General features: G+C 39.9%; 3 protein-coding genes and 2 non-coding genes across 14 annotated transcripts in view; 3 read left to right on the forward strand and 2 right to left on the reverse strand.

Annotated features, from left to right (window-relative positions):
- The first annotated feature begins 1122 nt into the window (after positions 1-1122).
- LOC105434200 (uncharacterized) lies at positions 1123-14948 on the forward strand. 4 transcript variants are annotated; one of them, XM_089079903.1, is made up of 7 exons: positions 1123-1307; positions 2784-5580; positions 5999-6025; positions 10838-10959; positions 11084-11314; positions 11395-11625; positions 12057-14948. In XM_089079903.1, exons 2-7 carry the CDS (start codon positions 4109-4111, stop codon positions 12203-12205), a joined length of 2232 nt encoding a protein of 743 aa, XP_088936029.1. In that variant the 5' UTR covers positions 1123-1307; positions 2784-4108; the 3' UTR covers positions 12206-14948. The 4 variants fall into 4 exon arrangements, with proteins under 4 accessions (XP_088936029.1, XP_088936031.1, XP_088936027.1 ...); XM_089079905.1 differs by lacking the exon at positions 1123-1307 and adding an exon at positions 2168-2483 and having other exon boundaries at positions 11395-11621; XM_089079901.1 differs by lacking the exon at positions 1123-1307 and adding an exon at positions 2170-2483.
- Positions 13284-34243, reverse strand: LOC105425128 (NAD kinase). Of its 7 annotated transcripts, none has more exons than XM_011635729.3 (9): positions 34030-34243; positions 33069-33122; positions 21001-21084; positions 17563-17692; positions 16883-17008; positions 16418-16589; positions 15977-16329; positions 15175-15257; positions 13284-14281 (listed from the first exon to the last, which is right to left on the reverse strand). In XM_011635729.3, exons 1-9 carry the CDS (start codon positions 34140-34142, stop codon positions 14089-14091), a joined length of 1308 nt encoding a protein of 435 aa, XP_011634031.1. In that variant the 5' UTR covers positions 34143-34243; the 3' UTR covers positions 13284-14088. The 7 variants fall into 7 exon arrangements, 6 of the variants coding, with proteins under 6 accessions (XP_011634031.1, XP_088936044.1, XP_011634033.1 ...); XM_089079918.1 differs by lacking the exons at positions 15175-15257; positions 33069-33122; positions 34030-34243 and adding exons at positions 15032-15114; positions 22196-22334; positions 25125-25392; XM_011635731.3 differs by lacking the exons at positions 33069-33122; positions 34030-34243 and adding exons at positions 22196-22334; positions 22979-25094.
- Positions 30679-30750, forward strand: TRNAG-UCC (transfer RNA glycine (anticodon UCC)). Its single transcript has one exon. It is a non-coding gene; the product is annotated as a tRNA-Gly (tRNA).
- Positions 31055-31125, forward strand: TRNAG-CCC (transfer RNA glycine (anticodon CCC)). Its single transcript has one exon. It is a non-coding gene; the product is annotated as a tRNA-Gly (tRNA).
- Positions 34244-39924: 5681 nt separating the features above from the next.
- Positions 39925-72089, reverse strand: part of LOC105425127 (uncharacterized) — a 32914-nt gene continuing 749 nt past the window's right edge. The window contains exons 1-3 of the mRNA XM_011635725.2: positions 70996-72089; positions 47405-47607; positions 39925-44423 (exon numbers count right to left, since the gene is read on the reverse strand). The exon at positions 70996-72089 is cut by the window's right edge and continues 749 nt beyond it. Of these exons, the coding sequence (XP_011634027.2) occupies positions 42786-44423; positions 47405-47607; positions 70996-71101 (1947 nt within the window). The 5' untranslated portion in view covers positions 71102-72089 and the 3' untranslated portion in view covers positions 39925-42785. The remainder of the gene's footprint in view (positions 44424-47404; positions 47608-70995) is intronic.

Consider the following 72089-nt stretch of genomic DNA (forward strand, 5'->3'; position numbering starts at 1 on the left):
ATCGAGTCCCATCGCGATTGCGAAAAACTTGCTGGTGCATCCGTCTTCGACCTTTCTTTCTTTTTTCCATTCTCTCTCTCTCTCTCTCTCTCTCTCTCTTTCTCTTTCTGCTTTTTTTTAAATAAACTAATCCATCGGTGTGTCGACGGATGCGCCATGAATGTCCCAAGTGGTATTCAGACAACCCCTGCTTCAAGTAGCCGAAATCTTTTATTATTTGCGAATTAATCAATGTCAGTCTGCGAGTATAAGTTTTCAATGATACGGCAGAGGGATTTCTTTACCGTGGCTCCGTAGCTTGATCGACGCATCGCGTGATGCATCGAGCGGAGCTCTCTCTCTCTCTCTCTCTCTCTCTCTCTCTCTCTCTCTCTCTCTCTCTCTCTCTCATTCGAACGTGTTGTCCGTAGCATCCCCCATGAGGCAACAGGAGGCGGAGGGACGCCGCGCTACCGACAAGGACGACAAACGACGACGTATTACGAGTGTGCGAAACAACAATTTGACTTGGCGAGGCGAGGCCCTGTGCGCGTTATTTATTTTGGTACGTCTAGACGCCAGATTGTCTGTCCGCATGTCCGATCCGCGACGGAGAATTCGGTGGTGACGTCAGACAGCCGTTGCACCGCCGCCGCCGCCGCCGCCGCCGCCGCCGCCGCCACCGCGCGCTGTTCTCTCGTACGCGGGATCAAATTGCATCGTGTGTCTCTCCTTCGCTCACCCTATAACCCCTCCGACAGACAGGCCGTACGCAGTTAAGCCCGCGTGTCTGCACGCCCGCGCGTGATCGCACGTGGGTACTTTATGTACCGACGTGTCTTCCGAGTCTGAGGGCCGGTTTCACCGACGTCGCGTAACTTTAACCTTAGCTTAACTCATTCCTCGTCTCTCTCTCTCTCTCTCTCTCTCTCTCTCTCTCTCTCTCTCTCTCTCTCTCTCTCTCTAAGGGGGACAGAGGCGAGAAATAACCGCTTCACCGATTCACTGTTCCCACTTGAGACTAGAACTGAAAATAGCTAGTTTCACTAACGTCGTTTAATTTTGACCGCCGATTCTTGCTTTCTAGTTCTAGTTTCAATTACGGAAAGTAGAGAGACAAAATGAGAGATATCGTATTTTTAAATAAAAATAAGTGGGAATACGATACGATACTGTTAATTGATTGTAATCCTTTTTTTGATGAGAACGATTTTGTTTAAATTGTTTGTCGGTTAAAAGTTTAGGCGAACGAGAGCGAGCGATTTGAAGCTTACAGACGTGTTTAGGAAACCTAGGATTCGATTCGTAAAAGTCATCCGCATTTACACGTACGTGATTTAAATATGTACTGTATGCTAGATTAAGTATGGGAAATTGTGTGTGTGTGTGTGTGTGTGTGTGTGTGTGTGTGTGTGTGTGTGTGTGTGTGTGTGTGTCCGGGACACCGTAATGCACTTCCTTCGACACACGTGGCTCCTGCAAGACACGTCGACCAGTTTGGTTTGAATAGGGGTGAATAAGTGGTTACGTCGTTGGTCTCGATCCATTTTTTACGGCGACCATTTTGCTTTTTTTTTCCTTTACATTCATCATTCATGAATTAAATAAATCGATTCGAAGAAAATGCATTGCGTAGCATTTTTACAAATACTATATGACAATTAATTATTAAAATACTATATGACAATAATTTATATATAAATAAAACTATAATCGATTGATAGATTGATAATGAACAGATAAATCTGCATTCGAAAATAATATAATAATATAAATGTATGCATGAATGGTTTCTTCTTTTTATCACAAACCTGAGTTTAACGAATTTACATCTCGATTCTTATATCGCAGTTTAATTCTTTACTAAATTGATGATTAACTTCAAACTGTAATAATTAAGAATAAATAACAAATGTTGCGGATTTCCAATGAGATTTCCGCACGTGGAACAAATTGAATCTGTCACGGCCGTCGCCTCTTTTTTTTTTAAATTCCCTTTTTTTTTCTTTTTTTCTTTTTTTTTTTTTTTTATTTCTGCCGACGGCGTGCGTTGCCACGCATCGTATTTTCACGCACGCACGCGGAGGCTGCATTTATTAAAAGCGATATATTATGATTCAAAGATCATATCTTTCGATTCGTCTAGACGGCGGAGAGGGAGGCACCCTATAAAGTCGTACGTGGCTGCTCCTGAAACAACCATCCGAATACACCGAGCCTCCTTGTATATCTCTCTCGTGTAAACTTCGCGCGTTCTAATCGTACATTCCTGTACCTGCTACTCCTTTTTTCCCGTCACTTCCCTCGTATTTCGTCGCAACGTTCCCTGAAGCCATTCAATCAGAGGAACTCTATCTCGCCGAACGACCGAGACTTCGTGGAAACGGACAAAGAGAAGAGAAACTCTTTCTCCTTCCGTTCCTCTCGCAAAGTAATCGAAATATACGGAGGGCGACGGTACTCTGGGCTAAAAAGAGGCCACGATTCGATCGAGTTATCGCACGGTAGGAGATCGTGATCGATTTTTTTCGGTAGCGAAAGCCTGGCGCGCGCGTAGAGCATCATTTGCGATCGCGGTGAAAGGAGGAAAAAATTTAACATTATTCACCTGCAACAGAGCCATATATATATATATATATATGTGTGTGTGTGTGTGTGTGTGTGTGTGTGCGCGCGCGCGCGCGCGCGCGCGCGTGTGTGTGTGTGTATATGTATAGATTCTTGCCTTGTGAGTATTTGCATGATTGAGACACGGAGCCGATGATTCACGATATAATTTATAAAATTTGAAATGATCAATACAGATATCACAGATAAGTGACTGAGGAAAAGAAGACATCGAGATAATCGGAAATTTGGTCAAGGGATCAATTCGATTCGGCACACGATCTCTGGTAATCATCAACGGGAGGCAGATTCGCGCCGAGGTGGAAGAATACAAAAAAGTGAACGAAAAAGAAGAGGAAACGGTGGCGAAGAAGGGGCAGAAGAAGAAAGAGGTAAAACGTCGCGAGGAGAGAAAAGGCTGTCCTCCGCGGGATTTCGGTGCGCGAGGAAAAGGGGTTACCCAGGTTTGAACGAGTGGAGGAGAAAGAGTGGAGACAACGTGAGAGGTGGTGGAGAGAGAGAAAGAGACCGCGAGAGGGAGGCAGAAAGAGAGGGATAGAGGGGGAGGAGAGGGAAGAAAAAAGGAGTCATCGTAGTAACACACCGGCGCGTCTCCTCTCGCGGCTTCGTGGTTGTCTCGGAATTAGTGAGTAGACAGAATTATGTCTGTGAGCTGGCCAGCACCACGGCTCAGTTGAAACTTACTGCTCAGAGCGTGCACACGCATACTACGAATCCTTCCTACTTACGCACCTCGCGTCTTCCTCGTGCGATTAGAACTTAGTCCGTGACCGCCGGCAGACCAATCACGGTCCAGTTTGCTAACGCGCCTCCGTACAAAACGGTGTCTTCTTCTTCTTCTTCTTCTTCTTCTTCTTCTTCTTCTTCTTCTTCCTCCTCTTCTTCTTCTTCTTCTACTACTTCTTCTTCTTCACGTGCTGAACGTGCTGCGGAGTTCCCTCGTTCGAAGAAGCGCCAGGCAGCTAGGTGACGGAGTAGTACGGAGCCACCCGCGACGGTGACGTCTCAAAGTCGGAGAAATTTTCACGAATTCTTGAAGAGACTCAAAAGACACGCGCGATTGAGATGGTTTCTTAATCGCGCGACGTTTCTGGTTGTCGTCTTCTTGCGTGATTCCGCGAGGTGAGCGAGAAGTACAAATCGGAAGTAGAGACATAAGAGACATAATATAACGCGATACCGAATTGTTTTGAATGAGCTTTGACGATTCAAAAGCAAGAAGATCGAAGAATACTTCTAAAGATAAAAATTATCGGCTATTTTTTCCTGAAAGTCGGAGATTATTTTCGTAGGCTGCAGCCCGGCCAAGTATTCACCAGAAATTTTCCGGGCTTGACACAATTTTCAGTGATCATCCACTTAGCTTTAAAATCATTTTTAGAAACAAAATTGAGCATTCTAAATTATTTATCTCTCTTAAGATTATCCAATTTTTGACACGAGTGCTTCAATTGTCGTCGTAATCAAATATCGTTCGAGCAATTTTTCATTACCTGCGATAATGGGCACCAAATCCGTTGTGTATCTCTTATTAATATTCATTGCGACCAATGCATGGTCTCATCATCATCGTCATTATCATGTTCATCATTCAGAACACAAGAGAGAAAATAGTCACATGAACGCCGAACGAAAATCTGACATTGAAAATGAAACCACAGAGCCTACTGTGCAGCCTGACTTATTGAAAAAAAATGAAGAATACTCAGAGGCTTTAATTAGCAAAAAGTTAACTCGCAGTGACCGGAGACTAGAGAAAATGATGGAGAAGGCGATCCTAAAGATAATCACAGGTGATCTCGGCACGTCAGACATGTTGCTGCTGAAGAGTTTGAATTACACGCCCGAAGAAGTACTGGCGATTCGCGAGCGAGAACTCGATAAGCAAAGGGATGAAGAACTGAGAAAACTAGAGGAAAAGGAATCCAAAGGAAAAAAATTCTACAATGAGAATCTATATAGGGACAAGCCGAAGCATTGGAATTATAATTCCATGGAATTCGTATCCTCCTCCTCCTCTCATAACGACCCTGACGTAGACGACGTGAGGGATGAAGAGAAGAGTCAAGAGGAAAAATCTTCTTACGATAAAGACTTTGACTTTGACGCTTATAACCGCCAGGCGGTGATCGATTACGAGAACTTGGCTTCCAAGCTCGAGCTGCAGCAGTCGTGGTCCGAACCTGCAAATTTTGATTATGAAGACGAGACGAGAAATTCGGAAGCGTGGAACCCGTCGCAGAATATTCGTCGGAGCTTCGACCAAGCCATGCAGCCTCACGTGATCTTCAAGATCCCCTATGACGATTCCGAGTTCGATTCCAGCTCCGAATCTGACGAGGAATTAAAATTTATAGACAGAGACCTTGTCTCGTCGAAGGGCCTAAAACATCACGTTCCTTCGTCCTGGAAACGCACCACTGCGAGGAACGTTGCAAACTCCTTTCACGCTTCGTCATTGTCTACTTCTTCTCCTTCGTCTGCTTCTTCTGCGGCTACTGGGCACACTCCACTTCCCGTGGTATATCAGCTGAATAATTTTAAAAGCGCCAAGTCGGATTATCCAAAGAATCAGCCTTCCTTCGACAGCACGCCAGAATTTCCGGAGGCTGTCGTCACGAACACCACTGCCACAAATACGTCTATTACGTGCAGGCTAGATTTCAATACTTCAGCGAACAATGACACAGGCAATACGACCAGGAAAAACGAGTACGAGGGTTTGGAATGGGTCGGAGACGATATTTATAGGGTAATACCGGACTCGTTGGACTTGGATGATGACACCGATGAGAACGAAACGTCAGAATCTGAAAAGGAAAATCCGGCGGGAAGCGAAACTGATATGCAGCGATATCAAAGCGATACCCCGGACCTGGCCAGGCTCTTCGTAGCTAGCAATGTTTCCGGCGAGAACGTATCGCAGATCAATCTGACCGCCTATCAACAACTAGCATTAGCTCATCGTCCAAGGTAAGTTTAGAAAAAAATACTTATAAATACTAAAAAATACTAAAAAAATAGTATGTGGAAAGATGAATCACACGAAGAAAGCTTAATTTATCAATGATCTTCCCAGTGAGTGGAATGTCTAAAATCGACGTATATAAGATAACTTTACGATATCTTTAAGAATTTCTTTAAACAAACATTTTTAAGATATTTCATAAAGAAGTCTGAAAGATATCTTGCAGTTATCTTATGCGTCAATTTTCGTCAGATATTCTGTTTACAGGGTTTACAGAAACGCATTTTCTACACTTGTTTTATTTAAAATTATATTTCTCCTCGAACTGAATAAAAATTGAGTCTATTAGGTTTTGTTTATTATATGCTTCGCTTAGCAAACGCAAATTTAGTATTTACAATGTGTGTTTCTTATGTATTTTAGAGAAAACGTAACTTCAACCTTCGACAGGTAAGCCTCCCTGAAGGCCTTTATCATTCGGTAAGGCCTTTATCATTTGTCATGCACCTTTCTTGATTTTTATTTTAAAGTGCATTCGTGATATTCATGACTTAGGTCGGATCTTATTTTTATACTCGCATTTTGCATGAAATGTGTTATATTATTAATGCTTTTATAGAAAAATGGATGTATTTTCACTTATGACTTGAAAGAAATGCTTAGTATTACAAAGAGATATATATATAATTGCAGAAGTAATCGCAAGATTTTCAAGATATATATTTTATTTTTTTTTCTTTGCTTTTCACAGATATATATATATATATATATATATATATATATATATTTTGCAATTATAACATTAAGAAACACCTCACATTTACATGAACTTTTATTGCGCGCTTCAAGAGTTTTGATGAAGCGCCAAGAAAAGATTGCGAAAGTCGTTACGTTATGTGTTATTCGCCGGATTCCTTTTTCCTCTGCAAAAAAAGTCTTTCTAATCTTGAGTCTATATGCATCGCCACGTGCCATTTTTACGTCATAGCGAGTGTATTGTGTATTGACATATCGTGGTATTTCTTTCCTTTTTTGCGACTCGAATCTTCTAATCTGCAGCAAGTTTACGATTTGACGCATGCGGTGGAGTAATTTCCAAGGACTCGACGTAAACTCGTTGTTGCAAGATGCCGACTAATCGTTTTTCATGCGGCGTTATTCATTTTCACGCGCAAGCATCTTGGAAATTAGAGAATTCGACGCGTAACGTAAGAGAGGCAAATCCGCCGACGTCGGTCGACCACGGTCGAAATCGGCGTTCTCAGCGAAACGTTGCCCTCGTCACGTAAAAATATCTCGATGAACCGATAAAAGTATCCGCGCGGAGGAGAGAGAGAGAGAGAGAGAGAGAGAGAGAGAGAGAGAGAGCTAAAGAAAAGCTTAGTGGAACATCAAAGAAATCCCGAGTGTTTGTGTGAGCCCCTCGCGTGTCTAGCGATCGTTCTCGATGCGATCGCGATTTATTCTATTTTCTTTTTACTCGTATTAATAACGTGCCAAATATCGTAAAAAAAAAAAAAAAAAAAAAAAATGCTGTTTAATCTTGATTTTAATCTTCGACGAGATTTCCAATCTCTAAAAATAATTACGAGTACGCTACTACGCCTTCGTAAAGTCGAATCATCAACGAACAGCGCGGGTGATTAATGCACGCGCGCCAATCAAGATATCGCCCGGGATTTTCACGTACACGATAAAATGGGTTTGCTTCTCACGAGGAGATAAGTCCGAAGGCGCAATAAAGTTCGCGCGAGGGACAGGTTTAGGATAGTGTTTCTCAGCCAGGAAGGATACGCGGTGGAAATTCCGCTGCGGTCTCTCTAGCTATGTTTTTAAATCGCCCTCCCCTCGTTTCCCCCACGGCTGCTCGCAGCCCCACTCGTGTGTGCGCGGGTGTGCGCGGGCGCGTTTCTTTTATTTTATTAAGTCTAGACGCGTAAATGCATTCGTGCCGGCACTGGCGTAGCCCGTCTCGAGAGTCCTCCGGACAGCGCTGTGCTGTTGCCGATGCATTCGTGCATCGCTCGCACGATCGTGCGCGCGATTGCATCGAGGATCCGCCGGGTATTATCCTCAAAAGCCTTCACGCGGCGTCTTCATTTCCAATTCATCCGTTTCACTCCAATTTACACTCGGCAGATCTCAGAGCCTTCCGAGAGAGTGAATTGGCCTCGGCTTTAAACGGCCGTCTAACTCCCCCTATCTTCGATTTATTTAAATTATTATTTACAGAAATAATAATTTTAATAATTTAATTAAATTTATAATAAATCTACAATAATTTTAATTATTATTATTGTTTTGTTTTTTTAATTTTAATTTTTATTTATTCTAATTTATAGCAATTTTGCATTTTAGCAAAGTGCTTTTTAATTAGTAATTAGCTTTGTGATCATTATTTTTTTTTTTTTTTTTTTTTATTTAGCGCGATTTTATTATATAAGCGTGCAATGTCGGATGTTCGGTTTAGACGATAATAGAGAAAGGGAATAGAGGGAAGAATATCGCACGTCTGGACGGGACTCTTTCGCGACGGGGCAGAATGTGAACGAGATGCGAGTGTCGCTCGCCCGAGACACCGAGACACCGAGTTGAGCACCCCCGTAATCGCCGGGTGTCTAGTCGGGCTGCAGTTAGAACTCTCTTACGAGGTTACGTAACACATTTCAATTTAATGCGTTGACCTTGTCTATGCGTCTCTCTTCCTATGTCGACGGAGACGGAGCGACGGTGCGCGCGACGGAGAGAGAGGAGGAAGTTTTCGCCGGTGATCCCCTCGGGGTCCTCCGTTTCTCTCCTCTCTACCTCTCGCCCTGCATTCCACCGCCACCGCCGCCGCCGCCGCCGCCGTCGCCGTCGCACCGCCAGACGGTGCAATGTGCATTTTTACGGACGGCCCAATCAGGCCGCCGCGCCGGTTACGCATCGTCGGCCTATCGCGACGCGAGGAACCGTTTTCTTTCCTATTCTTCCTCCTCGTTTCTTTTGTTTTTCTTATCTCTCTCTACAGTTCTTTCTTCTTCTTCTTCTTCTTTTTTTTTTTTTTTTTTTTTTTTTTTTTTCTCTTAAAGCTGTAACCAACATTCCAGGCTGGAGCATTAAAATTTTCACCGACGCGCTCCGACTAGCTCTCTCTTTCCCCGTTTTCCCTATCTAACAGCTAATGGCCGGCGACACGGCGACTCTCCCGGCTGTGCTCCAGTGAATTTCATTATCGCGACACTCGGCCGACACGAGGCGAGCGAAGAGGATCCACCGGCGCGCACCGTCACGCCAGTTCTCATGATGCAACGGCCTCCAGACACTCCAGGTCCTTCCCTTTCCCAGACGGCGGACAGACGTGGCACGTACGCAACGAGCCGGCGCGAAACGCGTGACTTGGCCGCGGCTAGATTAACGAGCATGCCTAGAATCGAACGCGAGGGCTCGGCCGTAACTGCAGCCAAGATTTCGGAGAAAAGCGCCCATAACTTCTCTTCGCTGTCTCTCGCGAGAAAAACAGGCTCTATTTTTCGGGCAGCTCCGTAAAACTGAGAATAATGAAACGCGCAACGATTTTGCGTTTCGCAGTTGTCATCTTTTTTTTTGGACGTCCCTCGGAGATTTCCGGCATTCGCCGAAACTTTACGACACCTCATTTGGTCTCTTCTCTTCAGGGATGGCGGAAAATTCGAGAATTATATAACGAAATGTTTTTCCCTTTCCTCCCTTTCTCTCTTCGATTGGCAAGTTTAGTTAGATTCGCTTTTTTATTCTCTTCGCTTCTTCAATTCTATCTTTTTTCCTTTTCGTTATTTCGGAAAATATCTTTTCCTCATTGATATTCAGATAAAACCATCGAGGTCATTGACGTAGAGACTGCACCTCCCGAGTGGGGCGTCTCGAGCACGGCAGTCCTTGTCGATGACGTAGAAAAATGACGCTCATCCTTCTTCTCCTTTCGCCGTTCGGCGCCGTTCTTTTTTTTTTTTCTATTTCACCAGACGTCGGTTAATGGCTCAAAAATTTATTATGCAATCCTGCGGTGTCTCGGCCGATCGTCCGAGACGTCGCCGTCATCTTTCGAAACACGACAGCCGCCGTCTGTGCTTGTGATGAAAGTCTCAGGGACCGTGGGTTTCTGATGAGCGAATAAACAAGTTTTCGTTCCAGTCGATCGATGAAAAAACGATGAGAACGCGACGATTTGATATCGCGTCGTCGTTAAAAAAAAAGTCGAAATCTAAAAACTGTTATAGCGCCGAAGAGAGAGAGAGAGAGAGAGAGAGAGAGAGAGAGAGAGAAGAGAGAGAGAGAGAGAGAGATGGCGAGATGCAACGAGTGTCGCATTGTGCTACGTCGCTACGTCGGGGGAAAGGTGTAAAAATTCGAGTCACGCGATCGCGAACAACCGATGTCCACCATCCGCCGAAGAAAAAGTTTCCGTAGGCCGAGGCAAGGCGATGCAAATGAGCCTGGCTCGAGACGTCCTGGGAATGGACTTAAGATTCGAGACGCGAGACCTTAAGAAATTAAGGTTCCGCCGAGACCAGACGGAAAGTCGAGGTGATTGGGGTGCCGGTATATCCGCCGACTGTCTAGCCGCTGTCTGCAACGTGTAATAAATGCCTGCGAGCCCGTACGCCTACCGTGCGCCTCTCTGTAGGTCACTGACCATCGTCCATTGGCCCGTGTCGGCACCCGGAAGAGTCCGCCGGGAACCTGAGGTGAAAATTCTCCGAGCCGGCGGACGCACCACCGCGCTAGGTTTATAGGAAACGAAGTCTCGTCCGTTTTAGAGTTGCGAAATCTAAATCTCTTCCAATTCTACGAATTCGGAATTCTTAAGAATATCCCGAAATACGTCTCCCACATACGTCTCTTAACAGTTTAGGCCCCTTTTTTGTGTCTCTCTCTCTCTCTCTCTCTATATCTACCGTTTAAACTCCTTGGAGATTTTAAAGGTAGAACAAACTATACTATACTCTCTTGCGAAATAATTTGACACTTAATTTTTATGTACAGGGTCAGTCACTCCTTTACGAAGGAGAATTATCTTTCAAGACTTTCTTTAAATATTTTAACACAGATGCCGCATCTCTTATCTTTTTCAAACCAATGTTTTGCGCATGATTAATAATAATAATGATAAGGTGCACGATGAAAATAATTTTACTAATTCGAGCTTTGAATAAAGCTGTAGAAAGTTTTGAAGATTGAAATATGTTACTATTTTATTTAGACGTTTCGTGTAACCTAATAAACTTTGATCTGTTTGTGCAGTCATGGCCAGAAGGCGATCGAAGATATCAAGATGAGAATTCTTGCTCTAACTGGAAGATTCAATCTCAGCACACAGACCAATCAGGTTCAGCGTGAGAAGCTTACTATGTTTTCGCCTACATGTGAGTAACTTAATAATTTGTTCATGTAACCGCGTTATTAAGAAAGAAAAAGAAGGTACGACGATGATAATTTTTGAAAAACAACACTGCTCATTGGACGCAACGCCCGATTTGTTACATACAGGTCAAATGCCTCGAAACACGGATGCGGAGGCGTGGATGGATCCGTTTTTAATGAACATGCACTTCCAACTGAATCTTACTTCCAGTGATTTCGTTGTCGCTGCGAGATTACGGATCTATAAGCTACCGCAGGAAAATATCACAACCTCCGACTTTGACGAGGATGAGGATGATGAGAAGAAAATCAGGATATCCGTTTACTACTACACCAAGTCGCTGAAGAAGCATCGATGTAAGTATTTATTTATCAGTTTACGCGTGCGAATTTGCGCGTGAATATTTAGAGAATTTAGGAAATTGTGACTTCCGCAGCAAAGAAGCGGCTGATGGACTCCGTCGTGACGCCTCTGACGGCCGAAGGCACGCATCTGGCGCTGAATGTCAAGCACGGCCTGAGATTCTGGCGACTGACCCCACGAAATCCACATGGTAACAATCACGGTTTGGTGATTCAGATAGAGGACCAGGATGGCCGGCCATTGAAGCCGGCTCAGTATATCCAGCAGCCGTCCTGCGGGGACCACGATATGGATGAGAAGGCATGTGAGTGTGTGACCTAACAATACTAACTCCCGTTTGAGTTTTGGATTGAGCACATTTTTGCATGAAACTAAACAACAAGCGTGTAGTAATACGGATATACAGAGACAAAACCGCTTGCACAGTGTTTTGCGTGTATTCGAAATGGCTATACGCATAGTTAAAATTATCGATATCCGAATTTCCGACGAATAGAGAATAGAGATTTTTCTTTTTTCATAATTTCGCTAATTAAATGCCTGCTCAAAATATATTTAAACTGTTTATGACTTTGCAATTTAATCAAGGGAAAATGAGCTCTTCTTCTATTCTATATCTTTGCGCAAAAATTTGAATTTTTTTTTTTTTATGCATTACGTGTGCTCTTTTAATTAACCCACTTTTAGCTCTACTTTTGGATTCTTGCCCTAAAATTTTTTTCTTTTGTCCTATAGTCCAGCGCACACCTGCACTTTTCGTCCGAGCCTGTCCTTGTTACCTTTGCATCGTAAATAACAAAACAGAAACAGTTGTAAATTGTGGGACTTGCGATTGTAGCGATAGCAACATTCATTCGACTAAAAAGTATAAAGATTCAGTTTGAAATAAGAAAAGCCGACTTAAAACATTGTTATCGTTATCATCATTTAAAAATACTTGCCATTAGCACGTAAAGAAACGTGTACTTTTATTGTATAAACTCAGAGTCGTATAGAAAAATGTCTACTCAGAAATACTATATAAGGATGGATTAAGGATGATCTTAAGTATTGAATTTTAAATTTTAGAAATTAAGGAATTCCATATCAATTATGAAAACAATTTTTCTGACTGAATAATAGACTAGCAAACAGACACAGGGCTATCAAGTGAAATATCTTTCGTTGTCTAAAGCATTACTTTTACAGAAGACGCAATTTTTCACTGAGTGCTTATCTTTTTTACTGGCAATTTGTTTGAAAAAGAATGCAAGTCCGGCTTTAAATGAATAATAATAGCTTAATTGTACAAAATTGATATGGTTCTGTAAGAATTTTTTTATATAGACTGTTTACTATTAATTTAAGAAAGAATTATTTAAATATAGTAAAACATATATAGAGATATATATAATTACATAATTATAATAATTCTTATATCTTAACGTAAATTATCTTCTTGAGGCATCGTATTATGTACATATAGTTAAGTGTAAAGTAGTATCGATGACTTATGCATTCGTCAATGTTACATGCTCATGACTGATGTAGCCAAATGTAAAAGTTAGATTCATATATATATATATATATATATATATATATATATATATATATATATATTATATTAAATGTAGTTAGATCGAATGAGGGACTTGGATATTTTCCCGAGTCTGCAATTCAGTTGGGTGACTCTACAAAGAATTTCTTTGCAAAAAAATGATAATTTGCGACTTTTGAAATTCCAACGTATTTACCCGACTTTTTATGATACTTACAATATATGTGACAAAAAAGGCGTAATATTTGATGCCTTCTGCGGTGTATATAATGTATATTTCTATGTCATGTTGCAGATAAATAAATTCATTTGCAGTATGTACAACACATTTACTCCGCCCTAATATATATCTTATAATTCGAATAAATCAGTTTATAGAGTTGTATCGTATATTCTATGTGGAGTTATCAGTAAATAAATATAACTTATATTGTAGAAAACATATTTTATTAAAAAGTTCTATTTTATAGGAAAGTACGTTCAATGTTCATATAACAAATCGATTTACATCAGATCCATTGTGGTTATCAGTAAAAAGCAACAGTATTATTTCATATTTGGGAATTATATTAACTTAAAGAACACTAAGCATAAAAATATCTGTACAGATAATGGGGTATATCAATAAAGTATAAAAAATCATATATATATATATATATATATATATATATATATATACACACACATACACACACACATATATACATTTAATTAAATCGATAGGTCGCATTTTGCAGACCGAGACGCAGTTATTAATAAATAAATTGTATAAATCCAAACGCGCGCTGTTCAGACTATTAATAGTTAATATTATTTTCTCAAAAGCTAATTGAGTTAAATAATATTTTACTGTTAATATTTATTTCTCTTCGTAGACAAATGCATTTTATTAGATTTTTACAGAATCATAATCCATGCTCATTTTTGTAATCTCAATTACACAATATCCATCTTTCTTCTCTCGTAAATACATAGATATTTTCTGTTTCTTTCAAGAGAATCGTGCAGAGCATAGCTTTAGCTGGCAGCTAATCACTTTCTTTATCGATTTTTTTCTGTACATGTAACAAAACTTCGCTAAAAAAGTTTTAATCGATGAGGGCGAGATTATTTAGAAACTTGTCGAGTAATCTATTTTAAATATTCGATTTTTTAGCCAAATACGATTATTCATTTGGTCAAATATTGTCAGTTGTATTACGTAGTCTATAAACGAATGTTCCCTTTAACCTAACTATCCCGATCGAGGGAATCTAAAGTATCATTACTGGATGAATGTGCGAGGTCGCTCAACTCGTCCAAGTGCTTCTGTCGCTTTCTGACGTTCCAGTGAAGGCATTCGGCTAGGGAATCGAACCAATCCGTGATCTGATCGGCTGCACAAATGCTAGGTACCGGGTATATAGAAGTAGTTACCTTCAAACTGAAAAATTATACACTTTATTTTCTAGCAATTATCCAATTTGATGAAATTAAATTAGATCTTAGCAGAAGTTAATATTGTTGCAAAGAAAATTGTTTGCAATAAAATAAATTGGCATAAGCAAAATTTATTTAATTGCTTTTCAATTTATAGCAATTTGTAGAAAAAAATGTACTTATAAGAAAACGATAATACTTACTTATAAGAAACTTATAAGAAAACGGTTATACACAATAAAATTAGTACATGTTCGTGTGGAAGAAAATATTTTTGCAATGATTTCGTTACGAAAAGCAAAAGCCTTTAGTTTAACATTTATGCATAAAATTTGTATCGCAAGTATGAATAAAACATAAAGTACCGTCACCCTGCAGAACAGCCAACGTCTCGCTCCAAAAAGATATTCTAGCATAGAATATCTTAAAATATGGATTGCAAAGAGAATATATTAAAATCAGGCAGAGAATAAGCATTTATTAGATAACTTTTCAAAATGATTAATAAATGAAAAGATAAATGATAAATCTTATCGTGAAGATAAAAGAGAATAAAAAACATCCAGATATTATACTGAGCAAAATAAGCTTATTGGAAAGAGATATCTTACGCAAAGTAGTTTATAAAATTTATAATTGAAATTTTGAAAAAAAAAAAAAAAAAAAACAAATTATAGGATATAACGTTTGATGCAACGAGGCGTAGATATAGAGAGAAAGGCGAAACGGTGCTCTTTACGAAAGCAGGACGAACCTGTCACCGACACGCAGCTCTTGCTGATTGCGACCGTCGAAGGAGACGTAAGCTGTACTGCGGGTATTGCTGTTCGCCATTATCTGAAATAATTGTAGAAAAGGCAAATGATTAGATGGAGCTGTCAAGCATCTCTGTTTTACCTGTCACCGTGGAAGAGCTCCTGCCTATTTCTACCGTCAAAGGACACCCACGAGGTATTCCTGCTGTCCGGTGAAACCGAGATCTATGGTGGAAAGCAAGACTGATTATGTTAATTACTAACAATTATAGTGATACCGGTGCGGCTCGTTTGATTCAAAGTATTATGTTAATTTCTCTTTTTTTTAAAGTCTGTTGTTTCGACGCAAATTTCTTTTAAGGATTCTGTTATCATTTTAGACGATGCATAAAAATATCTTAATTTCAGGAAATAAATTTCAAATTGAAATAAAGTAACTATATTAAATTAATTTTTAAATTTTCAAATAATTAATCAAAGATTAACCTATTATAGAAACAATTTTTTCTTAATTACACCTGACACTTTTATAAGAAAAAAATGAATTATTTCCAGGAAATTTGAACATTTTGAAAATTTTTGAGCAAAAACTTCATAGAAATAGCATATGGTGGGTGTGTACGAAATGTGTTCATTGAAATCAAATTTGCTTTTATGGAATATTGATTGAGGCCATAGATCCAATATGAAAAAAAAACTTTTACTGACTCTCAAATGACAATGCTGCACTAATACTTATTATAAATTTTAAAATAAACGAATTAAAGACATTCCTAATTTTATAAACGTGATCCATAAAATTAGGAACATTTCAAAAAATGTTCGCTTTGGAAAGAAAATTATTTCAAAATTTTTAACTCGATACTACTACAAGTCTATGTAAAAGATTCCATTAGTGCATTTCTTTGTCAATTTAGAGAGTTAGCAAAAGTTTAAAGAACTACCTTCAGTTCGACCCCGGCAGGTACGACAATCGGCCTGAAGGATAGAGAATGAGGGCAAATCGGTGTGATCATAATGGCAGGAACTGAAGGATGAATCATGCTGGCTCCAGCAGCGACTGCATAAGCGGTTGATCCGGTCGGCGTGCTCACAATCAAACCATCACCCTGGACACTCGTCACGTGCTTGCCATCAATGAACAAGTCGATATTTGAAAGATAAGGTGAAGGCCCTCGATCTACTACAACTTCATTCAGTACTAGAAGATTTGTCGGTGGTTCTGTCGGTTGACTATCCTCATTCTTGCGTATGATGATACACCTTAGACGGCTCCTTAAAGTTAAAGCTGCATGACCTGCGAATACCCGGGAATAAGATAGAATGGAAATTAGATAATTAAGAAAAAGGAAAAAGATATAAATAATAATAAATTAATAACTAACCTTCAAGAACATTCGTCACTTGTTCTTGAAAATTGTCAAATTCGAAAGGTGTGAGAAATCCTAAGGAACCAAGATGGAATGCCATTACGGGTGGCACTGATTGTTGAAATAGCAAACTGGCATAAAGAAGTGTGCCATCACCTCCCAAGCAGACAATAAAATCAATTTTATCCTAGAAAACAAAAACAAAATGCATATTATTTGAAATGAAAAAGGAAAGTGAAAAATAATTCGAAATTAATAAAAATTATATCGTTTATTATTTTTATTTATTATATATATATTTAATAATAATAATAATTTAATAATATATTTTATATAGTATTTTATGTAATATTGTTTATTTTTGTTGTCCAATAAATAAATTATTAATTAAATTGTAAATATGTAAAATAAAGAAACTTTTTTTTTATACTTTTATTTTACAAATTTCTCTAAACATATTGAAATAGAAAGTGTCATTACCTGCAAGTCATCTGTACCATCCCTAAAGGTTTGTAATCTGTCTCGTACAACTTGAAACCTAGGATCCCTGGCAAGAGCCGGGTCCTCTAAAACAGAGGCTTCCACAAACACAACCATTCGTTTCTCCTAAAACAATCCAATCCATTTTTCATCAATCAATCTATTATAGTATAGGGTTACAATTAAAGAGGAATTTCGATTGAGATCAATCGAATTTCAGATCTTTTGGAAAACTTAAAAATATTAAAAAATAAAAGAAACATTGAGATAACAAACTATTCTTCAATCAAGAATAGTCATATATCAAAAATAATTGTATATACAACAATGTGATTTTAAAGCAAGATATATAAATGCGTGCAAAATTTTTTCAGAGAAAACAAGATTCTTCTTTATATATTATCATATAAATAATACTTTTATATATACAATATGAACAATATGTATATTAACATTGACAGCTAAATTAAGGCAAAATTAATATTAATATTAAGAATATATGTCAAAAATATGAATTGGAAATTAGGATAGCTTTTTCAAGCAAATAAATTAATTTTTTGTGATATCTTATTACGGGAAGTCAGTTGCTGACATCAGTCGTCTGTGGACTCGCTAATCAACATTTCGAGATAGGTATATCGCAATCTTCTGATATTTTAAATGGTCTTATTAACATTTACCTCTATCAACCATGTAACCAACTGAACAAATGGTGGCAGGACTGACGAATCGCGGACCTTCTTGATGACCAAAACGGAAAGAGGTGGCTTGTACCATGTCAACCTCTGTGAGGCTGGATCCTGAATGGTCCTGAAATGAGCAAGAAAAATCCTTATTATAATTGTTATGTAATTCTAATATAAAATTTTCTAATATCTAATTATCAGTTAAACTGAACTGCCGTTTGACGCACTCTCCATATATATCAGAATTATACTTAGAATAAAACAAACTTATCGCGGACTAAGGTCGTATGTTAAAATAAGATTGAAAGGCATCGATATTTCATGTGAATTTAATCGGAAAAACAAATTTTACATTTACGCATTTCTGATAATCTGCCGCACGTTTACGATATGTTATATCGATTTTACAGACATTGTCTAATTATTCGTAAGCCATCGTATTCTGTGTAGACTTGAAGAGGCAATCGAATCAAGTGGACAAAGGTGATGACCGATGAAATATAAAAAGAGAAGCATCGACCTCGATGGCGATTTCTTTTATGATTATTGGTGGTTTACATTATTTATTATTGTGTTATGCAAAGTTCGATACGCAAATTTTAGTTTTGCATATTTTGAATTCGAAAGAGAGAAACGATCAACAACAGAAAATTCATGAGTTCGATAACAACATCGTGAGTATGGACTGAATTAAAAGAGATACAGCGAAACAAGAAAAATTGCACAATAAAGATATTTTTTCTCTAAATATTTATCTACGAAGATCAGCCAGACACAAGTGGCATTTAAAATATACTCGAACATATTGTAAAAATATTAATTAATGCGACTATCGTAATTTTTTATACGGTAACCGGTTAGAATCATCTATCAGTAAAAAAAAAAACTAAAACTAAATTTACTTGATGATGCCAAATATCGGCGATGACACTGTAAACACCACGCACTGATTAAACGCCAAAATTTCTGTTCTTTTTTTCCTGCCAATTGAAGCAATGTACATGCGTTTTTTTCGTGCATCGACCCAAATCGCACTAAATTGTATTTTCCACGGATATTGCATGTGTTCGATTAGTGAAATTACAATTACGAAGTTATCTATGTAAATGCGTCGTTGCTTAACTTTAAATATTCTTCAGATAATTGTGGAACATTTATGTGTCAGAATCATATAAAGAATTGATAATTTATCTGATTGCTAAGCTTTAAATTGAAATATAAACTCTAAAATAAGCTATAAATTAATAATAATATTCCAAATAATTTTTAAAAATATATTACACTTATTTTCTTTATAATGAAAAAATTATAAATTATTCTAGATCGCATTTAAAAGTAATACAAAAAATTTAGAACCGGATAAAAAATTATTTAAATATAAAGTAGAAATGTACTTAATACCAATAGAAATGTAATTAAGAAATAATGACAAAAATGTTAATTTTTTTATATAAACACTTTAAATATCCAAGACTATTTATTTGAAGTTTTATTGTGATGCAGAGATTAGTTGTTCTGTAAATAAAAATTGAATTTTTATTAAGAATACAAACGAAATGAGTGATAGTACAAATAAAATTAAATTTTTATTTACAGACTAATCTCTGCATTGCAATGAATTTTACATGAATATTGAATTCTAAATAATTCTGAAATTTTTCATTACTTGTCATTATTAAATTTATTATTAAATTTGTTATTTTTTAATTACACTTCTATTAGAACACACTTTTATTTATTTATTTAAATAATTTTTATTCACATTCTAAACTGCCACTAAAGTTTTTTTATATTATTTTTAAATGCGATTTAGAATAATTTGTGAATTTTTCATAATTTTTTTTCAATGTAAATATTAAAATTATAAAAGTAAGTATAATCCTTAAATGTTTTCTATAAGAAAAAAATAAAGAGACAAAGTTATTAATGAAATGAAAACATACATGAAACTTACATTGAGTTTATTAATTTAACAAAAATTTCAGAATAATTCATATTAAATACACAGAGCCACCAGCAATGTTTACACAAATAAATTTTCGCAAATAGCAGGATTTTTTTCTTTCACCAAGATTTCAATTCACATTCACCACGTAATTTATAACTGAAGAAATAAAATGTAAATCCTTTGCAATTGGCAATCGCTGTTTATGGAAGTGCGATCTAGCGTGCATCTCTCCACGAAGTAAACTCAGCTATTATCTGAACATTTTCAAAACTACTATGTTCACCGACAACCTACCTCTCAGCTCCTACCATGATGAAGCACTGGCTGTTGAACGCGCGCTTACCGACCACACAACTATGTAAGATAGATATTTAAACGGGAAACGCTGCGCATGCGCGTGCACGTCATATGCACACGCGGGAAATCATCATCAATCGTCGCCGGCATCTGATTTATTGTATATATACAAACACGAATTTTTTAACTAAAAGAAGATTTCATATTCATAACGAAATGTCCATTATTAATGATTCCCAAATAAATTTTTTGCTGTATAGATATTAATTACATATGACAAACCAGTTATGAAGATATAAACGTGAAACGCATTTGATTTTCTATAAATCGTCAATAATAATATCAAACTTATATACTTAAAAACATTTTTTTTCTTTTCGGTTAATTTTTTATTCTTTGAATCATTTTTTTTATTCTCTTTTGTGTCTGAAAAGATTCTTTAAGTAATCACGAGAAATTAAAAATTAATTTAAATCGGTTATAACATGTTATAATATTAGTATTGATATAAGAATAGAGTATATAAATGACAATATAATAATAATTAGCCATGATTATTTTTTTATATATATAATAATAATTATAATTATAATAATAACGCACGTGGAAGTTTTATAAGAAAGAGATAAAAAAGTAACACTTCAGTGTTACGTGTACATTTAAAAAGCTCTCTTTACATATAGTATTATGCTTAGTCATCATTTCTTGCAAAAAAGAACGCAAATGAGTTTCGTCGATCGTTTCTAGTACCTTCGACATGTACATAAACGTCGCGATTAGCATCTTGATATAATTGTTTGCTAATGAAGACGATTATTAAGTTTTCAAAAATTATCAAAGAAAGCGAATATCATCCAAAGCGCTACGTACACGGAATTTTTCATCTACATCTATCTCTTCCGAAGATTAATAATTATTTTTAATCAATATATATTATAATTAATTTCGATAATATCGATTTACGAGTATTAAATAAATCTGATTGATGACATGACCATGAAATGATTTTTCTGTAACTTCATTATCGATGTAAATATAAAATGGGAACATAATCGAGAAATTCTTAATGCAAATTGAACATGTTGACGTGAATAAAAATAAAGTATTTAATTAAAGAAGAAATAAACACTTTATGAAATAATTGTTCGCGTTTCAATATTTCCAATAAGATATGATGAGTTACTTACATAACCATCGCAGAATTTTTCATGATACGCCCACATCTCCCAAAAGTTTGAACAGGACTGGGTGCATTTAGACTTCTTGTTCTCCTGTAAAATAAAAGAAACAAAGCAAATGTTAGAGATACCATAAAAGATTACCTAGTTATTCGATATACCTAGTTATTTTTTCAATTTCAGGTGCAGAACAAAACTACGAGTATATTCAACTTAAAAATCTAATTTTTGAAATGCTACCTTTTTCGCTTTTTTTCATTTATCTTTTCACGAGAAAAATTTTTTTTGGTCTCACAAGTATCAGGTTGCTCCTCGCCCTGATGAAGTGAATTGCAATATTCATGATTGTTGGCATTCAACAATGGCATGACCCGGATAATACTCGTAAAAATATTTACTTTTTTGAAAATAACCGTGGAAGCATTTTTAAAAGTATTTTTTTGATCTTTTAAGAAAGAAGAAATGCTCGTTTTCGCTATTTATTTTTATTCTTGTGTTTGAATAAACACAATGAACGAAGATAAAATTGTGAAAGATATATGTCATTTGAAATAAAATATATCATTTTTGCATTCAAAAATAACTTTTATTGTTGAGCGAATACACAATGGCGATCGTAAAAATAAATTTGAAATATAATCAGCTGCGCACGTTTTAATGTTCTAATGTTCTGCCATTACGCTGAGTAAAGAAGATTATTAATCCGACATTATCTTATTGTAGATTATGTGTAGATTATAATTACATCATCAGTTTTTTTAACATTAATACAAGTTTTTTAGTGCAATTTTTTTATCGGATTACTTTTATCCTGTTACGACACAATTTACGTCATGTTTGTATGTGTTCTTCAAGTCTAACAGAAGTCTAACAGAATGTAATAATGACAGGCACATTTGTTTTGCAGAAAAATATATTCCACAACAGGATGCTTCAAGTTCGCAAGTTTTCATTCTACATTTCTTCATGATGTAATGTATAGAACAGTTAATAATAACGTCGAAGATATAGCTTTTGTAATCATTTTGTAATTAGACAGATGCATTCACAATATAATGTTAACTTAGATATTTTCTACAAATAATCTTCTACAAATCAGCTTTCAATAGTTGTTATCACTAGTTATCACTAGTAAATTACTTATTAAATGTAATATTGAAAAATTGTTTCTTATGACGAGAGATAATTATTAAGTAAGGTCTACCTGAGGACACGGTTTTGTAAATTATTGTCCATCGATGAGCCGTTTGATCCATCGTCCTGTGACTCGGCGACGTCACAAACGAAATCATATTGTATACTGACGTCATTATCATGTAAAGATGATGTTTGATCGGCCATATCTTGTATCAGATGATAAGAAAATATAGTGCAAAATAGAAAGTCACTTTCCAATAGCGCATAGAATATTTTAAAATAATAAAGCTGTCAGTAAATTAATTGACTCGATCAATTATATTTCATCATAAATATGAAAACACATAAAATAATAATGATAAAGCATAACGACATCGATAAGATATCAAGAATTTATCATGACCGAGCGAATCGTGATACCCTTGAATGTTTTTTTGTTAATGAAGCATAACGGAATCACATGTAGATATCGTGCGACATGTGAAGTAGTATCTTGTAACAAAGTGCCAAAATCATTTATTTTTAGATTCGCGTACTATTAGTAGAAAGGAATCACGGATACTAAAATTAACATATATCATCCAATTTCCCACATTTTAAATCGAAATAGTATATTGCTTTACCGCCAAAATTTTGTGCTTTTAAAAACATAAAAATGAATCACTACTATATCTAAAATATTTTGCTTCATTTGAATTGGTCATTTGATATTAGTTGAAATATTGAAATATTAGTTTTTTTGTCTCTTATTTCACTTTATTTTCTTATTCACTAGAATTTATTTTTTTTTCTTATTCAGTCTATTGAAGGCTATTAAGCGGATGGTTCTCTTGGAACATTCTATAATTACCAGGTAGGCAACTTTCACAAGCGCTATTGTATATTGACTGAATTTTTCTTCTTTAATATTCCTTTCTTCTTCTGAATTCCTAAATTCTAAAGCTGGATCTCATTTTGAGATAATGGCGTTGAGAATGTCTTTCGATCGTCGAGAGGCCTTCGAAATCATTCTCAAGGACAAGCATTCCTTTTCTCGAAAGTATCAATCGAGATGAGACTTCAATGAAGAGTATATTTCATAATTGGATTTCATATTGTATATTTCATAACGTGGATGATAGTTTATCACTAACCATCTTCATTATATCTCTAAGATCACTCTTTTCAATTTTTTAGTTATTTAAAATCAATCTGGTATAAAAATATTCTTCTTTTGCGGTGGAACGGCAGATTTTCTTGAATCAACGTCGAGCTCACCTCAAAGAAGGAACGCATTTACAACATAAAAAGTCTTTTTCGAATAAGTCGCACGGCATTCATAAATGACATATCCCGAACCTTGAACTTCGTTCGAAGTTCCGCACCGAGGCTGCTTTGCGACTTGCTACTGGATTACGATCTCTTTTTTCAATTCAACCTCCTGACGTAGACGAAACATAGATAATACATAGATAAAACATAGATAAATAAAGTGCTGCCTTCGCTTCTACAACTGGTATATTTTTACAGTCACTGCACTGTTAAAACTGGTAACACTAAGTTAAAGCCGAAGTACGTTAAAACTAGTACAACACCAATGTCGCGCTACCAATCGGAACGTGTTCCAAAGTGTAGAACGAATCTGTCAATATTTATTCTTTGCTATTTTTGTTTCTCGTATCAAATCCTGATAATGATAATTCTGATCGAAAACACGCATGACAGCGACCGAGTGACGAGATGGTCGCGTGCTGAATGACGTCTCTGAGCTGAAAGTAGTGGGCCGCAATTATGATTTCCTATCGTTGGCGGTCGGTAATGACTCGCTCCACGATACGCGTCGATGCTGCAGGTAGTAACCTTCCAACGAGTGTTGCAAACGATTCCGAGATAATTCTGGCACTGAATTCACGAGACGAAACACACGTCTGCACACTCGAGTGCGATATTTTTGTCGTCTACTGGTATCGCCGTACCTCCTCGACGCGATCGCGTACTTGTCCCCTTTCTTTTTTTTTTTTTTTTTTTTTTTTTTGTTACTCAGGACACACGCGCTGATGTAACAGCACTTTCTTCAGAATCTGATCTTGCACAGTTAGCGTTATTTTCACGTATTGCTGTACATTATGATTACCGTCTAAAAAAAGAAACAAATGAAAAACGACGCGTTTATATTACGTTGTTGAAATTATTGAAAGTAGTCTGGAAGTTGTGGAAAGAGACGTTAACTTTTGTTTCAAACCGATGAATCAAGAGTGAGAGAAACTTTCTCTTGATCTTTAAAGGAATACCATTCGAATGTCCTCTTTCTAAAAAAACGTTAAAAATTTTGTATACAAAGAACCGATTATGTTAATAATGAACACGTGTCGAATAACATCTTATTTATTAGATTCAAGTAACACTGTTGAAACGGCATCGGTCACAACGATTGGGCCGAAGAAGATAACGATTTACAACGATGAGATCCACCACCGAGGCAGGATACATCTTCACGAGGAGTGATCCGCTTGAGGTGACACGTGGTCCGCCTGGGCCCAATCGACGGAGAGAAAACGGAGAGAACGAGATTCTGTAATCGATTGCATCGACCGCGAATTCTTAAAATTCCGATGGACGGCGCAATGGAGGCGCCATGGGTGCGAGCCATACGGGAGCCCCATCGAGCAAAAGCCGGATCGGATGGAATGTGCGGCGAAAGGCGGAACGCGTTCTCGCTCTCGAAGAAAGGAGCAACAAGAGAGGTGCTCTCGCGGCATTCGTGATTCAAGCGGCACCAAGAGACACGGCGTGCACACAATTTTATCAACACAGAGATTTCGCGGGGATAACCCCCGAAAACCCCCGAAAAATGGCCCCCATTTACGTTCTTCATCCTCCCCCAAGTACAAGCGTCCAGAGAGAAATAATTCGCATTTGCACACGAGGTGGATGAAAATGGCGACGTCGTATGCTCTTAAATAAAATGTGAGAAATGTGTGCTAACGAGAGAAATTGCTGTCCTTTAATCGCCGTACCTCAATTCAGCTTCATCCATGTGCATCGATTGCAATCGACGGTCGACGACGTCGAGACACCCTTGGGAGGCAGGCGGAACGAAAGGTGACGTTTGCGATAATTAGAATAATAGTCCGCGACGGATCGGTGGCGAGTAAGGCACACTTTGGCACTGACGCACCACGAGGAACGTGTCGGCGAGTATTGGCGATGTCCCGTAGGTCGTGAACACGCCGACGTCGAGACACCCAGCACGACACACGCAGGCGCGAGCAGAGGATCAATTCCAAACACGCGACCCATTTGTTTGCTTCAGTTCTAATCTCATTTAATACTTTTTTTTTTTTTAGTTTTTTATCAACTTCTCGGCTGATAAACAGAGGAGGTTCGATTATTATTCGTAGGAATTGAAAAATTTTTGAATATCTTAAAATTATATTATTAGATTATTTTCTTATTTAATACTTTCATCTGAATTTTATTTAATTTTTTATATAAAAATTCATATTAAAATATTTCGCCATATTCAAATTAAGTTATATAATGATAATGAAGTTATATAATGATGATAAATTATATAATGATTTAAGTTATATAATGATAATGAAGTTCAATGTTCTAATGTCTGAGAACTTTGTCTTTAACGAGGTTGATAACGTCGTGGCGTAGCAAAAGTCTCGAGCAAGCCATCCTATATTAAGTCTCGTGTTACATGCGAGATAGAATCAAATTACACGATTTCAGTTTAATTATGAAATAAAACAGTCCACAGGTATCGTGTTGGCAAAATTGCCTACTTGTAGTTGGCATGATTTTCCAACGTAAAATAACGTCGTTGGAATTAATTAATATGATAGTACATTTAGCAATATTTATTTAAAAAGGAAAAAAAGAAGAAAAAATATCTCAGTGTTATAAATAAGTCCAAGTGAGAAATCATATCATACCTAACCACTAGACCGAGATTAAAATTGCGTGTGTTACTTACTTCGTATAATTAGAGAGCTCTAAAAAAAAATGATAATTTTTTTATTTTGATTAAAATTATTTAATTAAAAGGATATTTCGTTATTCAAGTCATGTACAAAGAGCAATGAAATAAATAGCACTGTTTGTGCAAAAATCTAAGATGAAAAATAGAATAACGGTGCCAACAATTTTGTAATTGCACCTCGAGGTCACTGACATGTTAACGTATCGTTGTAGCCAAACACTTAAATCTCGACGAAGAAAACAAAAATACGTTTTCGAATGCTATCGAATTGCGATCGATTTACGTCCGAATGATTCCGATTTCTTACTGGAATCTATTTGGTTAAATTTTTACGTCACTCGTGTCTCTCCACTGTAAAAAGTATCAGACTAACAATAGAGGAGTGGATGAATTAAACATTTGCAAGGTCGAATTGACTCGAATCGAATCTTTGATAACATGTTTGAGATTGAATTGAATTGAATCTGAAATGTTTACGTCGAATCGAATCGAATCGAATCTCTTCAATTCGAATGCGAATCAAATTTGAATTAAATTTTCCCGGATTTATATTTTATTCTAATTTAAACATAATATATTTTCAATAATCATAAATCTTTTCTTTAATACGAAAAGGTTAATTACAATATTACTGTTTTGTAATAAAGTACTGTCAAAGTGATGAAAATATAATGAAGCCATTTCAAGTTTTGTTCTAAATACGATAAAATTATGAAATAATACGATAAAACAAATTTATGAAATATTAAAACAAATTTATGAAGACAATTATCTATCGCGTACATAAATTTGCGAGTAGTTTATAAAAATTAAATGTAGAAAAAAAAAGTTGAAAAATGATTAGGATAATATCTCTTATGGAAGATTTGAAAGAATCCGTTAATCAATAATCGATTTGAATGTAATTATTGTTATTAGTAAAAACTTAAAATATTACAATTTACGATTTCTACGCAACAATTTGAGCAAATGAAAGATTTATTTTTTATTTACATCTCATGACGAAGAATTATAATCGCATATGACATTTTGAGATATTTTGAAGAAATATGTCTAATTAATAAATAAGTAATTAATCATCTGCCTGAAGCATCTTATAATTAGTTCCTAGATTTATAATTTCAAATGAAAGGAATTTATTATGGATAATATTTCAGTTATGAAGACAACGATAAAATTTCTCGAAACAAATCCTGGTTATCCAGGAATCTATGAATGCATTAATTGACTGTATTTAAATTCATATTTGGCGTATCAATTAAACTGAATAAAATAAGTAATTTTTACACATATCGTCATGCGCCAAAAATTAGGTACGCGCAAAGGCAATTAAGATCGGCGACCAATTCAAAATTGAATTGATTAGTCGAAATTCTCGAACTATTCGAATTCGAACTTTTCAACTTCGAAAACGAACTCGAATCGAATCACGATGTGATAAAAAAAATTTGAATTATTTTAAATTTGAATTATTCCACACCTCTCGCTAATAAATTAATATGAAATTATTAGATCAGGTTTTTTTTTTTTTTTTTTTTTAGGTAGTTTTATTTGATATTTTTAAAAGGTTCACCCACCCCACTTTTTTTCTTGTTACTTCCCGAAAGAGATTCAAAGAACGTTTTTACTCACGGCCAAGTACCGGATCGTTTTCGCCTGCGTGTTTCCGGTTCTCTGTTATGATCCTCCAGGAAGAGTCCGCCCGCACTCCCGTTCTCGTGCTCCCCGACGATGGTGCTCTTGCATTCAACTAAACATCTCCAATCGAACAGTTCGCTCACACTTCGTCTGCGCGGCTTCTCTTTCACCATTTCCATTATTCGAGAAACATCTCCTTTAAGTTTGCCACGCGCGTCCAACTTCCCGTGTCCACCGGTTGCAATCATTCGACTTCACTCCGAATGTTTTGCAATTGCGCGTATTATTGGTCTCCTTGCAATAATAAATGTCCTTGCGGAACTTGGCATTTCCAATACCTCCCTTACAAACAACAATTTGTACGCCCTTTCCCGATCATCGCGAGCGCCCCGAGCGCATTGATTCCAACAACAATCAGCTGTTACGATCTCACGATCTCATCCTCTCCCTCTTCGCGTGCAACTTTCGAAATATATGACAAATTATGCGCTTTCTTTTTTTCGCAATAATAATCTTTCCTGACGTCCAAAGATCATCTTCCGCGATAATTGGACTCACTCGATTCGCACTCGTCGTACGACGAGGCGAATAGCGAGCCTGATTAATTAACACTCGACATAACACTCGACGATGATATCGCTTTTACCCCCGACTTATACGACATACGCAAATAATATATTCAAGGACACAACTATTTGTGATTCTGACCGTACTTTATGCACCTCGCGTACTTTGGACACATTATGGACTAACATTAATGATTGCTTTTAAGTGTCTGTTAGAATTAATAATAGCCTTGAATTTTGATCCCGCCGATCTGTAGTATCGTATCGAAGACTTTCGAAAGAATATCTCACCGGCTTCGTTCTTGTTTCACATTAACATGTCTTTGCGACCTACTTCCTTGCACAAGCGGGGAATTTCACTTGTCCATGGACGAGGTGGCCGATAATGAGTCCCACTCCTCGCAAAACGTCACGTTTGACTTTTTATCTTATCTGGCTAGTATCAGGCACTGATGAAACTTTTAGTTTACAAAATTTAATTTGCCATCTGCAAATTTGTTATTTACAACTAAATGTAAAAGTTAACACACAGTGTTTATGGATACGTAACGTAATGATCCGATAATCTTTTAAATTTTTAAATACGTTAATTTTAAATATACGTATATATAATATCATTTGTAAAAATATACAAAATATATCTTTTATATGTATATATATATATATATATATATATATATATATTTTTTTTTTAACAATTAACAGTACAATAATTGTCAAAGACAAAATCTTGTTTCGCGAATTGATTTGATGAATTTCGATTACAATTACGCTTTATCGCAGTTTTTTTGGCCTTGGGGAAATGTACATTTACACAGATTTTGAAGTTAATTTCTCTTTGGTGACTCGCAATAGTATTTGCTAATGGGAAAAAACGAAATGAGGTCTCGAAGTTAGCACACACAGCGCACAACAACCACAATCGACGACCGCTGAAGGTTCACTGAGAAACGATTTTACCGGCTGTAGCCGGCCAAGAGACAGTTGAGGCTTTCTAACTCGCGGCTCTTTCCCCACCATCACGTGCCCTCGTTATCGTCATGCTCGTGATATTGAAAAATTTACGAAAGGGTCGAGAGTTCGAACGATTCGCGAGTTCGACTGTTGCATTAAATTAAACGGAGATGAGAAAATATAATGTACATACACGCGCGAATGTCTGCACTCAAAATTTTAATAGCTTTTTTTTTATTATTATTCCCATTATTTATCCCATTCCCTCGTTATCCAGATTGTTAAATTTTATTATATATATTTGAAGAATTGAGATTACCAAGAGCTCTTAGAATCAGTAATTGCTTAGAAAAGAGATGGCTTTCCATAATTATCTTTTTTGATGAAACTACTCCTAGTGAAGCAAATTCTTCTTCCGAGACTGTGATAACTCGTTAACTGAGCGATTATTACGAATTGTATCGGAAGTCTTTACATTATGTTGCCCATTTCCGATCTCTTTACATTATGTTGCCCATTTCCGATCGATGAGAGCAATAATGATCTAGATAAATGCTATGAATTTGACATGTCACCGATTGCTAAAGATGTTTTTACCGAACTGGCATGACTCACTTCTTCTCTATTTGTCTTCTTCTTCCTTCTGAATGAGAAAGAATACTATTTTTTTTATTTGTCTCGGCTTGTTTTCACCATGTTCTATAGCGTACTTTCTCAGTTGTCTACTACGCGTTCAGCCATATTTCTTTTGAAGCACGACAATATTGAATAATGCATGATGTGTTGTAGATGCTTGTAACCAAAGCGAGTTTTTACATCACACCATAATGTAGACCAGCTAACGATCCTTACTTTCGCTTGTACTAATTCAGGCTTTTAATAATTGCAATGAAATTCTGTTAAGAGTTGAAAAGTTAAGGTTATTTATTTTAATAGATGACATGTTTTAAGAGAGATTTAGAGATAAGTAAGAGAGATAAGTAAGTTTTTCCTCAAATGTCCTCAGTGGTGACATCTACAATAAACAGAAGCCATTTCAATTCAATCGGTCATCAAAACGGTCATCAAAACAATTTATACGAAGAGTTTGTATACCTATATATATTGTTTTTGCAACGCTAATAATAACTCTAAAAACAAATAAGTCTTTTTGTTGGATAAAGTTGATATCATATATATCTACATTCTAACATATTTGTTCATTCTAACATATTAAATATTACGTCCTTAATATTGGCACGTTATTTTTATATGAAAAGAGAAAGTATACTTTCTTTAAGATGAAAAAATTTTTTATAAAATAAAAATAACCTTCAATATTTAATAAAATATACTTCATTTTCACATATAAGTTTTTAATAATATGTAATTGTGTCGAAATAAATATTCTTCTTTATTACTTCAATACGCAATATGCAAGGTGCGATGGTGGTGTAATGGTCAGCATAGTTGCCTTCCAAGCAGTTGATCCGGGTTCGATTCCCGGCCATCGCACAACACTTACTTTTTAAAGTATTTTTTATTGCAATTATATTATTTATTTAAGGCATCTCGATTAACATGAATCTGGACAAGTCTCCATTGTGTGATTTTATTATAATTATTTTTTTATTATTGTATTCGGGATTTTATCAAATACTGGCACGGTATTTAAAATTTACAAATTGTATTATTTCAATTTTTTAAATATATCGATGTAATGATAGTAAACTTAATCGCATGAAACAGAAATTAATTTATTGAAGATATTTAGTATGATTCCTTTATATCCTCTGAGAAACCTCCCATCGATCGAATAGCACTGCTGGTGTAGTGGCATCATGCAAGATTCCCATTCTTGCGACCCGGGTTCGATTCCCGGGCAGTGCAAACTTTTTTTTGTAATTTTATATAATAAATAAGAATTTAATAAAAGATGTTTTTCTATTAATTAAGATCCTTATTTGACTGTTCTGAAATTTTTAATCTCACATATATTGATTACTGTTGAGCTAATAATGTATGACAACACATTGAGTTTGATTATTGATTGTGGAAATTTTTGACAAAATGAATTTGAATAAAGATTTATTATATAAAATTTTAATAATTTTAATAAATCAAATAAATAAATCGTAATTTCTGTCTTTCCATGATAAATGTAATTTTTGATTAATAATTATGAATATAGTAAGACTGAGACACGTGCACGTTACCTATACGTCTATATGATTTATAGTAAGTAGATTTGCATTTACGATACCTGACAGTAGAATGGATAAGAGAATTTCTTATACGCATCACTTGGAAAAGGATATTTCTACGTAGCATCACCCTAGTATTGACACCGCTATACTGAACATGGATTTCCAATGATTTCTTTAATGAACACGGTATATTTCGTCACAGAAGAACAGAAATATAATTCTCACGATAAGGGGGAACCTCCAAGATAACCCAGTATCATCAAGAGCGAAGATCGCGTGCCAACATTTGTACCAAGCGTGACGTGATTGGCCTGAGATATTAATCTCGTCTATTAGATAAAAGTGTAGCTGATACGTAGATAATGTTCAATTGCTCATTGCACCACACGTCTTTACTTAGTTTCTTAGATTAGCCCAGAAATACAAAAATTTTAAAGAGTTTGGAAAAGAAATAACGTATAACTAATTAAATGTGTGCAAGACAACCATTATCATCGAGATATTTAAAAATGAACGCTTTATTTACAAAACAATGAGATATTTTTAATTTTAATTGTGTATCAGTAATCAATGTCATGTATTATTCTGCAATATTCTGGCACATGACAGAATATTGCAGGAAACAACAAGTTTGTAACTCGTTTATTCATAGTTCAATATATTATAACTAAATATCGGTTCTTTCGGAATAATTTGCACGAGTGTTCTGTTATATCTGATTTTTTGTGATAGAGAATATAATCATAAACTCAGTGTAATCACGAAGTTGTGAAGTCACGCGAAGAAACTGATCAGTTGGCATCAATTAATAAAGTCAAGGTCATAATTGTTGGAAATCGCAAAAAGTGAATAATAGATTCAATAACGTCCTCGTTTATCGATACATTTAGTTTTACTCACAATGACATGTACTATAAACCTTTGAACAAATAGAAGAGATGATTGAAAAGAAAATTGTGATATATAAAGTGCCAAGTGCATAAAACATTCTTGTGCCACACAAAACAAAAAACATGTGCAGTTGGAACATGATAAATTGTGCATCAGTGTGTGCGAGTTATTCATAGAGCATATATGTAAATTGACAAAGTATGCCTGTACGTTCAGCAGTTTCACATAAAGAGATACATATGATACATGTAAGGCCATAATGTATAAATAACAATTGAAACGCATCTATGTAAAAAAAATTCTAAAATTCTAAGCCCTCAGAAATTCTACAAAGAGCATGACAAAAATAAATTTCGTTACTTTTTCATAATAATTTCATAATAATTACAAGTTGTCAAATGAAAACTGAAAAATTACTAGCTTCATTACTCCCTATTCTTTCTTCGAACAATTTTACAGAAATAAAGTCTAAATGACGGTCTCTCTTGAGCTACAATCAAATTTTATGAGTACTCTTAATTAGCATTACCAAGTGGTTCATAATTATACTACGATTAGATAATACTACGGGAATGCTATCATTATAGATTCTTCGACGAGGGGACACGACTATACCAACATGAAATGAATACAATGATATTTCAGTAGAAACAGAAAGGAGAATGTTTCATGCGGGTTGTGCCAGTTGGCGCTAGCTACCATTTACACTGAACACACCGTAAAGAACTGTATTACCTTCGCGGTTCCACCATCTCGGCATGATCGACCGTTAACTCGGACCGCACATTGCTTCAAGAAAAAAAATTCATTGTTAAAAGTAATTTGAATAGTCGTGTAAACGTTTATTACGGCAAAAATAGTCGTAATAAAATATCGTAGGGGGTTAATAAAATTATCAAAGTTTCGTCTGACTGGACATTTCTATCGCTTATATTCACTAATGAGTGTGTGTGTATGTGTGCGTATATAGAAAACGTATTGTTAGACGTGAATGTGGCAAGGTCCGTTAATGGCCTTGACACAGATCTCCTTTTATGTATTTTTTTTTTTTTTTTTTTTATCACGATGTTCGTAAGTCAGAATGCTTGCGCAATTCCGAATCGACTACTTCATTCCAATGAAGCACAATCGAAGTTATTTAAAGTTCCGTTCGTATAAGAATATATTTAAAAAGAAAAGCTATAAATAGCACGCGGATATTTGAATATTAAATTTAAGTTTAACCTTTTTTATTTGTAAAATTATTATATCGATTATTATCAATAATTAATTTTATAAACGCTGATCAAGAATTGAATATTCGTCCTTGACTTCTAATATAACGATTGAGTTGACTTTATTTGTTCGTAACGTTACAGTCTTACTTCGGCCATTGTAATAGCCAGCATAAAAATTCTAGATTTCGCGCGTGATTGATGGGTTTTTACAAATTTTAAATTTGTTTTAAAACGGAAGTTTTCGCGGCATCGTAGAAGACCGCAAACTATGCGAAAAGTGGCAACGATTAGCTGACACACTTCCGCCTCGCCGAGTTTTTTTTTTTTTTTTTTTTTTTTCCTTTAACTTCGCAAGCAAATGAATCAAACTTATCGAAGGCAAACTGCATTTGCAAAAAGTAATCGCATAAATTTGCATAGATATACAAATTGCAGCTGGACGCCACCTCGAGTCCAACAGAGGTCAAGGATGATCCTACCTGAAGGTTTGCTGTTTATCGTGCATTTTGGACACGGCGGTCTTTGCCGGCGTGTTCTCGTCCAGCTCCATGTCAGCCATCGCCTTCGCTAGCTGAAGATTCTTCTCGTCCATCCTTCTTCCCCTCACTGACGAGCACGGCGGAAGAACGCTGATCGATGACGCCTACGACCGCACGAACCGCACCGAGAGATGTCTCGTTGCGTACTGAAAGGGCTCTCCGTCGCCGACAGAGTTAACCTGAGCGCCTCCACCATTTGAACATCGCCGATTTGCGGGCCCAACTCGAGCTGTTATCCGTCGTTCCCACGTATTCTTATCATTACCTCCCCGGTCTCTCTTTCTCGCGCTAATGCCGGTCACGACCGCCGGTGAATATTGTCGTGTAAATAACGCTCATGGCGAATAGAATTAGGTACGTATTATGCAGCTGTTATAGATTTCGATCGGAATTGTTCACTTATTTTCTAGATTTCTATTGTCTTTTTTTTTTTTTTTTTTTTTTTTTTTTTTTTTATTTTAGGGAAACGGAATAATTTCAATTAGAATCCATTAGCCGAATAGTTGTAATACGTCTCGTGGTCTATATTACAGTTTAATATTACTGAAGCAAGCTTTTCGAACAGTTATCGCGACTATCGCTGATAAATTTGTATCGATAATAGTAGTAGTAATAAATATATAAATATATATAATTATATTTGAAATATATCCATATATATGTTCATATTAATATTTCTGTCTTTTGTAAAATTTCTGTTGGGTATAAGAAAAATAATATATATATATATATATATATTTTTTTTTTATAAAAAAATCTTTTATAAGGAGTTAATCGAGAAAATACCTAGATCTTTTTTAATCACAATGATCGCAACCATACTGATACTCGTAATAATAGTGTACAGGGGACATTCATTGGAGTCATTGACGTCAATAACGTGTGAATGCGAGTTTTTTTATATATGTGCATTTATATATATATATATATTATGTATATTTATATTTTCTGGAAATATTTTTTGTTGCTTTATCATTTTTATGAATTCTTGTTGAAGGAACGATGATCTTTTATGCCCAACTTGCTCTAGTTTAAAATTTATTTAATTTTCACTATTAATCTACAGTTTTCTTTGTTATATAAATAAAGGAAATTAATATAATGAAAATTAAAAGTATTCAAAAGGTAAGGATGATGGAGGCAGTGGTCGAAGCGGTCGAAGCAAAATATGTCGGACAGATAGTTACAGATGGCATGATGTGCTTGTTCCTGAACTTGTTCTTGAACAGTTTGTGTTCCCGAGATGTCAAATCGCATGGCAACAGATGTCGCAGATGATTGCGAGTACTTGAGAGAAAGAATACGTCGATTACAAATGCGGGCAAAATAGAAGTTTTGCTTTTATTTTACGTATAACGTCGTATCTCTATCATGATAGCGTTTATTATGTAATCCAAGGTTCTGCGAGTAATTTTAGTAACTCGGATATCGGATATGATTACCAAAATTAAAACCGATTTTTTTCAGAACTTTCGTGATATTCATTAAAAAATTTTTCATGTAAAAAATATATAAAAATAAATATATATGAACATATATAAATATATATAATTATATATTTGAAATATATCCACATATGTTCATATTAATTTCTGTCTTTTGTAAAATTTCTATTGGGTATAAGAAAAATAATATATATATATATATATATATTTTATATAAAAAAATCTTTTATCGGATTTAATCGAGAAAATATCTAGATCTTTCTTAATCACAATGATCGTAACCAATTTATATATTTTAATACACTTAACGAATCGTTATAATTATGACGAATTATGACAGGACATTAAAAAAATAAAAAAAGATAATCTAACTGAGATATTGAATATAATTATCAAAATTAGAACCGATTTTGCCAGAACTTTCATGATTTTAATTATCGAGAAAACATCTAGATCTTTTTCGATGATCGTGATCGTATTTTAATATTTTATATTTTATATTTTAATATAATATACGTAAGAGCAACAATTTTTGCAATTATGACAGAATTAAGAAGACAAAAGGAGCAGACATCCAACCATAAATCATTTCCCTAATCGGATGCTTGCGGTGAAGATGACGATCGAACTGTCGTGCATTCTTCCGCAGCGATCTAGTTTACGACTAGGTAGATCCGTCGATCGATCGACTGTTCGGTCGATCGAACGTCGTGATATTCACTCCGCGTCTGTTTCTCCTCGAACCGCTTACCATGGCCGGTACCAGTGGTTATCAAGGCCACTCACTCGATTACCCGCGTTTCTTGCAAACTGAAACGTAAAGTCATAGAGAGTTATAGCCCATGCGTAGATTCGCATAATTACTTTGGCGAAAGACTCATAGCTTGTTATAGAATCACGGCTCAATTATTTTGTTTTGTTTTACAATTCTCGTCCGTTATCGATCAAACAATCGCTCGATTATATCGATTGTTCCCCATAGTTGTTCCTTCTCACGGGATTCTCCCATATGTCACATCCGAAACGGTTTCTTATCGCGATAATAATGCCGAGACCGTTCTGCTCGTTACGTATATAACGCAACCGTCTTCGGATCGCAACGTTCTCTTCGTCGACCGTCATCTGTGAGAGATGTTCTATTATAAGCAGATAAAAATATTCCCTTTTTTTTTTTTATATATACGAATTACATTGTTTTAAGGAGACATACGTATTTTTCATTTTTTCTATTAAAACAAGAATTATTTTAATATAATTACTTTATTATAGTGTCAAGCCGTTACTCTTTATACAATAAAATCATTTACATAATCGCTTTATTTTTCGCGCGTTATTGAAAAAAATCTTTACATTCTTCAATATAATTTTCTTGCCCGACAGGAAAATTCTGTCGAACATTTCGCTGTGCCTTTATTCTGATCCTTGGATCACGCGTTACTGCTATCGATTACTTCGCAGACGTGAAAAGTCGAATTCTCGCCGACATTTAAATGTTCACCTGGCAATCGTGCGCATTGATATCGCCCGTGCCGAACGAACTTGAAACCGCATGACACGCGTTGACCTTTCGTTATGTGCGCGCATTCACGATCAGCCGTAGTATTCTTTCAGTCCTTCGCAAAACCTCTCGTTTCTGCGTTCGATAGCGATCTCGCCTTTCGTTTCTGACGCGCGCACCGAGTCAGCGGTAAATCAAATTACGAGCCGAATCAAATTACGAAGTAACGACACGCGATCGCTTTTTTCTTTTTTTACGCGCAATAAAATAATTTCGCACGCGATCGTTCGGATTTTCGGTGAATGAAAACGCGCCGAAATTAACGAGCCACGCATTAGCACGCATTGTGCGATACGGGATTTAAGGGATGTGTGTCACATTTATTTTTATTTACAGCAAAGAAATTATAATGCAGAAAAATTTTGTGGCGCTTTATAGAATGAAAGATTAGTTAAATATAAAGTAGAAATAATAACGAAAAATCTCAATTTTTATATAAATGTACTGAAGTTAACGAGCCACGCGTTTACCATTATACGTTTTAAGGCCGTTTGTACTACATCGTTTTTATTTATAATGAAAAAATTATATTATATTTTTCAAATTATATTTATAATGCAAAAAATTTTGTGGCACTTCATAGAACCTGAAATAGAAAATTATTTAAATATAAAGAAGTGGAAATGTAATTAAGAAATAATGATAAAAATTTCAATTTTTATATATAAGTATTCAAGACGATTTATGTAAAATTTTATTGCGATGCGGAGATTAATTGTTCTGTAAATAAAAATTAAATTTTTATTAAGAACATAAATGAAGCGGTGATGTAAATAAAATTAAATTTTTACTTATAATTAATAATTAATCTCTGCAACTCTGAAACTTCACATGAATTCTATAATGCTTGAAATATTTATACGTTAAAAATTTTGACTTTTTTTTTTATTATCTCTTAACACAACTTTTCCATTGGAACACACTTCTATATATATTTTTTTGAATGTTGAATCCAGGTTTTAAATCGCCGCTAAACTTTTTCGTATTATCCTTAAATATCCGATTTAAAATAATCCGTAAGTTTTTCATAATAAATATAAAGAGAATACAAAAATAGATGTGATGTATCTTGAAATAAACGGCAGCGACGCAACATGTTGGAAACGAATCACGATGTAGCGCAGGTGCGTGCGATTTCTGTGCGTGTATTACCTATGTATTAACATACAGATTCCAGCTCGCTCATAACTGTGCAGCACATATGGCTCATAATAAATACGTTACATTAAATGAGTAGCATGAATATGTGGAACTCGCTCCGGGTAAATCGTTGTTTTTTGTCACGGCAGTACATAGGGATACCGTCGCTATTTTCCTAGATTGCCGTTGGTTTCTATAATACATAAACTGATTAAAAAAAAAAAAAAAAAAAAAAAAAACGTGGACTGTTCCCCGCTTGCACGTACAGGCAACTGGGAAAGGTTTTAAAAACGTATATCCACATTTCTCTTCCGTTGAATGTTGAAAATTCATCTCTCTCTCTCCAAACAGGTTCCCGTAATAATATAATCGGAACGGCAGTTGAATTTTGATGAGAAACATTTATGTCAAAGGAAAGAAAAAAAGAGTTCGCGCATATCTCAATTTAAAAATGACGTTGGCGGCCATAATGGGTGAAAGTTTCGCGCGACGTTTCGTCTTCGATCTGTAGCAGGATCGAAAGATGGCGGGATACTCCGATACTCTGTTCCGGGATTGGAGATCGATCGATCGATCGATCGATCGACCGAATAAAAGGAGAACGGAAACGTTTACTTTTATTTGGGAAAATTGCAACGGAGAGACGTCGCGCGTTCGCCCCAAAGGCAAAAAGAATCGTCGATCCAGAACTGATACGCGCGATCGTGACGGGTTCGCGATCTCGGTTAAAAATCACAAGTGGATCACCGATACAACTCTCAGTCGGCTTCTCTCGCAAATTGATAGCTACCACTTTTTTACACGTGAACACGCGGAATGAAAATTATATGTGCGCAGATACGGTAAATGGGCGGTGATATAAACGCGAGTTCGCGCGCAAATAACCGAATGACCGATAAACATTGAAGAAGAGTGCACCGATATGATGGCCGTTATGTAAACGTGAAATGTACAACACGCTGGTCGCGCGAACTTGAAAAGAAACGCTGCTCACTTAGACACCGAAATTATTTTCGAGAATTTTAAAACTTGACTTCAAAGGGATCATGTATTTCTATTAAAAATGCTCTGCGTCTCTCTTTGGGTTAGCCTTTTCGGCGAGGTTTTCCTTTTCTTGCAAAATGCAGACGGTCGCTTGTGCGAAGATATATTTTCCCGGGAGTTCGTGTTAACAATCGCGACTTATGAATCTCTGACGTTTCATCTGGAAAACAGTGCTAGCTGTGATAGCCCGGGTTCTCATACATCGTGCGCGATCTTTACCCCGTTTGATCTTGCGAAAAGATGAGACAATTAGTAGATTTTCACGAATAAAGGCGAGCTAAGGAAGCGAGCGCGGGAAGGAAAGCGGCTATGGAAATGATTATGAAAACGCATTGAAATGAAAATTGAAAACGCCAATCGTAATATTCGTCTATTGTCTGAAAAATAATTTAAATGTGATAACTCTCCTGGGGAATTGTGTGTGTTCTCAGCGTTTATAATCAGGCAAATTTTATTCTCTTCATTTGGCGAAAATCCAGCACCACGTCGAAATGCGTCGCGAGAGAAAGGAAAGGAAAACAATGATTTGCGTGGGCGTTATCCGGATGAAAAAGACACGAGCGTAAATAACCATAGGAAAAGAAACGGGACTGGGGAATGCCGACGTGTCGGTCACTAAGGCCCCGCCAGCTTTCTAACGACAATCACTTTTATGTAACGGCCATTATTCGTCCCTTTTTATTACAACAAAGGTAAATACAAAGACGCGCAGCTTTCGCTACGAAATTGCGCCGCGGACGGTACGCGATTCGTACCGTTTGACAAATATTCGTGGGGCAATAAAGATCAGAAATATATCGAGGATTAGTTATACATGGGAGATAACCTTTCGGAATTATCCGACGAGGGACTAGAAGACCTCTTTGGCGACCAACCCTTCATACCGGGTGGCACTGATAAATGACGCCGTTTGCGGCTAAACTTATTAGAAAACGGTACGATAACGGAGTCATTTGAATCACCCTGTAGATGGTCGTCGACTGTGACTTTGCGATCGGATCCTAACGATATATTCTGGAATTTCTTCAAAAATATATAAAAAAAAAAATGTCTAGATATATAGTTAAATAAATTTAATGTCTGATATGTCATATATGTCGAGTATGCAACAATTTTAATATGTAACATAAGTTATATATGTAATAATTATATCATTCAAAATTGTCAACTTTTATCCAATTGGATAATATTTAAGTAATCATTTATCAACAGTGAACAAAATTAAGTTTCAGTTTACAACTCCAGAATATACTTCCAATGAAAACAATCTGTACACAAATAATTAATGAAGAAATATTGATTTTCGATCGCTTCGTATCTAAAACTAATTATTTTCCACGACATTTTTACAATATAATTTTCCTTATCTTGCTACATTACGCTCATAACTTTTTACATATAATGCAAGAAAATCGCACTACATATATATTTTACAACAAACGAGATACAAAAATAAGTGGCGATGACTTTCGAGTCGGAATACGCCTCGATAGAAATTTAATTAACTATACAAAATTATTTTTCAAATTTCGGCTACACTAAATTTTTTTAACTTAGTCAATTTCGAGCTTGTACAATTATACAAAATATATAATAGTTATAATTACTTTTTAACAAATCAGGAAGCATTACAATTTCTTTAATTTTTAAAAATTGAATAAACAAGAGCTTTCCTACGAAAAGTATTATCTAGTAAACAATTTTTTTCTTTTTTTATATTTTATTTTGTATTTTCTGTTAAAGAGAAATCAGAAATTTCTTTGTTGATTTTATATAGAACTACGTATTGTTATTTTCGTACACATAGTCTGCTATCGATAATAACGGAAACGAACGAGAGAGTAAGGGGAGTATGATACGAGCGGAAGTTATCGTTTCAATCCGAAATAAGCGGAAGTCGATTTTAGTCCATATTCTGCCTCTTGTAACGGAAATTCGAGATATTCAACGAAGGACGATCGTCGCCTTAATGACAAATATATTATACACATCACACACTCAACAAAAATTATATATATGTCATACATAAATATATTTATACATATATATTTTTATATATTCACATACCTATATGTATAAATATATATATATAAATATACAAATATATATATTTATATACGTATAAATCATTTAAATTGATACAATTAGATATTTATTTACAATCGCAACAAGAACACGTAACAAAAGGTAAACTATAGCGTAGTCTAAAGAAGAAAGAGAGACGTAGAACCAACGATTTCAGGTACAAAATGAGATTAATCGATTATGTACAAATTTCACTTGTAATTATTGTAACTGGGGAAACGCCATAGGCATTCATGATACTTACTTACCGTTTAGCTCTTTGGATATTTAACTGATCAAACTGTTGCTGCCTCCCCCCCCCCCCCCGATTAAAATCCGGATGATCGAATTCAGGCTAATCGAAAAATGAGCTCGGCGCGATCGGCTCACGTACAGTTTGTATACATACAGGTGTTCAACATTGCGGCAATCGCTCGGTGAACGTAAATTACCGGTTTCTCCAATTCCCCCTCTCCCTCTCGCTCTCTTTCTCTATCTCCTTCCTCTGACTCTCTTTTCCTTTTTCCTCATTTTCCTCACACGTCACGATCGGCCACGCTTGATCTCGCTGATACGCACAATCGTGCAGTAAAGCGCTGTAGCGACGATTTGTACGACGATTCTTATACTTTTTAAATATATAAGCCAGCGCGCAGATTATTTACGATCTGAAAACGCGATATTCGCGCGTAACGAATAAAGGTGAAATCTAACTCAAAGATGATTTCTATGACGATCGGATTCGCCGGTTTCCTCCACTTTTCACTTTCGTAAGACGGGCACATAACCGACATGTACCGACGTCCTTTTTTTTTCCCCCATCACTTTGACGGCCGATCGCGACAACCAGTAATCGAGAGAATCGAGCACAGGGAGCCTCGAGCGTGAAAAAAAAGCCCGCGCGTGCGGCGACTTTCTCTCGGCGCAAGTGTGACAATCGTCGCGACACGCGATCAACAGAGCCGAGTTCTAATCTAAATATTTGATAAGCGCGACTAAATCGAATTGGTTTCGCATTCCGGGAGTTCGTCGGAGGATCGTCGAGAAACCGATTGTCATCGTGAGCAAGAAAGACTCTTGCTCGTCGTTTTTGGCGGCTTACTTTATCGATTCTTCTCTACTTAACACTTACAATTTATCAATTACACGCTAGAGAACTCATATATATATATATATATATATATATATATATATATATATATATTGATTTTGGATTCTTGGAAAAATCTATCTTGTTCGTTTGAAAATATTTTCTGGCCAGTCTTGCAAGAAACCTGTATAATTTACAAAAACTAATACCGATAGGAAGATATAAGAATGATAATAAGATAATTATTTTGTCGATATTTCAATCTCAACGAGGCGATCGTGAACTTGAAGAAATATTTATTCCCGATTTCTCTTAAATATCTTGAAAGAAACTTGACTTATTATTACAGTCCCGTTCACTTTTGATAATGCTTCTTTCTCGCAGAAGCGCCGATGCAGAATCCTTCATGTTTCGAACTTGGATCTTTCCATGTGTTCTTCGCGGGCGGATCGCTGAATCGCGTTTTCGCAAGATTCATCGCCTTCTGACAAGCGCCTTCCTGCTCCAGATCACCCTCGAAGAACCGACACATCTCTCTCACGGGCACGGCTCTGGCGCCTCGATTGAGATCGTGGAGAGATCTAGCGCGTTGCTTGCCTCTCGGACTGGGCTTGGAAGACGTTCGGCCGAGATCCTCCGTGCTTCTGGCTAGACGACCGCCTAATCTCGATAGGGATTCGAATAGAGTCAATTTCTCCCTTACCGGTACGTAGTGGTCCACCCTCTGACATCTTTCTAGAAGCTTGGCGACATCCTCTTCGCAAGGTGACATCATCAAGGCTGACGGAGAACTCGGTGACTTCGGAAATACAATTGGATCTATAGATCTCAGGCATGGTTGTGACGACTGACGAGGAACGGGAATTCTGGAAGACAAAAGAGCCAAACGTTCTTTTCGTTCTCGAAGAGTTTCCATATTGCTTGTAGTGGTGGTGGTGGTGGTGGTGGTGGTGGTGGTGGTGGTGGTGGTGGTGATAGAGATAGTGGTAACGGTAGTAGTGGTACCAATTAACTGCTGGGTTTGCGACAGCTGCCCCTTGTCCCTCTGAAAGATCCTTCTCTCTCTAGCTCTACTTCTCCTTTCATTGATGTCCGATTTGAGTATTCCAGGGCTACCGCTTCCATTCTTTGGGCTGTTATTATTATTTCGCTTGTCGTCCTCGTTTCGGTAATTTTCCTCGGTAAATCTCACCGTGGAGGACTCATTTGATTTAAGTGGAGGTAATCGATCGACGATCGGATTCTCATTTTGCATTCGCGTGTCGATCGACATCGTGTCGACGGCAAGTTCCTTTTTGGATGAGCGCGTCGGACGGACGTCATCGTTATCGGAATTGGCGGAACAGATCCTATTCCTACTTCTACCGTATATCCTCGGCAAATTGTTGTTCTCCTCGGCTCTCGCCTTTCGCCTAGCGTCTTCCTCGAGCACTCGTCGACTTCTCGCTTCATTCTCGCGTCTGCGAGCCTCTTTGTACCTCTGTATCCTCTGCTCTCTCGTTTCTGGTTCCGGTAAGGGGATGCTGCGGGAGTCCACTGAATCCGCGCTGGACCGGCATACGCCGCCCCAAGGGAGACTATCGTCGCTACCCTCGCTGCTCTCGCTGCAACCCCACGCCCTGCTGACCGGTTGATCCTTGTTGCTTATCACAGTGGGTATGCTGCGAAATTCTCCCAGGAGGTCCTCGTCGCTCGAGTTGCTGGACCAACCGCGCAGCTCGCTCCTCGCCCTCCTCCTGGAATCCTCGAGGATCGTCGTCGTGCATATCGCACTCGTCTTCTCCGTCGGCGAGTCGCTCGGCCAGCAACGTAATTCACTGCGGGATCGCCTCCTCGTTTCCGTCGGGCTGTCCGGCAACGGAACCGAGCCTCTCGGACAAATGGTCAGTATCTCCAGGAAGTTGAAACATCGCCGAGCACGAAACGGCGTTTGTCGGACTAGTTCGGCCGCGATCGCTCTGACCCAAGACCAATAGATCGGTTCCGTGTCCGCCTAAACAGATACAAAGATCGATATGATACATTTTAGCATTTGTATAAATGATTGAATTGAAGTGATTAAATAGAATATACAAAGTGTTCCGTAAGTCGAGGTCACTCGAGGGGATGAATAGGGATCCAAAAACAAGAAAGAAGAAAGAAGATTGATGTGAACATAGATCTGAAAATATGTTATTATCGCCATGTTTATGTTGAAATTGCTTTCGAATTTTTTTTTTTGTCGAAATTGAAAAAAGAGATGGTCTTTGTGAGTTGTCTTTGTAATTAAAGTCAAATGAAAATTTCAAGCTATTTTAGGATACACAATTATGAAGTGATCTCCTGATTTCTGCCAAGAGATGCTAAGCGGGCTGTATCTCCACGTGATGCGCCCTGCGCTAAAACAACCCCTAACTTTTATTTAACTTTAAGTATATTATAAAACTCATAAAGATCATCTTTTTTCAATTTTGACAAAAAAGTTCGATGAGTAAAGCAATTTGAAATCTCAACATAAAAATGACGATCGAAAACTCGAATACAATTCGCATTTCCGGGTCTATGTTTATACCTATGTTTTTTCTTGTTTTTGAATCCCCAATTACCTCTCGAGCGACTGATTTCCACTTTAAAAAATTAACAAAATTGTAAAACTTTTACAATATGCAGAATATTGAAATAAACAGTGAACGATTTAGAAAATGTGTTCGCTTTTAAGTCCGAATGTTTTTTCATTTTTCATTTTTTATCGAGTGTTTCATTGTCGGGAATGATTTTCACTCTATCGATCACGTTGGTATATAATTACGATGCATTAAAAAGCGAAATGAAATTTTTAAGAAACCGCTCCGGCTTTCCAGAGATTTCGATTAAAGTTGGTACAAGTCAAGATAATTAATCTGTGTAATCTGATCGATAAAATCTCGATATCGAAATTTTAATACGAGTAGGAAGAGCAGTTTGACATATAGGCGAGAATGTAGGACCACCATCGATAACACTGCCGCCCGACGGTTATGTGTATTCGGATTTCATATTCTCGTACGGTAGGTATCTGGATGCTGTATGGAGTAGTCGAACGGGTCTTCTGTCTACCCGACCAGGATCGACCGTGACACACACGATTTCGCTGGCTGGCGATTCGAAAGTCGCCATCGTGTGCTCGCTCGAGTGCGCCGAATGCCGGACTCCGACAACGTGGAATTTGCTCGTTAACCACCGGCGGCGTGTCGATCATTACCATCCCCGACGGATACAAATCTCCTTGTCGCCTCGCCTGGCAGGGCGACCTTCGTCGCGCGAGAGCGGCGCGTTCGACGACACTGGCCCGATATCAGGCCCGTCTGGAAAAAAGCTCGCCGACAGGTTTGCCCATTCGTTGTCTATCTCGCGAATAACATGGAAAACCCGCTTTCGATCGAAAACCATGACGCAGCGCCGAGCTATGAGCTAGGAGAAACACCGCGCGGCAAAACGGCACGACGCGACGAGCGCTCGGCTCGGCTATAACGTTCCTCCGGCAACGGCAACGGTGCTCATCGATCCGCGATTCTAATCGCGGCTCGCGATCATCAATGGAGGGCTCTCTCTCTCTCTCTCTCTCGCATAGTTGCCGCAATTGCATCAATTAGCATCGTTATGTCGACTCAGCGTGAAAATGCCTCGTTACAATGTCGAAGGATTCGTCCGACTGACTGGCCATGCGCCGGCAAGGCGGCGTCCTTGGAGCGAGCCCGAGAAGGCGAAGGAACTCTCCTCGGCTACGAGGAGGGCGCGCGACGTGGTGGGACTCCTTGACAATGGCAGGTCATGGGAGAGCGGTGCAACAATCTCCCACGCGTTTATCATGGCAAGCGGATCGGCGAGCGGGTGTGTTGACCTTGCCTACTGGCCTTATTAAGACCTCGGCGATTCGACGGACGGACGGACGGACGGACGGACGGACGGACGGGTGTGCGTTGCGTCACGAGCCGCCCCGTTTCTCCTCCGCCTCCGCGCCCTCCTGGCACCTGGACATCCGCGGCGGCCTTGGCAAGGATGCCTCGGTCGTTTCTCGCGTCGAGCGTGCGTTTCTTCTCGAACGTGCTCTATTCCACATTCGCGTAATTCGCCGAAGCGTTCTCGTCGAAGGTTGGTCGAACGAGCGCCGCGCGCTAAGTTAAGAGAGGCTCTAATTGGATTATTTCTGCGAGGTAGAGAGGAAAAAAGCAAGGTGAAAATCTGACGCTACGCCAGGGCGAAACTCGTAAAACGAGTTTCCGAGGAGGACTCCTCGCCGCGATCCGAAAGCGGCCTCGGAGACGATGACGACGATGACGACGACTTCTTCCTCGCAAAGCGAGGAGAAATCCGCGCGCGGATTTGAATTTTGGGTGATTTTCTAGAGAAAGAGGAGGTTTCTGCCTCTCGCGGTGGATTCGCACGGGCAAAAGCCACATTCGCTCGCTCGCTCGCCGGGGATTGTATAACGCGTTAGAAATCGAATGGCGACGCTGGCGGGCCTGTAATTAGAAGTTGCAGCGAAACGGGAGCCCGCGTGGCTCACCCGGCGCACGTGAAAGTGTTTACGGCTGAGGAAACGGATCGTGCCGGAGATAAAGGCCATTTACATGTAATTACATTGCGTGGTGCGGCATATTATTCCTCCCTCGGCCTCTCTGCCGTCTTGTCCCCGTCCGTTGCTTCTCTCGTGCCTTACTGTCGTTGACGACCCCGGTTGAGGCACGCCGAGAGCGGCCGGTTCCGTCTCGTGGAACTGTGCCAAGTCGCAAACGCTTTCGGCGAGCACACGAAAGCCTCTCTAGACCTCGAAATACGCCATTGCGCTGGTCAGGGATCGAAAGTGATCGGAGAATTTCTTTCCCGATAAGAGTCTATCCGATTTCCCTTACCAAACGGCGAAATTTGCGATGGAATTTGCGACAAATTCGTATCTCTGTCGATCTATAAAAAAAGAGTTGCGAAAAAGTTTTAATTAGACGATACGATAATTACCCAAAAGGTGGCGAGCGATCGACCTTGCGAGTCGCTCAGAGTGAAACCCAATGCGAACGTATGCGGTTGACAGATGCTGAGTGGTGCCTGACGGAGATTCAACGCTCGCAACGGCAGTTTCATCGCGGTACCTTCGACCCACAGCCAGCCCATCCTGATGGAAACCGTCCTCTTCTCGCTCAGATCTTCCACGTACAGCTCGCCTGAAATCCAGAATGCAAGAAACACATGAGGAGCCAACTTCACAACTCGGGAACAATCGGATTAATTAATTCGCAGATTCGATCGAATCTCGATTCTCCACTCGGAGATTCCCCGTCGATGAACTTTCAGTTTCGTCGCGTTCAATGGCGCACGCGCCATATATGGCAAGTGGCGCTATTAATATTCGCGCCGCAGTTTCGAGATTAAGTCAGAGGAAAATCGATGATTCACGCGTTTATCGCGAACGTTCGTAACGACCGATCGGAAGAGAAGCTTTTGCATTACGTACGATTAATCGTGTCCGCGATCAAGAGAGATCAAAAAGCATATCTCGTTGACGACAATCGTATTTATCAATCTAATGAATATTTCATCGCGGGCTACGAAATCGCGCATTGTCGGACCGCTTCGTGGAACATGAAATCGACCTCCACAATTTCGTTCTGTCTCAAATTAGCCGGTAGCCCTCGACGTAATCGATAGCCACCGCGTCGTAAACTCCGAACTCGGAATTTCGTCATTTGACTCACTCCCGAAAGGCTGCTCTTTAAAAGGCTTTACGTCATGAGCGCTCGTTACGATCCTGATTTACGACGTAAGCTCGTCTTCCACTTTGGTATAAAAAAAAAAAAAAACAAGAAGAAAGGGATCGACGAGAGAGAACGATGATAAGGGCAACGGATCGAGAGATTGACGTCATCCGAAAAAAGAAAAAAACGTGGGCGATGAGCATGAGTGGTAGCATCGGCACCCCACCGTTATTTCTCGTTCATCTTGATTCAGTTTAAACGACTATCGACGAAAAACAACGTCAAACACGCCTACGTTTCTCGACATGGCACTCAGGCTATTTTCGCCAGAGTCCGGGATGAAAATAGATCCTGTCGCGACGCCCTCCTGCGGTGGATGAATTCCCGTCGTCGCCTTCGACCAACCTTACGACGTCTGCGAGACAATTCGAGTCTGTCGTCCGCCGTCAGGATGGCGACAATTTGCAGCCTTCACTCGTAAATGAGGACATTTTGTCCTTGTCGACGATATTAAATTACGAAAAAAATTGCTCTTTCAACGATCCACTTGAGCGCGAGAGGATGCAATTTCTAAAATTAAAGTGTCAATTAATTAATTGCCATCGTGTTCGATGCTATTGATCAAATTCATTAAAAAAAATTTGATAAATTTGATAAATTCTTTTGATATGTCGTTTTTAAATGTATCAAAAAGAGATAGATTCATTAAGTGTCTCTATTATTTTTTCGAAACTTATCACAACAGCAATCTTTAAAAGACGTTTATGAGAGTAAGGCCCTGCAGGAAATATTAGAAATAGAAATAAATATTAAATTTTAAAAATGAAAATTCAGAATAAAAATTAAACATAACGCACGATGAATGAGTAAATGTAAGATATTTTATTTATTTGTATTCGTCGTATGTTACGTTTCATTCCGAATTTTCATTTCCAAAATTTAATATTTGTCCCTCTTCCTAATATTTGTAGGACCTTAGGAAATAACACACTATCAAAAGGAAATAGTTATATTAATGGAATACTTGGGATACTCCTCCGTTCGATAGTAGCATCGAAATCGTTTATGCTGTGAGATCCTCCATCTGCATTCCTTCTTCACGTAGACGACTGTCGACGAATACCACATATAGAAACAATTTACGACACGCCCTTCATCCGGAAATATTCTTTTTCACCAGAACGAAAATGGCTCGCCCAAACAATCTCGTCGATTAACCCTTTGTTCCCCATCGAGTGGTTAGGTAACCCTACTCGTTTCGCTTTCTTACGTTGTCGCCTTTATTACGACAGACAACAATGGAGAGTCTAATCCCAGGGAAAATTAGTCTCAAAGATTGCCGTAGGTGCAAGAGGGTCATTGGGTTTTATTTGTCGTAATAGCGTCAACTAATCGCGCGTCGGAAGCTAAGTTAATAATTAACGTTGGAAAATTGAGAATTGGTATATCGTCAAGCATTTAGCTTGCGGTACACACAGAGAACGATTTCTTTGAATTTAATAAATTTTTATTAGAGTAGAGAAAGAAATTTATCGAAACAATGTTTAATCTAGCCGAAGTATTATTTTGTTCAAAGATAAATTTTATTTCCTTCGAATAATAATGTTTTTTTCCATTAAACAACAAGGTATACTCTAATAAAACAACGAACCTCTTAATTCAAAAAGTGATGCTTAATATAAAATTATATTGTTTAGATAAATTCAAGTCAGACAAGTAGAATTGCTAAATCTGCAGAAATCTTTTTCTCATTTACCCACGAATTTCTGCAGTAATTGCAAAATGTATATCGGTCATGACATAAAAGCTAGCAAAATTCAGCATCTTTTTTGTATGCACGTTTGGGAAGGGGAATAGCAGTATATTTATGAGTATACCTATGTATCTTTTGAATATTAAGCGTGAAAATATCGTGATGGTATCATCGGAGTGAAAGCGCCGCTATTTTCACGATATGAAATTTGCATCGAGAATGTAATTATCTCCTCAATAAAATGGTTTGATGTTCGGTAACATTGTGACCGCTGAAACTCGCGAAGCGATATAACTGATGGGACTATTTTTATATTTTCTCATATCTCTCTCTCGTATTTTTTTTTTTTTATTTTATCAATGAACGAAAAAAATTACTTTTTTAAATTTTTAAATAAATTCCGTAATATCTCTTATCGATTATACAGATATTAAAATTGCTTTCACGAAAGTCTCGCGATGTATGATATGATGTTACAGATTTTACTTCACTTTTCAATTACAATTTTGTTTCTTTTTATCAGAGTTTCCAATTGATTCGAGTGATCGACGTTTCTTTAATTCGAGGACATTAACAGACCACGAAGCAAAGGTGGGTGAAGGCAAATTATGTCTGGTTTTGCAGATTGTGCGGATGTTACAAATGATGCGGTACCTTTTATGATGATTTTCACGCCAGTCATAGTGAGTCACTATAAATTCATGGTCATTTCATTTGTCTACGCCGACAAAGCTCTCTACGCGTGAGATTTTTCCACGAACGCGTTACGAAGTACTGACTCATCGGCAAGTCTCGCGAAGTGAACGCTAAAAAAAATTTTTTTTTTTAAAGCGGCCAAGCGCATCGATTGCACCAGCAATTGTATCATTCGAAAACGTTGATTGCTCTAATTGCGGAAGAGGCCATAAAATTTCTATTAAAACTCGCGCGATGCCCGGTCGAAGGTAACGTTTCGAAAGAGACACTGTTAATTCGACGAAGTCCCGCTCGAGAAGTCTAAAAAGTCTTGAAGAAATCTTCGAACAAACGTTTTGACAGCTTATGTGGCCGAGGCACATCTCCGGTTTAGGTTTTCTCCTCATAAATCTTAGTTTTCTAGTCGAAAAACCACATTCTTGGGAAGCTCTCGAGCGGGAAACGCCGAGCCGAACACCCTTGAGAGCTGAAGGCTCTCCGAAAGAAAACAGCGATGTCCGCTCTCACGGTCCATTAAGCTCCAGAAAGCGAGCGTGTCACGTTCATACGTGTGAATGATCCATAAATAAAGTGGTCGTTTCTAAACCCGCATCCTGCCGTTTTCTGAAAGCTTCTTGGACAAATGTATCAGACCGTTACTCAGAATGTACCGCGAAAGTCTGTGCATTAAATTTAAAGTCGTTTTTAATTTCTTTCCTGATGTACAGCGACATATATTATTTCTATGGTTTCTCCTATATTCATTTTTTTTTTTTTTTTTTCGATATACCATACCAATACCAGTGACAGGAATTATAGTTATTTCTCACAACGCGGGGAGATACGAAGAAGAGATACATTTGACATATTTCATGAGAAATATATGTGATACCAACAAGATGAGACTAATCTGGATCATGCATTTCTTTAGTTCTGTGTGCAAAACTCTTATCTTGGCATTACAAGGCATTACAAGTAGGAAAAAAGGAAAGTCGAGCGACACTGCCGTGCAATTGCAGAAGAACAATGACGCGTCGTATTGTATCGTCGGAACTCTCTCTTTCCGCAGAGAAGCATCCGTGCCTGAGCGAACACCAAAGAAATGTGCGACTATCTGCATGCATAATTATTTTCGCAAGGATTAACCCCCGGCCATTACCATGACCAGAAGAGTGACATTCGTCTGTTACCAGTTGCTTCGAATTGCTAATAAAAATAAATTTTTATTTTCTCATTTCATTTCTCTCTTTTATTTAACAAACAAAAAGAAAAATTTATTATTTGCAGTTGTTATACGAATTGTTATATTTGATTAAATTCTGATCACATGATAAAATATTCCCGAGTTGTTGGATATAGACCGGAGGAGACATTTGTCTATTACCAGCAAATTCCAAATTTTAATAAAAATAAATCACTATGAAAAGTAAAAAAAAAAAATTCATACGAATTGTTATAAAATTGAATTAATTAAATTCTAATTCACACATGATAAAATATTCTTGAGCTGGATATACATTTGTTAAACATATCCGCGATATGCAGTATGCCGTAGGCATCTTTCCATATTTTTTTCTTGGTACGTGGGTACCAAGTGGCAGAGTTGCCATGCCGAAAAGTTTAGGTTTAGCGTGAATCTATGAATATGTACAAGGATGATGGTGGACATGGTTGCGCATGGTTGCGCGGTAGCGACTTAATGCACGTGACTGCACGTTTCATTCCGCCCCTTGCGGTTGGCCCACGTCGCGTAAAATTCAGAAAGCCGTTTGTAGGATCCTAAGATAAGAATGTCTGTTCCATCTACCGGGTGAATCTCTCGAATCATTAAACTTGTTGAATCGACCGATTAATCACCGGTTACGCTAATTCTTCAACAACGAGCAGCGTGGAAGGGAACGTATGCAAGCGTATACCGGCAAAAAGCTGTAAAGCCGACTACTCCGAGGCAGGAAGAATCTTACGGTGATCCCGGGGTCAATGGTGGAAAGGTTTCCGAGGGAAATGCAAGGACGTAGGACCTCCTCTTCCGTACTTTCTTTTTACTAGCTACTTTTTTTTCCATTGTGCTCGGTCAACATAGAAGATCCTGTTTAACAGTTATTCATTTTTCACCTCATTCCTTCACGCTCCTCTGCCTCCTGTCAGTCCTGGCATGTCATCACGACCAAACAGGACCCCACCGTCTTTTTTTTCTTCGCAGCCGGTTGCGTCGCATCCTCTCGGAAGCACCATGAATTATTTATTCGCGAGGTTCATTGGGAGGAACACCTTCGAATTCCGGTGAATGTCCTCGATTTTCCACGCAGCCCGGCCTCCCTTCGTCCTTTTACCCTTTCCTATGCGCGTTGCAAGGACGTAGATTAGAATTTCATGGCTGCCGGCGATGTAGCGGAAAAAAAAAAACCGGAGCTCGGCAATACACATTCTCCGTAAGTCCCGCATAATGAGATTTGCGGCCGCATGAAAGCAGAAATATTGCGAAATAAGATTATGTTTTCGACGAGAGTAATCGCGTTTTCCGCTTGAATTAAAAACGTGGCGCGTTTTGAAAATTTCATACTACTATAATAGTAGAAAAGCAGAGACGGCCATGGCGTTTAATTTCTAAAGAAGCCGACAAATCTTGACTGGTGCGTGTTTCGTGGAACGTCGAAAAACGGAGAAACTGAAATCAATTCGGGGAACGATATTGGCGAGGAACCATCGGCGGAACCATCTCTCTCGAGGGAGACCATGGGGGACTGACGGATTAAGCCAAGGGTATCACCATTCACCGATCAAAGAGGTGATTTCATTAAAAAAAAAATAAGTGAATTTTCAGCACAGATCTCGCAGCTATATTGCAGCAAAATATTGCTGCAAAATAAGCTACAAAGTTTATGCTATTTTTTTATTATAGCTCCAGTAAGTTTTTCATGACCTCGAATGTAACGAAAATTAAGGTTTTCGCACAGCAAGGTTGTCACAATAATTTAAGGTTCAATGATTTAGAGCTCTTGCTGGTGAACGTGAGTAAGTGTCCTTAAATCATTCAAAGCGGAAGGAAATACGTGGTTCGCGATGTGGCACGAGGTGAAATGCGACGTGAAAGTGACAGACCCGTGTAATGCACGCGGCGTCGACCGCGACGGTGGACCAGGGTGGCGGCTTGTCACGCGGCTTCCGGCCTCGGAAGGAAATCAGGAAGCTGAGCTGAGGTAGGTCGTGGCGATCGTGCCGCGGCCGTGTTCGTGCGAACCCTCGACCGCGTAGCCAGGAACTGCGGTGGAAATACAGTCACCGTTACCACCGCCGGTCCGCTGCTACCGGAATTCGCGCACGGCCTCGTGTAACTGTTACGACGGTGCCGAGCACCGCCAGCGGAGTGTGGTATGTCAGTCAGCGTTGCGTTGCCAGTGGCGTAGAACACTCGCTCGCCTTGCCGAATACACCTGCCCGCGAGTGTTTTCCAGTCGAATGCCCGTCACATGGCAACCGGCGGAGTTTACGCTGATTGATGCATGGTGCCTCCATGGTGTAAATATCGCGTTTCGCAGAATTCGCGGCCGTGCGACCGATACGAGACGCACCTCTCGTTACATCGAAGATATACAATTTTGACAAACCCGACAGACAGACAGGAGGATGAATCCGCCATTTAAAAATGTATCGATAAATTTCGACAATGAATTTCGCTCGAGTAAAAATATTTTGCCCCCATAATAGATGTACTCGTGAAAACGATATGCAATATTAATTTTATTGTGTACAATATGTTATGTTTCGATAAATGTTTCAGCATATATCCACGTTTTTCTTCTATTAGGATTAAGCCAATAGTTCTGCGACAGATTGTTATAAATCGGGAGACATGTGCATGTGTGAACGCCGCAAACATGCAGAAGTGGCTCGCATTGTCTCGTCTGGCGAAACAAACGGTTCGTTAGCAGTAATTACAAGGCAAATCCGTTAGCGGCATGTAGGAGGGAGCGTTTTTTTTTTTCTTTTTCAGGAACGCGCTCGCAAAACCACATACATCTGCATCGGACTGAAATTCTGGGAGGTCCTCTGGGAGGTTGTTGGCTGTTGGCTTGTTTCGCGATACGCGAAAGCAATTTTGCCACGTCTCGCCAGTCACAGCTCTTCGCGATTTTCGTTACAATTCGTATTCAATTAGACGCAGCCGTGATCACTGGACTCGTAACCCGCGTTAGTTTCCGCTTGTTGTCTCGGCGAAACTATCTTCAACCGAAACAACCTTCCTTGAGAATTAAATTTTCCCCTCGCGTCCTCCTCCTCGGGCGAGCATACGAATATACTCACGGTGGACATCGTCATTATCTCGCGAGACTCTTTTTACTTTCGGCAGAAAATAATCGCACTTCGACGATTAAAACACCGCCGCCGCGCGACGGAAGCGCGCCAAGTTTTCGCTCCTGCGAAAATAAATAATTCAAAGGGAGGGAGGGTGGGGAGTTGGCCGGCGCGCCCTTCCTCAAGGCCATCGATCTTCTCATGTAAATCAAGCATTCGTCTTCGTGCGAGTCATTTATTATTATCTCACTCTTTACATCGCTCTTCGCCCGCCCTCCCTCCCTCTCCCCCTCCCTTACCCCTCCTCTCCTACCCTTCCTCCCTTTCGCCCGAGCCTTCGAGCATCCCCCTCGCGATGTGTGTCGGACAATACGGCACCGCGCCCATAAGCTTTTTGTGTGTGCATTTCGGACGCGCGCGCAGGCATGACTTTGCGGCCTTTCTTCGTGAGACACCTTGCACCACGAAGATCCGTTCCCTCGGTCGGCGCATCCCCCATTTTTCAGTCGGCGCAAGTCTTTTACGGCGTGTCCTTACCGCCCGTCGCGTGGTCTGGTTCGAGATTTTAAATCCGCTACAATACAAATAAACAGAACGGAAGTCTCTCTCTCTCTCTCTCTCTCTCTCTCTCGCATAATCTTTCATCCGCTCGCTGGATTTAATTTCACAGTTTGGCATACACATTTGCCGAACGCTCCGCGCGCGAAAGGGGGACACGCGCGCAAGACATTTCGCGGACGTGACGTCGTGAGTCTCTTTCACGTCATAATAAGCCGTTTGGACGCATGCCTTCGGACGCATTTCTCCGACGATACGGCGAGTGCAAATGGAAATTTCTCAAACAGCAGTACGAAACTTTACCTCGCGTTGGCCGTCGGACGACAAAGGCTATTGTCAATCCGCGAGCGCGTTGCCGCTACAATGGCGACCGGGAGAAATATAGTCGTTCGATGTCAATGACTGGCGACGGAAGAAGTTACATCAAACAAAGTCGTTGTGCATCAACATGGAAATACATCGGCGTGAAAAAAACCCGTAAGAGACCGTCCCGTTTTAGCTGGACGGAACGCATCGTGTCGTATCGCATCTCGCTTACAATTATTTATTAAACTTCGTCGCCTCCATTTTACTTTCACGTTATCTCTAGTGCTTCTGCCATTAATCTACATGGTCAGAGAGAGATTTCTCTTGCTCGTTGCGCGTGACATTGCGCGTTTCCTCTTCTTTTCTTTATCGCCTTTTGTTCATTGCATTACGTCGATAAGGCAAAAACATCGAGGAAGAAAGTGGAGTGTGAGTGTCGAAGAAGGGGTGCGAATGTCTGCGCGAGATGAAGAAACCGAGGGATAGGGTAGGAGGGGAAGGAGGGAAGACAACCGGAGGAGCAACGGGCGTGTGAAGACAGAGGAAGCATTCATACGAATGCGACACGTGTTTCCTCGGTGGCTTCATCGCGTCGCCTCTTTCAAACGGATGTTTCTCGAGACAGCGCGAAGTAGCTTAATTAAACGCGAAATTTCTCTGCAAACGAACCGGGAAGTCTCCATGAGAAGACTTCTGTCGTAAGAAAGTCGGGATGCATCCTCCCGGTCAGCGAAAGCTGCTTTCAGAGTTCTGTGTACACAAACATTTTATTAAAGGGATATCGCTTAAAAAGGATTTCACAGAGAACGGAAGTAAACTGTATAAAATTATGGACAAAAGGGGTTACAAAAAGATACACTTTTTATGGGTTTATAAAAGTGTATCTTTTGTATATCAATATAAAAATGTAATAAAGTTGCTATTTATGTCACATTCGAAATTTAATATCGTAAGTATCTTTGACAAGTGGCACGATGATGAATGGCGGCAATCGTCGAATTAGTAGCTCCTCGCTACACCAGCCAAACGTGTCGGGGATTTAAAGTGAAATGATGACATGACGAAATTCGAACAGGAAAAGGTGTAGGATGGTCGGAAGAAACTGACAGCACGAAAGGAACATCCTGCATTAGCGAATCCATTGTGCGAATTGTAAATGGCACGATAAAAAATATCTTTCTATGAAATCCTAACGGTATCGTTTTGTTAACAAGACCTAATCGATCCGTAATGATTTGACAATAAGATTGAATTAAACAATTTGTTCGGTAGCGCGGGACAAGTTTGTGGGATTGGTGAGAAAATAGAAAAAAAAAAGATGAGCTGGGGCAACTCCCAACGGTCGGAACATCATTTATCCTGATGATTGACGAGCTCGATGTACAACAAAACAGCTTCTGAGAATCCCCATGACAAAAGATGCGGTATTGAGCACAATGGATCTATTTACCCTAGAAATTATCACGATTTATTCAGGGATCCCGGAATGATTTGACGGAGCATTTCTGCTTCGGCAGAAAATCGTTCAAAATTACCATTAACGTTCAATTTTGCACATTCTTTTGATTATCATAAAAATAAAATTTAAATTAAAAAAAAAAAACAAAAAAAAACAGCGTTATTTCAGTTTTTCAATTCTGTATTTCGCTTTTTTTAATTTTATTTTCAACAAATGTTGCCGTCGTTCGTTATTCTGGTTTCCCGCTTGGTGCAGGAAGGAGAGTTCTCGAAGCGATTCGTGTAAAGCGCTTTACGGTTCGGAGTTCGAACCGGTAATGCTTTTCTTTCGGGTCGACCGATCGATCGTGCGACCCGAGTCGATTCCGTCACCTTTTCCTTCGCGCGCACAAAACGAATGCATTATGCTCGGCGAAACAATGCCGCGAAGCTCCCGCGGTGCTCTTAGGCCGTGCGGCAGGACACCGGAGGACAGCTGGTTGAAGGCCTGAGAGGCCTTCTGCGACAAGTGCTGTGATCGGCAACCGATTGTTCTCGAAGCGATCAATACGGGCGGGGTAGGTTGGAGATTGGCTGATTGGAGTTTCAGTTTCAACGGCTCGGAAAACTGTCACTGGTTGATCGTAACTTTCGTGCCACGATCGCGTTGTAGAAGTTAATATATCGTTTATTGAAATGAATATTGCAGTAAAATAATTTTTAAACGTAAATATATGATTCGTTTTAGATGGAAAGTCTCGACGAAATTGATGAGGCTGATACGTTATAAAGGGGGTGTTGCGCGTTGAACGCGGGTGAAATTTAATATCCCTTTTGGAGAATGTACCGAATGTATTTTCTTTTGATAGCCCCACGTAAACGCTCTTAATGCCTGAAGAGCTGGATATTGCGCTACTTGCGTGATTGTTTCTTTCTTTACTCTATTTTTAGCGCAAAAACATCGTTCATTCGTGATAATTATACAGTTTGATTTGTAATAGCTTCAACGAGATCGAATATACGAACTTGTACGTTCAAAGCCGTTACACGGAATTGCGCGGGGTCGCTTATGTAACGAGACACTGTTACCTCGTTAATTAAGGAAGTAGCTTTATTGTTTTTTAGCTCGCATCATTTACCTGTGCTGAAATGTACATGTAAACGAAGACACGCTATTTGTTACAATACCGCCTGGTCAATATTACCTCAAACTTTACAACAAAGGCATTTGGTTACCGTATAAATAAAATTTGCGAGAATATATAAGAAAAAAAACTATTCAATTTACAAAATAATCTTAATCATGTATTCTTAATTATTTTAACATTAATAAATATTTGCAAGTTTCTTTCAACTTTTCTCTGGATAGATTTTCTGTACTACTGTTTCCAAATTCATCAATCTATTTGATTTGATAAAATTTCCAATAGCCTAAATTTCGTTATTTAATATTTTTGTAAACTATTAATGCTTCGGAAAACAACCATTAATTTTACTCTAAGTTTTATTATCTGTAATTGAAAGAATCATGATTTGGAATGTTTCGCACAGATCATCCTGTGTTGCATAATATTCAAGAAATTACTGCTCGATTATGGGAGAGGGAAGGGGGCTGCAAAGACATACTCTCGATAAGCTATACGTTCGACATATTGTTAATTGTTGGACTAACTTGTATCTCCTTTGGCACGATCAATAACCGATATCAATAATTCGTCAGGTATATCAGGTTGCTGGAGAAGAGCGTGCCGATGCATACGTTACGCCATTGAAGAAGCCCCGTTTGCTAAGCCTTTCGACACGGTCATTTTCCGACCGGTAAATTTCCATACAAACTGCGTCAGCTATTTCTACCTAGCGTTCGCGCGCTCCTGAGGGAAGACACAAAATCAACTGACTTTCATGACTCGGGTCCGTCGTATCGTAGCCCTTTCGTTACTATAAATGAAGCGTGTCGCTTGCAATTATGATTCTTTCAACGTTCCGTCGTAAAAAGGAAATGTTTGGGTCTTCCGACACGTAAGGTGTTGGAGACGCCCTAATATTATTACGACAATGTTTCGTGTAGTGGTTTCGTCACTCCGAGTCCGCCACCGTTCGCGCGCCCGCAGGGGAACGGCATCCGTTTTTCCCACAGAGGAGTTAAGAAAGGCCGAGAGGTGTTTGCCCGGATAAATCAATTTTCCGCGATACGGAAAGCCGGATAAGTTGCCAACTGGTCTCGGCCGCTTCGGTCTCTTCTCCCGAGGTGAGACCCTCTCCTCGAGCCTACCCTCGGGGCATCTCATCCGAAGGACTCCGGATGGCGGAGCCCTCGAAAAAAGACGGATCCTCCTCGTCGGTGTCGAGGTGTCGCGCGTGAGAAAGGGGTGCGAAAGCTCGTCTTGTCTCTGTAGTTGCTGCTGCACGCTATGGTGCCTCCGAGGCCCTTTTGTCAGTGATTATGGTTTTCTGTCGCCTCTGTACGCTCCTTCCTCTGCATCCGTGCAAGGAGGAAGAAAGGAAAAGAGGCGCGCACACACACGGGAGGCATGGCAGAACGACGGCGGACGCAGGCCTATAAAGGTAGAAACCTGATTCCCGTCCCGTTCCGTTTTTCCATTCCCTCCCCCCCTTCTCTCTCTCTCTCTCTCTCTCTCTCTCTCTCTCTCTCTCTCTCTCTCTCTCTCTCTCTCTTTCTCTCTGGATTCCTCGCATGCAGTGCTCCGCGCTCCCTCTCTCGTGCGCCCGTTCGCTCTCTCATCCCCCGACTTCAATGTTGCCATTTTTCTGTCTCTCCTCTCCCGACCGCGTGACAACGACCCGGAGCTAAGTAAACATCATCGTTGGACTCTAATGGAAATCGAATCGAGCCGCGCGACGCGACGTGAGCTTCCGCAGCGCGCGCGAGCTAAACGGCGCCGTCATGGAAGACCGGTTCCGCGTTTTAGTCTGCGAACCCCTTTCTTTTCTTTTAGGAATTACTCGACCAAAATGTTCTCCGCTTTTATCGCTCTCCCTCCCTCCCTCTCTCTCTCTCTCTCTCTCTCTCTCTCTCTCTCTCTCTCTCTCTCTCTCTCTCTCTCTCTCTCTCGGCCAGCCTCTTGGCTCTACGACGCGACATTAAAAAGCTCGCGGACCGGAAAGGGGTGCGTGCTTGTTTGCTTTCAAGTGAAAGCCAAACCTCCGCTTTGTGCCGAATTCCTTTCATCGCCGACGGCAAACGAGGATAAATTGTTGGCGCCATTGTAAACGATTTCGGTTTACCGCAGCGGTCTTGTAATCGCGTTAAATAACTTCTCGCCGGGATCCAATCGATCGTAAACGCGATCGGGGAGCGTATCAACGAGCGTATCAACGAAAAAAAGAATTTCGCGCTTGCCCACTTGACTTCTGCGAGAGAAAGGTAAAAGAGAGGAGAGGAAAAAACAAATTTTTCCTTCCTCGCGCGAAGGATTTCTCGTTGTTCGACAAAGGAAGGGCCCTTAACCCGATTGCTTGACGACTCAATCCCGGCACGACCCCACAATGCGAGAGCAGATCGAGATAACATTGTCGCACGATTTTTCGTGACGACACCATTGTGACGCACAGCTGGCCGAAGGGTTGCACCGCCATTACGGCGATTTTGTCCCTTGATTCCAGATCGGCCGACCCTCCAAGGAGATACACAGACGGTTTCGTAACTCTTTCCTTTGGAAATTAATTGTTGCACCGGTCTCGCCGCGGCAAGGGTAGGATCTCATTTCGGACCCCCGAAGCGCTTAAGGAATCTTATCGCGCTGCGGGTCCGCGAAACGATCTGGAAGGATCGGAGGAGGACGAGTTTTCGCGCAAACGCGATCGATCTCTCTTCATTTCTGCGAGAGTTTTCCTCGTGCGACTCCTCGCCCCCCCCCCGTCTTTCGCGACTTTTTCTCCTTTTATCCTTTGCCAGAGAGGGTACGACGTAGGGTGTAACACGATATGGGGATTATGTCGCGCCTCGCCGGCACCTAATTGAACCCCGGAGGTACCGGATGTTGTATATGTTGTGACCGTTAGTCGACCAATTCCAGAACGACTTCATTCATCAGCTCTTTACAATTAACCACCTTGATGTAACGGAACACAATGGGCGTCTCGTGAAATAATCTTTTATATCACCTCGCTCGCCACGTGTAATCCGATAACTTGGAAATAATTAAATTTCATCGTGTTACATGTACACATATTATTTCAGCTACATGATATAATATGATTTATATAAAACCATAAATATTATGCAGATACATATGTATTTCTTCTGCGATGTTAGAATAACTTTTACTTTACTAAAGTCATTACGGCATATCTCGACGTTACGTTTCAGTTCTTAAGTAATAATGATCGATAGCCTTCCACGATGATTTATATCGAAAGGTGTAAAAATATATATCGCGGACTTGGACGAAAAAGGAAAGGTAAACGATTCACCGTGGGCGGCATTAAAGATTTCCCTTTCGAAACGCCACGGTAGGACTTTATTATGCCAACGTTTCCGTTGCGATGGCAAAAGGGTTGACACGGCGACATTGTCGAATCGTCTCTCTCCGAGCACCTTTTCTCGCACGGGGGTCGGTACTCCGGTAACAGCTGGCGTCACTAACGTCGCGTGACTATCACCATCACGTTAGGGGTACGTCGTGTACGTTATTTGGATTACGAAACGGGGGCTACTGACCTCTCGCCGGTGGCCAGTGGTACGCCAATGGCGGCGCGTTTACCGAAGAAGGAATATTTTTCCTATATCGCTTCGACGATAAATACCGGCGTGCTGCCTGCAGGCTGCGAAAGCCAGCACGCGCGACACGAGCATAAGTGCCGACACACACGTGCACTCCGTGCTGGACATTTTTCCAGGACACGATAGGCCGGGGAAGACCAGTTTCTGCGAGCGATTCTGGTTCTCTCTCTCTCTCTCTCTCTCTCTCTCTCTCTCTCTCTCTCGAGAGAGAGAGAGAGAGAGAGAGAGAGAGAGAGAGAGAGAGAGAGGGAGGAAGGGCTGAGGTGGTCGCAACTTCCGACGGTGGCCGACCATTTATTTTGACAGTGAGGATAGGGAACGAGTGTGATCTAGCTCGTTGACGCGTCTATAGCGGTAAATAACCGTGATGAAAGAAAGCGCGGAAGCGAAAGAGATTTCGAGAGATGTCGTCGGTGGAGAGAAGTTGGAGAGGAACGAACGTACGTACCGTGCCGCCCAGATACGATCTTCGTTCGCGTCGCACAATATATATATATATCTGTCTTTACATCAAAACAACAATTTCTGTCGAGGAAGGGATTATGATTAACGAAGTGCTCGTGAAAATGTCGGAGTGTTGCGTCGGCCCGCCACTTCGCAAGGAGCGCAATCTCTCGGATATCGCGATATCGGATTAACCGACACGTTATATCCCGGTACCTCGTAACGTGAATTAATGGATTCGAGCGCAATCGGATAGTTCTGGGTCAGCGCGATGCATGTAATGAGAAATCAAGAAGGCTACGTAATAATCGAGATAACGTTAACGCACTTGGGATTTAATAACCGACGAGCGGAGCGGCGCGCAATCCGATCTAGGTCGAAAGTCGATTTTCTCGAAAAATCATGCGCGCACGCCGCGCGAGAGGAGGGAGGTGGAGGGGGGGAGGGGAGGGGGGAAAGGGAGAAACGAAATCGCCACGCTGAAGATCGGAGGTAACGATTAGCCCGCCCGTTCCGAAATCCGATCTGGTAATCTAGAAGCGCTGAAAAGCGTCCAAACGGAAACGCGCCCACCATTCGCCCCGCGCGTCGCATAATAAAGCCAAGAAGCGTAAAGAGAGCGAAATGAAACCTTCGATGCAATCGTGCGATTACGATTCGATGTAACGTGCCTAACTCTGTAATTACGTCGTTACCGCTCCCATGGGTTCAACGGGGCTCCTTCGTGCGTGTCCGTCTAGTAGAAACGTCGTGAGACGTCCCTTTTACCGTCTCTTTCCGGCACGGAAGAGAATTCCACTTGATTCAACAAGATGATTTCGTTCTCTCTAGCTTCGTCAGTCGAGAAAAGATTTAGCTGTTTCCTTTCTTTATGTTAAAAAAAAATTATATTATTTTATTTTATTTATTTTATTTATTTTACAATTATAAAAATTTTTTATTTATAAAACAGGGGAGTGGAAATACTGGATTTTTTTAAAAACGATTTAAAACTATATATAAAGTTACAAGTCGTAAAATGATGAGATGAAGGTCTTCGTTCATCACACGTTACAAGAGGATGCCAGATGAGAGGAAGAGCGAAATATACGCTCTAAATATAAAAAACAAATTCGTGCGCGTAACACACGCGTGCGGGCATTCGTGACCGTTCCACTTACCTCTCAATGTAATAGATGTATGCCGAGGTAACCCGTAAAAAAAATATAACGACGGATTCTACGCGGTCTCTCGCTGACAGAATGAGTGCGCAAAAGGGTTTATATAGGAAGCTCGATTGACATTGATAAAACGGACGCTCTTGCGTCCAATCTTTTTCATGCACTCGCACGTTGCGTGTACGATCATACGATTTAAAGAGAAATTGTACTCATTACTCGTGAAATAATTTTCTACCGCTTCGGGAAACGACGTGTGTTACTCAAGCACACCAGCTCTTTTGCAATTAATAAGATACGTATTACTTCAATTCGAACGTAAAAAAACACTTTCTTAATATTATTCTTACATAACTCGTATATATCGGTATTATCTCATCTAAAAATATAGATATTGCACTAGATATTTATCGAAATCGGCTATATTTTATTGTTAATAATAATTCGGAACTGCCGGATTTCAGTCACGGAACTGCAGTTTTCAGCGTTCCGCCGAAAGTAGAGAGTGTCGTTATCGATCAAACGGCGGAGATAATGATCGTGATGAGTAGTCGTACGGGCGCTTTGGCGAAATTCTAAAAATGCGCGCCCGTTGCCGACCGGATAAGAATCCCGCGGGAGAAAGGGGAGTGGAAATACGACCGCTGAGAGAGACCTAAACGGAGCGGCGCCCGCAGAGAACACTGGGTCATAGCGAACGGTGCAACGCCCTGACATGCTCCGTCCTTGTTCGATAGGCCTTACGCGCCGCGACGTCCCCCCCCCCTCTCTCTCTCTCTCTCTCTCTCTCTCGTTCTCTCGTGCGCGTCTCGTGTATATCATCGATTCACCGCGTCTTCGCGACCGCGAGAATAGCGTAGGTCCGTCCTCTCCCGCCATCGGCAACTATATCTTGCCTAGTAATGTCGACTTCCGTCCCACGAATACCAAGCCACTGTACCGTATCGTTGCTGCCTCTTTCATCGGTGAGCTATAGCATCTCGCTGGTATCACGGACAATCGTTGTCTCTCCTCTCCTCAGGTAGTCGTTTTCCGAACGCGCCGGTCAGCTGCTCTCCCACACCTGGCCTCTCATTGACGATCTCCCGATGGTGGAGAAGGTAGAAAAGGAAATGGAATGGATGTGGAAATTCCAAAGTTAAAGTTTTACTTTAAAAGTTTTTGGTTTTTCAATGTTGAATGCAATTTACAATGTTTACAAATTGTACGATAATGGCCTCTAGCTATTTTGTTTCATTGAATCAAAATAATCGGAATCATCATTCGAGATGTGTGTGTGTGTGTGTGTGTGTGTGTGTGTGTGTGTGTGTTCAACAGCTCATTGAATCGTTACTGCGGTATATAGAATGTCTGCGAGCTCCTCTCCCCGGGTCTGGTGAATTTCTTTCATTGTTTCTTTTTCTCTTTTTTAATTAGAAACCGTCCAGAACCAGATGTTCTCTCGTCTCTCTCTTTTCTCCATAACGAACGGGAGTCCTCTTTGTTCTGCCAACGCAGGCCTCGCATGTAGCTTTTCTTCCCTTCTCTCTCTCGTTCCCGTTGCACGTTTGTCACTGTCGCTCGATCGAGTAGAATGAAAGAACACGAGTCGTTCCTGTATCTAACACAGGGACCAGAGGGGGAGGGGGGGAGGGCCATTTCCTGTCCGACGTGGACATTATTCTCGTCAGCTGTTCGAGACAGAGATAGAAAGATTATTCCGTGCTCCTTTCTCGCACGTCATTCTCGCGCCGATGAGTTCGGACGCACGCCATTAAATGGCTCTTCTGTTTCATCCCCTTTATCACCTCTATATCCAGTCATTATCGAACCAACGCCCCGATACGCCGCGCCGTACTTCATCCGCTGGCTCACAGTTGGCTGAATGCAAACGACACGCGATTGCACAACTACTTGAAAAATCTGGAACGCTTCGAAACCCGCAATTGTCCGCAATTTCTAAAATTAAATAACACTTTGTGCCCCCGACGAGCCTTCTGGTTTCTCTCGTCGCTTCGTCGCCGGGGCGATTTTTTTTCTACATCGCTGTAACATGACGCTTTCTTCTGCGGTCATCCTCGCGATGCGACACAGTCGAGAGGGCATCTAATTACGCCTACTTGAGACAGATATATAGAGAGAGAGAGAGAGACCAGCGGCATTCCCCTCGTCGGGCAGCGCTAATTAATTTGTGTGCGAGAAACCGTCGACGAGACACGTGCGCTCGGAAAAAGTATCTCGGTGTCGTCGCACTCGGCAGATGCGCCGGGATGACGTTGAAAATTACGAATTCGAGGACGGTTTTAAATCCAGCGAGTTATTCAAATTGCGATTTAATTACGACGCTATTTCTCCTTTTTTTTTTTTTTTTTTTTTTTTTTTTTTTTTTTTTTTTTTTTATATAAAGAAAAATAATACCGTATAGAGAAGGAAAATTGATTGCAATCGTGAGAAAATACGCAATAGCCACGCGATAGTAGATCCTGAATCGGGCGGGCACGACTCTGCACAACATTTTCACAACCGCTTTTCTCCGGCAGGACTGGTTGCGCGAATCGGGGAAGCAGAAACCCGGTTCGAGACGATCGCTGTTGGCGATCGTAGAAATTCAGCTTTGAGCCGCGATTTCGCTGTGAAGACGCCCGAGATCGCAGAAGAATCGGGGATTTGCAATACTTAGAAATGACGATGATTCATTTGAAGCCGCCGATATCGATGACCGACAGAATATTTATAAGATATAATCCGTGTTGGGGTTTCATCAGAGATTAATTGGAGAGCGAGAGCGAGAGACATTGCCGCGCGAAATATTTTTTCTTTATTTTATCTCTAAAACCATAAAGTTCTCTACTTTCTTCTTGTACGTTCCATGACGAATAGCTCCGACAATCGAAGAGCTCCGTCGTAACGAACGTCGTGTAACTCCGGATGTGTTATCGCCCGCAGGCGGTGATAAGGAGCGAGGCGGTGCAACGAGATATCGGGCGTACACACGACGCGCAGAAACGACGTCCCGAGGCGAGGCCGTTACGAGTTGATCTTGAAGGAGCGGCGTGACTCTTGAGAGAAATTAAAACAAAATCGTACGACAGAATCGCGCGAATTTGATTTTTCACCACGTCCGGCCGCGAGGGCGGATTTTATAAGCTGCGACTCGCACTAAATGCGAGGCACGAGCCGCGATTGTCGCGGATGCCGAATGCACGAGGAGACGAGCATTTAGTGAAAGGCAGCGCGCGTCCTCCGTGGCCGAGATTCGAGATTCGAGACTCCCGATCGACGATCGAGCACGAGCTAAGCCACGAGAGCCCCGGGTGTCGCGTCGATCCGCCCGAGCGGGACACCCGGTATACGCGCGATTATTCGCGATTTATTATTCGCGCTCGTGCGCGAGGAGCGGTCGGCCGCCCGTTGTAATTTGTTTAGACTCGTGACGCGAGCTCTCTCTCTCTCTCTCTCTCTCTCTCTCTCTCTCTCTCTCCGTCTCTCCTTCGATCCGCCGGACACGTTGACAGAAATGATCCTCTTTCGCTTCCCTTAGCTCAATTGAGCCTTTTTAACCGCAAGGCCGCGTTCCTTTGCATCAGGAACGCGCAAGCTCAATTTCGTCCTCTGAATAGCGATACTTAGGGGATTACTCCGCGAAACGTGTAATGCCGGCCAGGGATTTCTCAGGAGGATTCTCAAGTATCAAAAGGATTCCTAGAGAATCGCAGAAACTCGAATATACGGATGGGGTCCGACTTTATCTACATGTGTATATCTTAATCCCCGGTCGCGGCGAGTTCCTCGTGAATGGCACTTGTGGACCGTGCTTAATTCGGCACTGTGACCCTAATTTAAGTCGTCCGGACTTCGAGGAGAGATAGAGAGAAGGAGAGAGAAAGAGAGAGAGAGAGAGAAAGAGAGAGAGAGAGAGAGAGAGACGCTCGTTGCGCAAAAACGAGCCGCTCGGAGCGCGAATCAAACGTTATGTACATGCGGATTCGTTTCTCTCGCGAATATCTTCGAAACCGCCGAATTGAAAACGAATGAATCACGCCAACGGCGAGGAGAGACCACCATGTAACACCTTGAAATCCAGTTTCCCGCTGCACACGCCGAAGAATGAGAAATGTGAAACTCGCGTCGTCGTCGTCGTCGTCGTCGTCGTTGTCGTCGCCACCGCCGTCGTCGTTCAGGTCGACAGCGATGCGAGTGTCTTGTGAATTTTTTGAAGGACTCCATTGGCTATTTACACGGTCGCGCAGTGCCCCTTCGTGCCCACAAAGAACTCCTTTATGTCTGCGATGAGGCACGACTCTTATTTCGCGAAAATTGCGGACCCAATCGGGGAGGAGAGAACGAGGGATAAGGAACGAGGGATGCTACGGAAAAAAAAAGATTTTATTAAGTCTCTCGGTTATTCCCCCCTTCCCTCTCTCTTTCTCTTTCTCTTTCTCTCTCTCTCTCTCTCTCTTCGGGAAATATTTCCAAGAGAATTCCACGAGAATTATTAAAATAATTTCAACTCGAGGCCAATTAAGGCTTACATAATGTTCCGTTCTGCAAAACGCGTAAGTACGATATTTCTTGGGCCACTTCGTGCTGGAAGATAATTAACGAGCGAACGTGTTGCAGTCGAAATTATAATATAAAGCCAAGCGATCGAGCAGGTACGCCTCGTTATACGGCGCGGATGATTTCGCAATGGCGGGATTGGCGTACGCCGATGTCGTAACCGTTTATCGAATGTGCAATGAAACGGAAAATCCGTCGAGTTTAATAGGGTTCCCGTTAGAAGAGAAAGGGTTGCTCGTGCCGCGGCGATAGGAAGGACGAGGAGGAAGGAAATCGCGGGGAGGAAAGCCGAAGGTTGGTTAGGGAGTTCGACACGACCGTGAAAATCGGCACGAGAGAGAGAGACGTCGTACCTGATAGGCCCGCCCGCTTTCTTTTTACTGTTTCTTGACCCGCCGTAAACTGTCAGGAATTTCGCTTCACGTTCACAATAAAAATTAATCGACCGTAATGTAATTTCGCCCGCCATGCCAGCGTTCACACGCTGGACGATGAAGAAAAATATATTGTTTATTTTCACACTTGACAGTTAGCTGAGCTGAGTGACGTTTATCTTAGACGGAATCGCGCTATTGGATAATCTTATCAAAACCTCGCCTACATACTCGACGTATAGTTTAATAAACATTCGAGCATGGCGTGAGGCAGACCGAATAATGATCTATTTCTGCGGCACTTCCGCGCGAAACGTCATCGTCACTTTTGGTTACTGCGTAATACGCTCAAAGTTAACACGCGTGCACGGGAACCATATTTTGCGATATCAAAGATACAGTCTCGATCTAAAGCCAGAATTATTCAACAATGAATAACATCGCAATCACATCTGGTATCTATATATCGCGATTATCATTTTTGATTTCTTCAGATTTGAATGTATATTTGATGAGTTATAGTTACATATGTTACCTATGCACATTTGCTGATATCCAGAAATACGTTTTTCGTTTCGTTCGCTAGAGAGTCCGTTTTCACGTTCCTCGCGGAGTGGATGGATGGCCACGTAAAAGTATCCCGTTACCACGGTAGCCCAGATACCGGATTACGGAGCACGAATTGTCAATCGCGTGCGAACGAGACGGGCTTCTAAAAAGGTCTTTGAAATGTTGTGGCAAGTCCGCCTCGGCGGACTTCGTTGTCTGATATTTACACATTAGAAACATTAGAAACACGGGAAAATAGGATTTTCCTAGAAGTCTCCTAGGGGTCACTTGAGTTATTTTTCTAAGACCTTAATGGGAAAGGCAAGATAAAAGTTATTCAAGGAATGCGATCTGTTTTCCAGGAAAACGTCGTACATCGCAATGAAATCTTAAAAATTTCAGAGAAAAAATAAATTACGACCGACTGACGGAACCTGACGACTCGCGCATTTCGACGGGAAAGTTGCCAAAGCGTATTTACGTTCGCTTTTCACCAAATTGCTCATCACGAGTTCGTATCAAATCAACGTGCACCGTTATCGTATCACCGTCGCCGTCCCATTAACATAATTGTTAACGGAGCCGTAAGGCGTCGGCTAGGCTGATCGGTATAATAGAGTAAACAAGCTGGCGCTACCGAGCCACTTAATCTTCAATTGCGAGTTACATCGCGAGGATTCTCACGTGATGCGGCCCCGACCGGCGCCGATGATAAAGCCGGCCGACCGTTTTTTAAGCGCTTTCCACTCGGGCGCGAATCAATTTCGCGTTCTCGAGAAACGTGAAATCGTCGATAAACCATTATATTCAGCGAAGGAACGATGCGAGCGCACCGGAGCAAGGAAGGAGATATCGACGAGATCGATAGTAGAGTTGCACTAGAGAGCGAGAGCCCCGGCCCGGATTTCAGGGAACGCTCGGGCTGCTGAATGCTCGTTTACAGGCTTTCGATAAGGCTGCCCGTTTGTTGTAACAACACGCTCGAATCATAATATCGAATGAATCATAATATCGATAATGGCGTAACGCCGGCGCGCCGCAAGAGAGAGATCCGCAAAATGAATTAGGCGACGAGTTTACATTTTTTGGCCACGGTGAAAATGAACTTTTTATCCTTCGTCCTCCTGCTCGTCTCCCCCTCGAGAATTCCCTCGGGAATTCCCGAAGAGATCTCTCGATCGATTTGCTCGCGTTCTCGCGAGTGAGACGATGAACAGAGAAAAAAAATTAGCCTTAAAGACAAATATTCTATATAAATAAATAATTTTAATCTTGATTTGGTTGAATTCGTATTCATACAAGTTATATTACTTTTGCTCAAAGTTAAAAGCCTTTTCTATGAAGATTATAATATTCTTGCTTATATATGAGAATATATAGAATATTAATTTAATTTTATTCATTTAATTTTTTTTCTATAACTGCGTTGTTCCATTTTAATGGGTTTGGCTTTTGCTGACGGAGATCTTTAAAATTAATTACGTTTACTTATCAAACTGGAAATTAGTCGACAGAGAAAAGTTTCACCGCGTTGACTGCGATGAGGAGATATATGGTTTCGTTTCGCGAAATGGACGTGCGTGCCTATTTGTCGTAATAACTAAACGAAATGTCCCAAATTAATGGGAAAATTTGATTACCGGATGCTCGCGGAGAGCTCTATTTTTTCGCTCAATTACTACAGTAATTAACCTATTTGATACGCTATCGGCGTCGTATAATGATTCGCCGTCGGTGTTGTGAATGATGATAATTTTTTTTAATTTAACGCTCAATATATGTTTGAAGCTTTCCTTTTTTAATGTATATATATATATATATATATATATATTTTAGATCTTATTATAAAAAGTTCGCGTATTTATTATTAAAGTTTATTGGCCTTATATTTAATTCATAATTATTCATTTGCTTGTACGTTTTTAAGGTTTCTTTTGTAAATATGTATGCAATATTAGCACACATATTTACACATTTCATAAAGATATATTAAAAAAAAAAATTCCTGGAACAGTGAAATCTCACCTCTAATTTTGGTCTCCTGTGGATCCAGGGGGGGTAATCGTGGGTGAGTCCGTTGTCCCGGTTTCTTCAGCAAGACACCCACGACCTCGGGTGGCGGCATCATCATTTTCGCTTCTCTTCCGAGCGCTTCCTCTCACTTTCGAAGAGTCAATTTGCGTGGCTAATCATATCGATATCGCACTCGCACTCGTAATCCGATCGATCAAAAATTTCTCTATATCCTCGATCCTCTCTTCACGAAATGCTGATTTATCCGCAGAGCTGGGCCTCGTTCGGGAGGTTGGCAGCTTCTGACTGTTTTGACTCGAGAACGGAAAGCCGAGACTCGAGCGCGGAATCTCGCGTCGGAGAAGCAGCTGCCGATCGGTGTTGATCGTCTTGTTGGTCTGACAAGCTCTCGGTGCGCCGTAACGAAAGAGAGAGAGAGAGAGAGAGAGAGAGAGAGAGAGAAAGAGAGAGAGAGACACGATGAAGGCGCCGGCTCGGACCTCCTTTCCACTCTGACGATGCTCCTTCTGCGTGCCGCCTTGTTATCGTCCGCTCGCTACGCACTTCGGCCGCCGTCCTCCTTGTTGATCGCCGCGTCGCCTGATATTTTTTTAATTTGATCGCCGCGCGAACGTGACCCCGCGCATTCCCCGGCGCGCCAAGAAGGACGCGAGCTCCGATTTGCGGGCTATTATCGCCGAGAGCAACACTCGCGCCGATGTTTGCGAGCCATTCGCTGACGGGCTCCGTCAACGAGTTCACCAACACGAGCTCGCTCGTGTCGCCAATCGAATTGACGTTCGGAGGCTCTCAATCTCGTCGATGATCGGCAATAATTCCCGAACGCTCGGCGATGAGATCGATCACTCGACGATCCGCCATCGTTTCCGCGCGCGCGCGCGCGAGAGAGAGAGAGAGAGAGAGAGAGAGAGAGAGAGAGCTTGTCCCCGCGTTTCTCCTCGCTTTCGCACGTAACGAGGAAGAGGAAGAGGAATGAAAGAAGAGAAACGCGCGCGCCCGGCCAATCGCGACCCCGGCCGGGATTAATTGTGTCACCTGTTACGGCGCTCTCGAGAGATGCGCCGATCCGCCTCGTGAGAAACTCC

Source organism: Pogonomyrmex barbatus, unplaced genomic scaffold, assembly GCF_055798465.1.
Source record: "Pogonomyrmex barbatus isolate J1 unplaced genomic scaffold, ASM5579846v1 scaffold3, whole genome shotgun sequence".
Classification (NCBI taxonomy): Eukaryota; Metazoa; Arthropoda; class Insecta; order Hymenoptera; family Formicidae; genus Pogonomyrmex; species Pogonomyrmex barbatus.

What these genes read in the sequence shown, in the direction of transcription:
- LOC105434200 (XM_089079903.1), top strand. Translation starts at nt 4,109, where the DNA reads ATGGGCACCAAATCCGTTGTGTATCTCTTATTAATATTCATTGCGACC. An exon ending in GTAACTTCAACCTTCGACAG is followed by an intron (nt 6,026 to 10,837) that starts GTAAGCCTCCCT and finishes CTGTTTGTGCAG; the next exon opens with TCATGGCCAGAAGGCGATCG. An exon ending in GTCGCTGAAGAAGCATCGAT is followed by an intron (nt 11,315 to 11,394) that starts GTAAGTATTTAT and finishes TGACTTCCGCAG; the next exon opens with CAAAGAAGCGGCTGATGGAC.
- LOC105425128 (XM_089079916.1), bottom strand. Translation starts at nt 27,984, where the DNA reads ATGATTGCAACCGGTGGACACGGGAAGTTGGACGCGCGTGGCAAACTT. An exon ending in TGGTTACATGGTTGATAGAG is followed by an intron (nt 17,009 to 17,562) that starts GTAAATGTTAAT and finishes GGATTGTTTTAG; the next exon opens with GAGAAACGAATGGTTGTGTT. An exon ending in ATGGTACAGATGACTTGCAG is followed by an intron (nt 16,590 to 16,882) that starts GTAATGACACTT and finishes TTTGTTTTCTAG; the next exon opens with GATAAAATTGATTTTATTGT.